Below are 72,089 nucleotides of genomic sequence, written 5' to 3'. Positions count from 1 at the left end.
CAAATGTTACTTGATTGTGTGATAAAACAAATTCGGATATGGCTCCCAAATCAGCAAATAAACCATATTTGGGACACACGAGAAATTGATATGACTACGTATTTGTTTTGTTTGTTGTTTTCTGTGCTGCCTCCAATTCATGATACTGCCTTCAAGTGGAATATATTCTAAAGTTAAGAAGGCAACATTTCAAAACAACCATATCTTATATATTATCCATCCATCCATCCATCCATCATAAGAATTGTAAATAGTGTATTGCTCCAAGAATCAAGGGCCACACCTTCTTATCATGCTACATAAAGGATGCAAGGTAAACTTTGAAATCCATCTGTACGAACGAATTTACACCCAATAATATTACACCCTATCTGTTTTCATAACGAATAACGCTCTGTACCCATTGGAATGACCATTTCATCATTGCAAACTTGGAATGTAACACATCCTACGTATTTTGATCATGAATAACACGTCATAATGACCCCATATGTAATTTGATATCAAATAATTCTCCGTGGAAACTTGAAATACTAATCACCAATATTGCTCAGTGCTGACATGGAATACGTGAACATGAATGTACAGTCATGTATTAATACATCTGGCAATTGTACATGTATACGTTCTGAAAAGAGGCCTTTATAGGCGATTTATTAACCTATATCTTTCCATTAGAATGTCAAGAACGCTGCATTAAATTGATCCTCTCAGGTTGGTTTAAAAACTTCAAACATGCAACTGTGAGTCTCTCATGATTCACTTATACACTGAGCTGTGCATCAGTTGGGAAATATTTAGAGTGTGTGTGCATGTGCGTGTGTAGTTGCTTTTAAGGCGGGATTGTACCAGGCTACTGAAACCCTGAATATTTTTCTATTAAAATAGAATCGTGTTTGAAATATATAGAAAGTGGCGCTGGATATGTTCCTGGTGTAACATACGTACTGACTGCTAATGTAATGTCTCTTTGTATACAAGGATTATTAATGATACCGGACTAATTAGTAGCTATGCAAGAGACACTGGTTCTTTTTAAACAAACTTCTGACAGAGGAGAAATTTATTAACTATTTTCCTGGAATATATTCGCTATTTTGTTGCATTTAAGATTGTATATGAAATAAAAGGGATTAGCAATAACAACAACAGCGAGAGAGATATTGGTATTTGCTCAAAGTAAGAGGTTATGAACTCTGGGTGAGTGGGCGAGTGGAAGTCTGTGGTGGTCATTCCTGACAAACAAGCTGAATCGACCGATACTGTGACATTGAGTCATTTTGCACGTCAGCCTCACACCAAGTACCACGCAGCTGTTCTGGTCTGCGTCACAGCCAAAACGTTGGCGAGTGAAGGGTCAAAGATCTGATAGCTTCACGGGAGTCCTTTTACATTCCGGGGTTCAAGCCTATGCACAAAGGGTGTCTTTTGTTGCAAGCCAACGCGGTAATCAAAAAGATTCAATGACATATCACAAAATCGACTTACCAGTTCACTATGATATGAAGCCATAGACCACAGAAGTATGTAATGAAGACATTTTGAAAATATGTTTCTCTTATTGTAATCCATATTTGATATTTGCCACTGTATCAGTCAGGTGACCAGAGGAGGTGTGTTTCCATTGCAACATGTCTGCCAGTGGAGGAAAAAGTTTCATTCAGGGTTTTATATTTCACTTTCTCCCCAGGCAGGCAATGAAGCTAGCCCCTTTACATACCCACACCCCTGACCCACTGCCTGGGTGTACACCGTTTTGACACTGGCACCAAGAGGAACATTTGATTCTCCTTTGAAGGGGTGATATTTGTTTCCAGTGCCAACACATTAACTAGTTAAATTTAATATTATCTGATGGTTAATCTTTGTTGTCTAAATTCTTGATAATGACCTAAAATTATAAGACCCTAATAATAAAAAAAACACTCTGTACCTCTCCAACGCCAAACCCCCAAATGAACGTTCTTTGTGTAAACATGTTATCACTTCAGGGTCAGATCACTGTTCATTAACTCCAACTATCTGAATAAATTGCACATATCCTTCAAGACAATGTGCAAGATTCTGAACTTGGAAAGGGACATTATAAGATATTTTGGACCTCTTCACCGAGGTGTTTTGAGGGGTGCACGTTATAAATAGAGCAAGAGACGAGAACTAGACAGACATATGAGCAGATATCACTTTGTATAAGATTGGAATCAGACACAAATGTTACTTGATTGTGTGATAAAACAAGTTCGGACATGGCTCCCAAATCAGCAAATAAACCATATTTGGGACACACGAGAAATTGATATGAATACGTATTTGTTATGTTTGTTGTTTACTGTACTGCCTCCAATTCATGATACTGCCTTCAAGTGCAATAAGAAGGCACTTTTTCAAAACAACCATATCATATCGGTAGGGATACCGCACTCAGATACACGATGCTGAATTCGAAAGGGCCAGTTTGGCGCTTTGGTCTACTTTAAGGGAATGTATTGCGATGTACCGTAACAGTGACTGGCTTTGTTCCTAAATATATGCTCTTCTTATTATGATGATATTCGAATGTTTCGTTTCCGTTCATGTAACCAAACAAGAGGCTATTTTCAGCAGACATATTGCTGTTTTAACTGCTTGATGTCCATGCACTCTGTAAACCCTTTGTGTTCGCTGATATAGAACGGAGGTAACCATGTGCTTTTCGTGAATGTATGATGCATGTCTTTTTACGTTTATGTTAAATGTATTTAATAACATATATTTCGTTTATATTCAATCATGGGGAATCAGGGTAGGAACACTGGCCTTTAGCAGTCTGTGATGTTGCAATATGTGACTAAATGATACCCAAATCGCCCTTAATCCAAGCAACATGTCATAGGCTGTGGGATTGTTCACTGTTTGGTGTGGAAAGACGATGCAGTGAAAATTCAGTTTGCAGCCTTCATATTTCCAACTATAATGATAAACTACAGATAGAAGAGACTATCACCCAAGTGTCTTTTGATATCAAATATATCAACACAAGTCGATAACAGTTCTCCGTGTTGACATATTTGACTTCAAAAGGCACGAGAGTGAGATTCTATTTCTCATCCAAAAACATTATTTCAACATCTTCAGTTCGGAAAACAGTTATAACCAGTGTCTTAAGTGTCAAAAGTACAGCTAACCAACTTCGGTGTCAGAGATTAGTGATGTCATATAATTGTGCCCGTACCTGAACCTGAACAGCCTGCAAAGTACTGAACAGTGATTGCTTCAAGGCTATCTGATTTTACGGAAGCGTTATCGCCTCTGGAAGGCAGTGTTTGAGGATAAAAAGTCATTTCATGATGTCCATTCTAACCTCACAGAACAACCAAACTTCAGCAGGAAAACTATAATACAACAGTGTGGATGCGAAATTGTTGTAAAAACATGAATGTCACCAATAGATTGCGAGAGCCATATAAATTTATACACGTTTCCTTCTCAATATTATCAAGATATATGAGCATATTATAAGCCTTCTTTGGCAAGGCATACATAATACCTTCCGTCAAAAGCGTAGCAATCGAGTATAAGCTGTTTTCAATATAGTGGGAACCTCCCACATTCACCATAATCCATATGACTTGGAGTAGACATGCCATCTTTAAGAAATCTTTTAATGGGGTTTAACGTCGCGTCCAATATTATTGTTCTTTTCCTTTTCTAAAACAGACAATATTAGTCTTATCTACGTTTACTTCAAGATTCCCTTTATCCGAGTACACTGATAAAATATCCAGTTGGTTCTGTAATCCTGATGTGGTGCTTGACATAAGACGCCGCACATCAGCACTCATGCAACCTGTAAACAAACCAGACAACCACGTGATCGTCGATGTACCAGAAAATCCAGTGATACGATAGTGCATTTACTGATAATGTTGAAAGTCTCTCTCTCTCTCTGTCTCTCTGTCTCTCTCTCTCTCTGTCTCTCTCTCTCTCTCTCTCTCTCTCTCTCTCTCTCTCTCTCTCTCTCTCTCGACGTGACGTGCCCTTGATCAACATGGACGTGAGTTTGCGAACAGCTCAATAATACTTCACTGTTGAGGAAATTATTCATGCAATGTATTCTCTGCAGAATGGAAAGTCCCCTGGACTAGTTCATCATCTTGTTGAAATGCTTAAATGTTCTATGGAAATAATACTGCCGTTTTTGGCGAAATATTTTAATAAGATATATTCAAGTAGCCGTGTCCCTGATATGTGGTCGAAAGCTATAATTGTACCTCTCTACAAAAAAGGTGATCCTAATAATCCAGATAACTATAGAGGAATCTCCCTGAACAGTACACTTAGTAAAGTCTTTACATGTATTTTAAACAAGAGATTTACGCTTTGGGCAAATATGAGAGACAAAATTCCGGAAACACAAGCTGGTTTTCGAAAACATTATTCTACTGCTGACAACATGGTAACACTTTATGCCATTGTTCAGAAATATCTATTAAGGCGTAAGAAAAAGCTGTATGTACCATTCGTTGACATTAAGAAAGCGTTTGATTCTGTTACTCGACATAAATTATGGCTTTGTTTGAAAAATACAGGCATGAATGGTAAAATGCTACATATGTTAAAAAGTATGTACACAAATGTGAGAGCATGTGTACGGTTTGATGGTCAGTTAACAGACTTTTTCGATTGTCCTCTTGGTTTGAAACACGGCTGCTTATTAAGTCCTATGCTGTTCACATTTTTCATTAACGAGTTAACATACGATATTGTCAGACAGGGGAACACGGTGTCCAGCTGTGCCCAGAGTTATTCATGCTATTGTTTGCTGATGATGTTATACTTGTATCAGATACTGTGAAGGGCTTCAAAACCAGCTGAATATCTTAGAAAAGTTTACAGATGAATGGAAACTTACAGTAAACCTAGATAAAATAAATGTGGTTGTGTTTAGGAGATGTGGTCAACTCGCTAAGTCCGAAAACTGGTTTTACAAAAACACCCTAGTTAGTCTTGCAGATGAATATAAATACCTGGCTCCACAATTTAGCTGTAAGGGCCAAGAAAGCAATGGTCATGTTACTTACCACTGTATCCAAATTAGAACCTGTTTCAACTAGAGTTTATATTAAGCTATTTGATGCCCAAATACAGTCTATCCTTTTATACGGCTCAGAACTTTGGGGTTTTAAAAAATTATGAACCAATAGATAAAATACATTTATATGCATGTAAACAGTTTTTGAAGACAGGAATAAACACTCCAAACTGTATGGTTTATGACGAATGTGGAAGATATCCGATGTACATTAATGCATATATCCGTTGTTTGAAATACTGGTTTAAAATTTCAGAAATGCACGAAGACCGCCTGCCTAGAATAGCATACAAAATGCTACTTAATCTGGACAATCATGGATACACAGCATGGGCATCAAATATTTGTTATATGCTATTTTATCACGGTTTCGGTTATGTGTGGTTGTATCAAGGTGTCGGTAATAAACATGATTTTTAAGATTATTTCATAGAAAGTCACTAGATATGTTTCAGCAGGATTGGAGATCGACACTTGAAAACAGTTCAAGATATGTCATGTATAGATCTTTTACATCGTTGATTCAACCTGAATTGTATTTAAATGTTTTAACATGCACATATCTGCGCATAACATATTCAAGATTTCGTCTCGGATTGTCGGAAATAATGGTTAACATTGAACGACATCGTCCTATACCGAAGCCCATGAGATTGTGTCCTTTCTGTGACACTTGTATAGAGGATGAACTTCATATACTGCTTGTTTATACTGTTTATACTGATTTAAGGGAAGCATATATTCCAAAGAAAAACCTGCGTTTATCAAATTTGTGTTCATGTAAATCTCTGTTGAATTCTGATGATAGAAAAACAATTCTGAGGTTAGCACCTTTTGTTCATCATGCACTTTCCCGACGCAAGAATCTTATAGTATCGTGAAGTCACTTCGTAAAATAATTGTGTACACCCACTTTGTTGCATTGTCTCCTCATATGTATTGTATGCAGCACATCCATTTAGCTGTGTTATACTCACGGTTATTATCTCTTTGTACTCTTGTTTTGTATATGGGCTGGAGGTCTTAAATACAATAAAACCTCTTAAGTACAATAATACCTCTTGAACTTGAATTTGGTTGTGACGGCGTGCTGACGATAATAGTGGGCGTCAATATTGACTGTGATTTTCATGGAGTATAACGTGTTGACTCAGCTTGTGTGAATCTAGTCCCCCGTGGTAAGACCCTTTTCGGTTAGAAAAAAAATTGTTTACTTGCTTCATTTGATCAACACCCATATATTTCACGATACAGATGACACTAACAAATACGTCCAACAGTTCTAGACAAAGAATGAGTTCATCCTCCATGTGTATGTGAGATATGGGTTTTAGGAGGATGGTTCTTTAACAAACCGTTAACTCCTGAATTTAGTCCAAGGTCACCCTTGGATGATATATTTGCAATGTAATCTGCTGATAAGTATATACAGAAAACTACGTTTATAACGAACACGCCTATATGACTTATAACGAACTGTCCTGTATAACGGACATGTTTTTTAGTCCTAGCCATTTGTTGTATATAAGCTGTATATATGCTTATAACGAACTACGGTTATTACGAACTAAAATTAGTGGTCCCTTTAAGTTCGTTATAACCGTAGTTTACTGAATAGTTAATGTTTATATACTTTTGAAATTACTGATTGAACAGAATTTAACCACACAGGTACTCACAGTTTCACGTCATCTTTAGGAAATATGTAAACAGAAGAGAAGCATAGTTTATTGAAATCCATAAAATAATATATTTTTGCGTCAGTCTGCAGTTTTGACAAAGCTCTGCGATATGAGAGTCACTGACATACATCACTTGGCTTTCCCCCAACACTATGCTCTGACATTGTGAAATAACTGAAACAATGTTGAAATCAAAACTTCATTCATTCACTCATCCTTACAAAACATTGCCTCATATTTGATGTGTGACTTTAGTACCTGTTTTGTTTGAAGCAATTTAGTCTTTTTTTTCCCTGATAATATATTCCACATATATTTCAAGGTTACACTTCTCAGGATATCTTTGTTTCACTGACATAAACAGATCTAGTCTAGATGGAAAGGCTGGTGTTGGCGACCTCCTTCTTTCTGCTGACTATCCCCTTAAACAATCTGGTATCATCATATGTCTCCTCATTTCTAAATGAATCAAATAACCCTGTTAGCGTGATAGTTTCTTTGATAATTATTGTCTCACCCAGAGGGAAACCATTGGTCTCCATGACAGCAGTATAACGATTTTCTGTGATTGGGTCTCTTGTGTAACCCTTGCATGCCAAGCCACAAACATCTTCCTGTTTCCATAACTGTACATTTCGTAGGGATGTTTCTGTCATCAACGATTCCAAGCAAATACAAAGATGGTATGGAGTTTCCACTTGCCCAACCAATAATAATTGTCGCGCCGTTACTAGGTTTCGCATTTTCACACCTGTATAGCTGGAATATCGGTGCTCCGCAAGGGCACATTATACATTTTCCAGAACGACACATGAAAGAGTTTTCCAATGCACTGTATATATAATTTTCTGACAAAGAATATTGGGGCGACAGAGCGTTTTAATGTAATCTAGTTTCCAGATGCGACGGAATATCACGTTTACATGTTTATAAAGATCATCTTTTTGACATTGTATAACATGCAGAGATGTGACAAATGCCAACGCCGCACAATGCAATGGCGCATGCGGCCACTGGCGGAAGACAAATGACTACATTCGGCCAATTTCCCTCCACCGGCGTCCGCGTGGAAGGAAAGCAAGAAAGATTCAAATCTCATAAATCTTTATTGCTCAACGATGGAAGTAGGCAGAAACGCAGTTTTTATTATTAATATGAAATTCGTCAAATGTTTTTCTTAATCATCTTAAGTATCTCCTAATCTTCGGTTTCTTTCACTTTTGTCTACACATAGCTCACAAGGTGGTTTCAGTTGTCATGGATACCCCGTCGTCTCAAGGTATCGTCATGTCTGCTCCACATCTGCTTGTGTACTTCTAGAAAGTGAGTTTTCGCAGATTCACCATTTAAAAAGAATAGGGGTGTATGTATTTTTTCCAGCTATATGATATTTTGTATAATTAATACAAGAACACAATTATATAGAATACACTTTATTAGTAAGTATCATTCTCCCGGACGCTCCCTGGCATTGCCCGGACGCTCCCGGACGTTTCCGGACGCCCCTGGGCGTTATTTAGTAGGACCGGTGTTCGTTTCTCAACTGATCACTTAGATTGTTTCAGGTGTTTCACATAGGTGTCATGTCTCAAAGGTCGGCTGAGAAAGCCCACGTGACAGCTATACTGAACCAAATTAAAAACTTCACGATCCTAGAATTTTAACATTTTGACCAGTTATCATTGTGGGCCCTTATTGTGTATTTAAACAGTAATGGCCACGTATTGTCTTCAGGTAACACCCGTTTTTGTGCAGGTGAGTCGATCAAAATCATGTGCATAGCACTATAGGGGCAAAGGTGGTTTTTCACGTGCAACTGGTCACGTGGCCATAATACCACACGTGTTTTCAGCCATACTTGTTAGCAGTCATTAACAAAAAAAGAAAAACACAAGAAAACAAAAGTATTTACGGTCATTTGTCATGCCACGCCTTTCAAATGTGCAACGTGAACGTGCCATCGGCATGTTGCAGACGGGAACGTCCGTAGCTGAAGTCGCAAGGACGATGGGTTGTAATCGACGGACTGTTTATGATTTACAGACGCGTCTACAGCAAACGGGTACCACCGCTGATCGCCCTCGGCGAGGTCGACCACGTGTGACGTCACATGCAGAGGATCGTCAGATTGTCTTACGTAACCTACGTAACCGACTTTTGACGGCTACATCAACCAGAAATGAACTGTTTAGGGGTAGACTGAGTGCGCAAACTGTTCGAAACCGTCTGAGAACTGCTCACATTCAAGCACGACGGCCATACTGCGGGCCGATTCTGACTCAATTACACAGACGTCAACGTCAATTGTGGGCACAGCGACACTTACGATGGACTCAGAGGAATTGGAACGAAGTCGTCTTCAGTGATGAAACCCGATTTAATCTTCGACTTGCTGATGGTATATAAGTAGGGCAAGGGTGTGGAGACGCCGTCATGAACGTTACGCCCAATGTTGTGTAGTGGAAGTTGACAGATTTCGAGGCGGAAGTGTCATGGTGTGGGGTGCTTTCTGTGGCAATGCACGTTCCAGGCTTCTTGTCATCCGTGGCAACCTCAACGCTGCTGCTTACCGCGACCAGGTACTGGCACCAGAACTTCTGCCTTTTATGGCAGCAGATGGACCCGGTTTGATCCTCCAACACGACAATGCCAGACCCCACACAGCAATTTTTACAAGGAATTTCCTTCAGAATGCGGGAGTCAATGTCATGGACTGGCCGTCAAGGTCTCCCGACCTCAATCCCATCGAACACGTCTGGGATGCTCTTGGCAGAAGTCTGCGCACTCTCCAGAACCAACCACAGAATTTGCAAGATCTTGGCACCATTTTGCAGCAACAATGGCGTCGTCTTCCCAATCATGTGTTCACAAGCATCATAAGGTCCATGCGGAGGCGTAATGTGGCAGTTTAAAATCCTTCTTTAGACATTAATGATTAAAAATTACCTTCTCTGATACATTTGTCCATTGTATATCATATATGGGATTACTTTTTAAAATGTTGAGTTTTTAATTTGACTCAGTATATTTTCATAACGTCCATGGTTCCTAAAAAAATCCATTGAGTTAGATAACAATGAGCATCAATCAATATATTATCGGTTAACCCTTTGAACAAAGTATGTTGTTTTTACATCGGCACTTCACGCCATGATATGAGTGTATTCCCTTTGTTTTAGTAAACCTAGACATGTAAACACTCACTTTTGACATTTCCACTGTGCAAGATAACACTGATTAATCAATCAATGTATTTTCTGTTAATCCTTTTATGACTAGGAACGATCCGTTGATTTACAAAAAAAGTAAATCGACTGATCATTCATCTTTTGCTGGGCTGCCACGTGCATATTTCACCTCACTTGAAATCTGGATTTAGATAGAATAATTACCCCAGACACAATAAATGCCAAATAGGAACCTTTGTCAGGTATTTTGAGCGGTGCTACCACTAATTATACCTGTAATAAATTCATTAACTGAGCATCAAGCGAATGACGACAAATACACACAAGTGTAGGGTTATACGAGGCAACGTGGATGACAACAAGGGAGTAGTAATCGTATTATCGACTCAATCCGAAATCCGAAAATGCTTTCACTGCATGGATATTCTTTTATTATTAAACTATAACAATCATATAACTATTTCCAAATGACGACATCCGATGAGCTTCTTTTTGTCTGTTTGTTTAGGCTGAAGAAATTAATTAACATGCGCCCTTTGTCGAAATCTTTATAGATCACGGTAAACCAGTCAGTGTTCAAAAATGAGTAAAACAATTATTGCCTCCATGTTCAGCTGTCCTTGCAGACGGTAGCCCAGTCTTGTCACGCTCAGTTGCGTTGCGTATCATCCGGGTACTCACGAGGAAAAAACAATAACAAGGCCCGGGGAATTGCTTTAGATCACTGCCATCTAAATTGATTTTTGTCATTTCAATAAATAAACATTGCCAGAAGATGTTTTCAGGTTGCAGGTATTATTGTGTATTGTTTGCATCGTCGGTTTCAGCTGAATGTGTGGCAATTCTGAAGAAACCTAATGCCTTTCTCCAAAGAGACTGTGTGGTTTGTTCTGAAGAATATATGTTTCTACCTTATGTCCAAACAGTGTTATCTAACACATGATAGTGGGAAAAATCTCGATGAGTTATGATTTCGCTTATAATTAAGCCTTGAAGTGGATTATCAATGGGTTATGTCTTTTCTGTGCCACTTCATGGAGTCATACGGTGATTGAATTGCCTCTCGTGCGTAACAACGCAAAGATTAGTAAGAATATCAAAGCAATATATTATTACTGTCAAACTGTGAATACTTCTTTCCATCTCATCAACAGCGATAGTCTGCACCCTCATAATCCAATACATTCCAAAGCCCTGACATTCCTGAACCCTGACAGTCCTAAACTCCAACATTCCAGAATCTGACATTTCGGAATCCCTACATCCTGAAGACCAGACATTCCTAAACTCCATCATTCCGGAACCCTGACATTCTTAACCTCCAACATTCCCGAACCTAACATTCCAGGAACGCCTTTATTATGGAGCCCCGACATTCCTGAAAACTGACATTCCTAAACTCCAACCCTCCTTAACCCTGATATTTCTAAACTCTGACATTTCAAAACGCTTTCTGGGACCCTGACATTCTGGAACCAAAACATTCGTAAGCTTCGACATGCCGGAATGTCGACAATCAGCATCTGTTACATTCCGAAATCCTGACATTCCTGAACCACTATATTCTGGAGTTCGGACATCTTCCAGAGCCATGACATTCCTGAACCCCGAAATTCCCAAACTCAGACATTCTGGGACCTAACATTCCTGAACCCAAACATTCCTAAACACCGCCATTTCTGAAGCTAATTTCCGGAAGCCCAACATTCCGGAACCCCAAAATTCTGTACCCCACATTCCTGAAGCCTGACATTCCTTAACTCTGACACTTCTCATCTCCGAGTTTCAGGAACACGGACATATGGGAAACACCATTCCTAAACTCCGACATTCTGGGATTCTGATATTAAGGATCGATCTTCCACATTCTGGAATCCTGAACCACTATATTCTCGAGTACCGACATTCCGGAGCTCTGTATAACGGAACCCCAACATTCCTAAAAACAACAACATCTGGAATGCCGACAAAATGGAACTCCTACAATCCATAGAAGACTAATGTGATGTGTTCGTCATGCCTCAAAGATGTGAGCTGGACATGCATCACGTAAGAAACAAAAGACAGTAAATAGCTTAAATAACTATTTGTGTCATATTAAGCAACTCAAAATATTATGATGAAAAACATAACTTTCACAGTTACATATACAATAAATTTGTAGTATGTAGCCCAAATAAGATATGAAACTTTTTATGCAGACATCCTCATTGCAAAAGTGCTATAAGTTACCCAAAGGGATAATTATTGTAAACTGAAGCGGCAATAAAATACCCCCTTCTGTTGAAATTTATTGAAAAATGTTGTTGTGCTCCTAGCTGACCGGCCAACCACCGCCAATCAACGGGAGCGTAGGTAGGAAGTGCAGTTAGTTAGGACTCGGCTTTCAGTAGCAAAGGCATATCTAGAGGAGAAACAATCTTAAAACTGCTTGTGTAAACTTGTAATATGAGAAAATTCCAAGATTGTACATGAAACATTAAAGATATTTGTTTATCCCAAAACTCTAGGCAACAGGTCCACATCAGGTCTCTTGAACTGGTATTACTTGGATAACACGTACACGGTTCTGGGGAATATTCTTTACGGAGAAGGTATACTGATGGAGATGCTCATAAGTCTGTGCTTTACGAGTTGGAATACCTATGCAGAATAATCACCGTATGTTAACACGTTCCTTTGGAAACAAACGCCAGACTGATGCTAAGTTCTTGGTGAAATTTCCCAATCAGCGTGTTTAGATTGGGGAACAGACTGATCACCACGTTGTAGTAGTACGATCTTACAGGCTTGAAGCAAGGATGCCAGCATTATAGGCACCCAACTCTACCGGCGCCTTATTCGATTTTTATACCATTTACTTAAGGCCTTGTTACCGACACTATTAATGTTTTCAGTAAAACATCTTAGAATATTAGATGGAAATTAACTTGTCTGTCCTCATGATTTATTCAACAAGTTAGGGTCGGCGGATCCGTAAAGCATGGAAATAAAAACAAAAACGTCATAGCAAACTTTCTGTGTGGATAGAATATTGCCAGAAGCGTATCCCTTATCCTGTACTTTTGTGTATATATCAAAGCAAATGTATGTTACATCTCAACGAACCAGTCAATTTTTGCCACGTCGTTGACTGTGCTGTGGTTTCCGGCGGACCCGATGTTAGATCTATACGTCTTGTAGCTGCCCTCTATCGTTATGATGGATGATACCACGCCACATGTGTCCGTAAAATGGAAGTCATTCCCTCGTCCTAACACTAGATCTGCGTTGTGGATGATATCCACTGCTATTCGACCTGTGCTTGAAACATCCACATCGTCCACCTCCAAAGCCTTGTACATGCCATTTGTGTGAAGCACACCAACTCGAAGTGATCTCCCTTCATTGACCTTGTTTAACAAATCTGACATTGACCCAGACAGCACAGCCCCGGTCCCGTCTATGGTGAAAACTTTATCCCACTGTCGTGAGTCTAGGAACCAGATGGAGGGTTTCTCGCTCTCTGTTACATCCTCGACGACAGCGGACTCAGGAACGTGGATGCACTGAACATCGCGACCTGTCGTTGAAGCCATGATCCACGCTTGACGAGACCCGGATGAGAAGGCATCTTTATCAGATGGTACCCAGAATTCTTTGATACTTACAGTCACGTGGCCGTCGAGTAGAATTACTTCCCGTGCCTTTGCTACCACGTTTCCAACCTTAACCATGACATTGTGTCCATGTTGTACCCCGTTTGTTAGATGACGGATATGTTTGTCCTTGTTTGAGGACGAGGCCCTTGTGTCAAAGGCATGATGCCAACACGTGTCGGGACACCAGGGCATGGTTTCGGAGCCTTTTGTCGTTTTGCGAAATCCCCCTGAAATATCCCATCTTATGACATCTGTTTTCCCTGACGTACCTTGTTTCTTAACATACCAGTAAAAAGGTAAACTGAATTCAGGCAACGGCCTTTGTGACAAATGACCAGTTATCTGCCCATATACAGTGCTGTTGCTATCATCTATATCGTAGGTATCAAAATTGGGATCGATTTCCCCTTCGAACAGACTGGTCAGAACAGATCCAATGTCATTGGCACGGGATGTGGATACGCACTTATCGTCTTTCACAAACCAAATGACATCTCCGTCATACCCGCTTTTCGTGGCTATTCCGTCGTCATCCACTGACATCAAGTTGTTTTGCGCGTCCGACACAAACAGATCGAACTCACGTTGTGGGGATGGTTCAAAGGCATCCCAGGACGATTTACTCAACCGTCTTACCGACTGGCCCCAAATATTCGGACCGCTTTTGACGCCACATGAATGGAGGTCCGTGACCCTGTTCCAAAGGTCAAAATCAGCTTTGACGCGGAGTTTGGGTTTACAGGCTGCGTTAATTCGAGTGTTTAAATCATCTCTTTGTCCACTCGGCGTAGCTGATGCTGTTGTCGTGGCCACATGTTGCCATGTACTGTGAGACGATGCTGTAACATTGACAACAAGCAGATCAATTACACATAACAATGGACAGTAGTTCAAATGTAGCTCAGCCTAATGTGACAGGTAAGCCCAATGTGAAATCCGGTCGTAAACGTTTACCAATTTCGTGGAACCCATGAAAACAGGTACCGGAGACTTTAATGTATTCTAAACAAAGTAAGGGCGAATCTAATTTTGCGCCGCAGTAAGCAATATCACAGCTCTGTTGCAGTCCGTAATTAATCGGAACTTGATCAAACAGACCAGTGGTTCGAAGCTCAAGCTTCTGGACACGACACAAACATAGCCAGGTCACAAACGACGTCTACACGTTTCGCTTTTCATTTCTTCTCTCTCAGTTATTGGACATACTCGATTGGACATACTCGATAGGACCGCCTCCGTGGTCTAGTGGTAGAGCGTCCGCCCGGAGAGCGGAAGGTCCGGGGTTCGATCCCCGACCGCGTCATACCAAAAGACGTTAAAAGATGGTACTTGTTGTTACCCTGTCTGGCGCTCGGCACTAAGGGACTAAAACAAGGACTGGTCGGCTATGAGTCAGTATACTGTGTCTGAGTAGGGTATTCATGTTAAACTGCGGCATGGTATCTCAGTGAGCTAGCACTATAAATCGGCATCAGTCCGGACTAGTACAAGCAGCCACACACACACACAAGTGCATGCACGTCGCTATATAAGTGCAATAATCTTGGACGCGACGTTAAACCCCATTTCACCTCACCTGACTCGATAGTTCAACGATGGTTTTAATGAGGATAACTTTCGTTTATCAGAAATTGACTAAATATTCCGGCTCTGATAGGAACCCATGATTCATTATTTCGGACATTTATTAATACTGATGGTTTTACTGGATTCGGTGCAGTAAATTGTAGTCAGTTAAACAAGCATTGGCTGCAGAACCCTTTGCACACACCATCAGAAAATAGAATTGGATGGTTAGTTTTGATACCGCATGTGAAGACACCTATTCATAGATGAATCGTTCCAGACCCAATATTCAGTATGAAGTGGTATCACTCACCTGTACAAACCAAGTCTGTTTGTGACCAAGTTCCATTAGATAGGCACACTGATGTTCCGGTGCCCGATGATGAGTACCCTTTAACGCAGATCGAGTTTGCCTCGGCACCGAACGTCGTATTGGCGTAGTCGACCATGGCGCCGTCCTGATATGGAGGGAGGCCGCAGTCTACAACTGAGTGACACAACAGACTTTTTGTGTTATATACGAGTGCAGCTGGTACCTTTCGTTCATAATGTATTTATATATATAATGTTTTATTTAACAAATAATTTTCGCTGGACGTAATGATGTCCTGGGAATATGTGGACAGCAAAACAAAATGATCACTCCTTTTCAGAGAAAGATTGTGTGTCCTGAAGCACTGACAGAAAACCCTATGCACACGCACACTTCGATTCAAGTCTTGTTAGAAAACGTCGGGACAAACATTATCTCAGGTGAAATTATGACATCTTGAATCGAATTCCACGAAACGTATGCAACAAAGCTTTAATAAAACATGCATCGTGTATTTTTCTATCATCAGATTATTGTATTCACAAAAGCATGTAATGTTTGTATATAATAATCGTTTTCTGCTTAAAGATTTGGATGAGGGTGAGAGTCACACAATTCATGGCAGCAAACATTAGGTCGTAGTGACAATCCAGTTTTAGGATGCATTGTACACCATTTTCAATGTGAGCCCAGCCCTTCATGTGTTGATTTGTTGTGTATCGTATAATTGTAGTGGGTAGTAGTTACATAAGATACTTCCACACTGAAAGGCCACATGTCCATAGTAAAGATCTATTTTCGGCAGTATGATAAGTGAACAATGAATGTTTTTTTATGAGTACACTTCTCAGTTGTTGACATAATCTTAGACAGTCGTACTTTGGACAAACTAATAGAAATTGAAGCTCATCAAGCATACCCATAGCCGCAGAAACATATCTTTAACACTTGAATGTAGCTGTATATCATACATTTGTACAGCAAGTCCATTGATGAACCAAAACAGAAAACGAAAGGGCCAAGAATACAGCCTTGGTGTAGTCCAATGTTACATGTCAATACATCAGAAAACATTCCATGATTTCTGACACATGCCTTTACATTTTGATAAATATTGCATTATAATTTTGTTATTCACGCCATTTGAATGAGTGAGTGAGTGAGTGAGTTAGTGACTTGGGTTTAAAGCCGTTTTTAACATTATTTCAGTTATATCACGGCGTGTCAGCTTAATGTGGGAGGAAAGCCTGACGTGACTGAGGTTTCAGACGTTTACCACTTCAGTGAAACCCACGGGCACGGGTATGGTGCTGACAAACCAAGAACCATAATCGGGGCGAACCGGGATTCGAAACCACAATCATAGGTTTCTGGCGTGCCCAAGGCAACTCTGCACAGCGAAATGCGGCGTCTTAGACGACTTGGCCACCCGTAAGTCCTCGATATCTGTTTGCATTAGTAATGATCCTGATTTGTGTAGCAGAATAATCACACCATAATACACTCTTTCGGAAAATAAGACATCATTCAGGGTATCTGAGTAGAATATTAACAGTGCTTAAGGTTTAAACCATTGATGACGGGACTGCTGGTTTATCAATGTCAATATTAGTTTTACAACCGTATTGAAATGTTTCTATTCAAGCACGTGGATTTCTAATTCTAGTATATTCCCTCAACGACATAAAATCTTTATCTCTTGTGAATTTGCTGAGCCACATAATCTCATTTTGTAGCAATTGCCTTTGCTGGGTTTTCTTTTAAAGTGAGTTAGTTTCTTCATTTCATCACCATCATAGGAAAGTACCTCACATATAAACTCGATACTGTCATTACTATTTGTAAATACAGCATCAACTGCTTTTTCAATAAGAGATAAAAATTTCAAAGAAAATAAATTACCAAGAAATATTTCTTTTTTTATTGGAACTTCATTTCAAACTAAATGAACTTGCATAAATCATGACCCTCATTGACTGAATGAAGCGTACGTAAAAGCATGGCAATGGAAAGTGTTGCGAATGTGCCTGTGTTCAATGCCTTATAGAAGTAAATAATAATTAGGTAATAGTAATATTATACTCATTTACGCTGGCCCTTATATCACTAATGAATGTATAGCCCCTAATAACAGCATCACTGAGACAACGACCATTCATGATACGAATATTTAAGACAGAGTATAGGTTTATGAAATATATCCAAACTTATTCAATATTATCAGCAAACTTTCTCTGTAAATCAAAATGGTACATCTGAAAATTTCAAGATTAGTTATAACGAACTTCAAGATAATCTAAAATGTCCGCCCTCCACAATATTGGTGTCTCAGTTCTAGAATTAATATCTCTGCCTCTCAGACCTCTTTGGAATCACTGCACGGTATCATGGATACGTGAAACAGGTTTTGATGCTTTAAAAAGTTTCGGACAATTAAAATAGCAGAAATGACTCATTTTGATTTGAAGCCAATTTGTTTTGTTAGTGACTGTTGTTAGCTCATGTGTTTTGTCAAAACCGGTATTCTTTTGAGCAATAATGCCACTGAGGAAGATATCCATCTTGCAGCATGAGGTAAAGTTTCACATTTGAATTCAGGCACATTGAAATACTTCGCAATCAAGAACTGAGTGACCCGAGTTCGCTGGAATTGCTCATAGGAGATAATGTGCTTGAACTTAAGTTTTCAATCTATTCGTGGAATACTTTACTTTTGGCTACTCAAGGTTTGCAACAGATCATAAAGACTGCAGTGGGAGGTGAAAAGCAAACTACCAGCATCACTAATAAAGTGGGGAATTAAACGATTTGGTGAAAGGTCTTTCAGACATTCGTTTGAAAAATTGCATGAACCAAGATAATGGTTTCATGGATGGAAAAAGGCAGTTGATCATGTAAAAAGTAAGGCATTTTATTGGATAAATGATTCTAAACTTCAAACCGATCAACTGCCTGAAATGTTTGATAAATGGGAAACCTAATTTGTAATGTGATCAAGATCACGACCATATCCAGGGCAAGAGACCCAGTCACAGTGGATATCAGCGCAAGCGGATCTCATGACACTGATAGATGAGGGACGGGCTGGTGTGCTGGGGGTGAAGTGTTACATGGGCAATACAGCACAGATTGGTGATCTCACTCGGAGTTCCAGTATCCCATCAGTCATGGTAAATGAATGATGCTCACCGAAGATGTCAAAACAACACAGGAATTCAGTGGGATCTAGTGTCATTTCATAATATGTTCTATCACTTGAAAAGAACAGTATCTTTTCAGATGACAAGAAAGACAAATCAAATGTGCGTACCAATGGTAGGAAACCGTGACTAGCAGACAAAAATGGCATGCCTGTTGTATAAACTTCCAACACCCATCAAGGCGTAAATGTCCAAACTGTCTGTTCTCACATTCCTGAATATGGAGGGATGTAGGGAGAAGTACCAGCAGCATCAACACAACAACTCCTCGTAACAAATAAGACCTCTCTCTCTTGCCAAGTGGAAAAATATGACGTATTCATGACTGTAGTAAATCTACGGGAAAGGTAGTGAACTCTTACACGACATTAACACCTTTTGCATACCTGGCAGTTGATGATGCCATTAAGTTAGAGTTTGTTTACAGTGTACTTCCAACGACAACAAACTGCTACAAAGTGACAGGCCAACAGTCGTTGTTTAACGACTTCGATATTCAAGTGTATTTCTGTGATACAAATCTTCCTATTGATGTTGCAAAATGCCCATAAATATTTCAATAACTGTAGTGGGTGTCGTGAAACGTAGGGGTTTACTGTTGATTGCTTATATGGATGATTTTCTCAGTCTATCTGAAACGGGAAATCAGCATCTTCCCGAGGCAAGGGAGTTAACTGACTATGAGAGTCCAGTTTCCACCCTTGCCGAACTTGGCTGGCATTATGGATTTATTTTTTGGCAGGACTAACAGGTCTATACATACTCCATTCAAACTCGTGTAACGAATTTCGAAGTTGACATCGGGTTTGTAACCTGCCATACAGAATTTGGTCACTTGCAGGATTTGACATAGCTCGTAGAAGACACTGGTGGCGCTACGGTTGAGCCCCATGATGCCAGCCTAGTTCAGCAAGGGTGGATACTGGAATTTTACAGTCAGTTAACACCCTTCTCTCGGGAAGATGAAAAAGCAGTGACTAATGGATATCAAGTATTTATGAAGAGAAACTTCAACCAGAACTGTGCTCTTCTGTTGGTTAGAGAAAAGCAACTAAAAGAGAACCTCAGGAATTAAGAGGGAAGCTAAGCTTGGTTGCACATTTTATCCATTGTGGATGTACATTCCTCCGAAGGATAATATGTTTATCAAATACTCTCAATCATAGCTGTCACAATATCAGGCTTAATGAAAGCAGAGTAGTACATGCAAGTAGTACATGTATATCAGTAGGGGGTGCAGTAGTTTATTAAGGTTATTGGGTGTATTGCAAAAGGGAGAAGGACTTTCCAGAAATCAACACAGAACAACAACAACAAAAAAGGTATATGTGTCTGTGAAAAGGTGGTGCAAGAATGGAGTAATAAAAATATTGTGGTGCACATTGACTACATATGTGTAATGTAAAATATCAATATAGGGGAACATGTCAGACACCCCGGGTAATGGTTTGGCAAAGAGATTTGTTTTTGTTGTCAGCAGTGAAAAAAAACATGTTGTCATCATATTTCATTCCTAGAAAATACTTGTTGTATAGTCGTATACATTTCCAGTGTGTTACAGTTTATCCCAAGTTTATACTAAGTAAGGCATTGTGAACTGTGTACATCGCATGAACACTCATTTCTCTACCATGTCACACGGTCAGCAGAAACAGTGTGCAAACAAGCCACTTTCATCTGCTACATTTGTTCAGTAATGATTCAAAAGCTGACCTACCCTTGTGGCCTCACTAGCCATGCTTATTCCTCCCTCGTTCCTTACTATGATCCACATTATCCTCACAGTGTTCCCTCCTACACTCAGTCACAAAATCAATTATTATATACCATGTCATTCATGAGTATCCGTGAATTCGACGTCTGATGTGTGGAGCCATTTCAGATCGCGCCGTATCAGTTCATAATTTCACTACACTCTGTATCTTGTAGATTACGGAATGGGATTAATGTGCCAGACGACACCCTGATCACTCGTAAGTGTCATAGACTACAGTCACATGACACCATGTCTACCCGTAACCTTCGTAAATGTCCTTCACTTATTCGACCCTTTTCGTTCAGTTCCGTAACAACTTAGGCATAAACAGGTAAATTTGCACTTAGTTTAACAGTGTGGACAGAGCTCAGTCGGTTAGCTGTCAGACTTACTATCCGGAGGTCGAGAGTTCGCCTTATACAGATTCTCCTAACAATTCATTGTCTTAGAGACATGTGACCAACGGCAGAGATTGTCATCACGAGACGGTGTGGTGCTTTATTCTGAAGGTGCTTTCATTTATGCAGATTGGGGAATCTAGCATATGCATCTATGTGCACCTCCTATCTCAGATTCTGCTGGTATTTCGGCCCTCAGCCCTGTTCCAGCAGACATGTGACAGTGATGTTGCATTCCATTTTCCTGGTTTGATCACTAAAGGCCTCCATCCTTCCATCCTATCTGTAATGTTCTTGGGATTTGAAAGCCCTCTCGACAACTTGGAACATAGACTCTTGTTGAAAGAGATCAAGAGACCAAAGAGTGAACCGCCAGATAACATTACACATTCTTGTAGAAATACACAGGAAACAGTCATTAGGAAGTTAACGTTACTCACTGTGACGTAATAGACACATTTTTGTGCATGTGTGATGTGTCCTTGCACCGAACACAAGCAACAAGTGTGGTGAGTTATTCAAAGACAATTCAGTTTAGTAGACGGTGCTTAAAATTGCCATTATTGGTGATTTCAGAGTCCCTTCTATGTCCACTGAAAGCAATCCATGATAGGGTATCACAGTTTCCAGTAGGAAACACCAAGATACCACTATTCTCATACCTTAATGGGCAATGGGACGGTTAAATAGCGTGGATACAATTCTGATGACTACAGCGGACACTCCTTCCGAAGGGGTCTTCGGCTTTTGCCTTCAAGATGGTACTTCCCCAAACCTTGATAAAACTATTCGGAGACTGGCGGTCAAACGCATATGAACACTACATCACCATAGATGATACTCTGCATGTCAAACTAGTACAGCTTTAAGCCTGGGTACTGTATGATTCTATCTGTATAATGTAGATTAATTAGGATTAGTACCCAAGCTTTATACCATAATTAATGTTACATTTTGGGGTTTGGAGGGCTATCTCATTCATTGTAAGTTTTTCCAGTATGCCTGAAAATAAATTTGCCCTTGTACCCCAAAAGGTTTTACTGTGGTGTGTTCGGTGTTATACCTTGTGTGATGTTTTTGTCTCAAGCATTCTGCTGTTACATGATTAAAGTGTCCATGACAGCCCTTATGTTAGTTTCTACTGTTAGGTTTAATAATAAACTTACTTGTACAATTTAGGTCTATAGTTGACCATTTGGAGTCATCAGTGCACGTGCTGATCCCTGACCCTCCGTAGTCATCATAACCTTCTCTGCAAACGTACGTGGCGGTGGAATTGTACGACGTTGACGTCACCATCACATTATGTTCGACCATAGTAGGCGGCAGCCCACATTCAATCACTGAAAAGATATTTACTGCATTGAGAAAGATTGTCCAGCAATGTGACATAGGAGACATTGGAATGATGCTTTGTCAGTTTATAAGATTCTACTTATACTTTTATATATGTATGGGCTGCCATTCGGTCAAACAAAACAAAGTTGAAAAAAGGACAAAAGTACCCAATAATAGTCAAATGTTACGAATTAAGAACGAATGTTTCACAGAAAGGTCATTATTTACATACAAATAATGAACTCAAAATACAAAACAAAAATGTATATGATAAATACACGCCGAAGTGCTCAATGCATTACGTCATTCCTCGTGCACTCAGTATATATATGTGTATACATATTATTTTCATGTTGCATTTATGAATCAATCGTTCAGTCATCGTCACCGGAAAGTGTCACGTTTTAGTGGCTACAGTAGTACACAGCTTGATCTGTCCAACATAGCACATGTACACCCTTCAATAAACTCTCATCTAACTTCTCTAACGCTGAAGAAGGAATAATCTACAAGGAACCAATTAAACATTCATGCATGTTGATATGACTGGAGTAGTATAGATGACGGGGGTGCTGGCTCACCTCTCCTTGACTGAAAAAGCTTCTATGAGGGTCTTAAGTGTATGTGAATTGTAGGATGACGATCATTTGATCATGAAATTGCTTAGCAACTGTTTAGCAAAATACAGCAAAATTTAGCAACTGCTTAGCAAAATTTTGCAAAATATAGCACACATTAGCAGTCAGTCCCAAAATGCACCTGACAACAGTCACTAGTCCATAAATGCGCATCATTTTAGCAAATTATAAATATTATAGCAGTTTGACGGCAATTCTGATCCAGACGGTGATGCACTGTGATGCTGTGTTGTGTTGCATCGAGATGCCCTGTAGTATTGCACTGTGGTGTGATGTCAATGTGTAGTCAATGATGTCCATATGTAGTCATTGGTGTCCATATGTAGTCATTGGTGTCCATGTGTAGTCATTGGTGTCCATATGTAGTCAATGATGTCCATGTGTAGTCATTGATGCCCATGTGTAGTCAGTGATGCCCATTTGTAGTCAATGATGTCCATATATATGTAGTCAGTGGTGTCCATATGTAGTCATTGGTGTCCATATGTAGTCAATGATGTCCATGTGTAGTCATTGATGCCCATGTGTAGTGAGTGATGCTCATATGTAGTCAGTTATACCCATATGTAGTCAGTTATACCCATATGTAGTCAGTGATGCCCATGTGTAGTCAGTGATGTCCATGTGTAGTCAGTGATGCCCATATGTAGTCATTGATGCCCATGTGTAGTCAGTGATGCCCATGTGTAGTCAGTGATGCCCATGTGTAGTCAGTTATACCAATATGTAGTCAGTGATGTCCATGTGTAGTGAGTGATGCCCATGTGTAGTCAGTGATGTCAATGTGTAGTCAGTGATGTCCATGTGTAGTGAGTGATGCCCGCGTGTAGTCAGTGATGTCCATGTGTAGTCAGTAATACCCATATGTAGTCAGTGATGTCCATATCTAGTCATGGATGCCCATATGTAGTCTGTGATGTCCATGTGTAGTGAGCGATGTCCATGTGTAGTGAGTGATGCCCGTGTGTAGTCAGTAATGTCCATATCTAGTCATGGATGCCCATATGTAGTCACTGATGTCCATATGTAGTGAGTGATGCCCGTGTGTAGTCAGTGATGTCCATGTGTAGTCAGTAATACCCATATGTAGTCAGTGATGCCCATGTGTAGTGAGTGATGTCCATGTGTAGTGAGTGATGCCCATGTGTAGTGAGTGATGTCCATGTGTAGTGAGTGATGCCCGTGTGTAGTGAGTGATGCCCATGTGTAGTCAGTGATGTCCATTTGTAGTCAGTAATACCCATATGTAGTCAGTGATGTCCATGTGTAGTCAGTGATGTCCATGTGTAGTCAGTGATGCCCATATGTAGTCAGTGATGCCCATTTGTAGTCAGTGATGCCCATATGTAATCAGTTAGACCCATATGTAGTCAGTGATGTCCATGTGTAGTCAGTGATGCCCATATGTAATCAGTTATACCCATATGTAGTCAGTAATACCCATGTGTAGTCAGTGATGCCCATATGTAGTCAGTGATGCCCATGTGTAGTCAGTGATGCCCATATGAAGTCAGTGATGTCCATGTGTAGTCAGTAATACCCATATGTAGTCAGTGATGCCCATATGTAGTCAGTGATGTCCATGTGTAGTCAGTAATACCCATATGTAGTCAGTGATGTCCATGTGTAGTCAGTGATGCCCATATGTAGTCAGTTATACCCATATTTAGTCAGTGATGCCCATGTGTAGTCAGTTATACCCTTATGTAGTCAGTGATGTCCATGTGTAGTCAGTGATGCCCATATGTAGTCAGTGATGCCCCTATGTAGTCAGTGATGCCCATGTGTAGTCAGTAATACCCATATGTAGTCAGTGATGTCCATGTGTAGTCAGTAATACCCATATGTAGTCAGTGATGTCCATATCTAGTCATGGATGCCCATATGTAGTCAGTGATGTCCATGTGTAGTGAGCGATGTCCATGTGTAGTGAGTGATGCCCGTGTTTAGTCAGTGATGTCCATATCTAGTCATGGATGCCCATATGTAGTCAGTGATGTCCATATGTAGTGAGTGATGCCCGTGTGTAGTCAGTGATGTCAATTTGTAGTCAGTGATGCCCATATGTAGTCAGTGATGTCCATGTGTAGTCAGTAATACCCATATGTAGTGAGTGATGCCCATGTGTAGTGAGTGATGTCCATGTGTAGTCAGTAATACCCATATGTAGTCAGTGATGTCCATGTGTAGTCAGTAATACCCATATGTAGTCAGTGATGCCCATATGAAGTCAGTGATGCCCCTATGTAGTCAGTGATGCCCATGTGTAGTCAGTTATACCCTTATGTAGTCAGTGATGGCCATGTGTAGTCAGTGATGCCCATATGTAGTCAGTGATGCCCCTATGTAGTCAGTGATGTCCATGTGTAGTCAGTAATACCCATATGTAGTCAGTGATGTCCATGTGTAGTCAGTAATACCCATATGTAGTCAGTGATGTCCATATCTAGTCATGGATGCCCATATGTAGTCAGTGATGTCCATGTGTAGTGAGCGATGTCCATGTGTAGTGAGTGATGCCCGTGTGTAGTCAGTGATGTCCATATCTAGTCATTGATGCCCATATGTAGTCAGTGATGTCCATATGTAGTGAGTGATGCCCGTGTGTAGTCAGTGATGTCCATGTGTAGTCAGTAATACCCATATGTAGTCAGTGATGCCCATGTGTAGTCAGTGATGTCCATGTGTAGGGAGTATTGCCCATGTGTAGTGAGTGATGTCCATGTGTAGTGAGTGATGCCCGTGTGTAGTGAGTGATGCCCATATGTAGTGAGTGATGCCCATGTGTAGTCAGTGATGTCCATTTGTAGTCAGTAATACCCATATGTAGTCAGTGATGTCCATGTGTAGTCAGTGATGCCCATATGTAGTCAGTGATGCCCCTATGTAGTCAGTGATGCCCATGTGTAGTCAGTAATACCCATATGTAGTCAGTGATGTCCATGTGTAGTCAGTAATACCCATATGTAGTCAGTGATGTCCATATCTAGTCATGGATGCCCATATGTAGTCAGTGATGTCCATGTGTAGTGAGCGATGTCCATGTGTAGTGAGTGATGCCCGTGTTTAGTCAGTGATGTCCATATCTAGTCATGGATGCCCATATGTAGTCAGTGATGTCCATATGTAGTGAGTGATCCCCGTGTGTAGTCAGTGATGTCAATGTGTAGTCAGTGATGCCCATATGTAGTCAGTGATGTCCATGTGTAGTCAGTAATACCCATATGTAGTCAGTGATGCCCATATGTAGTCAGTGATGTCCATGTGTAGTCAGTAATACCCATATGTAGTCAGTGATGTCCATGTGTAGTCAGTAATACCCATATGTAGTCAGTGATGCCCATATGAAGTCAGTGATGCCCCTATGTAGTCAGTGATGCCCATGTGTAGTCAGTTATACCCTTATGTAGTCAGTGATGTCCATGTGTAGTCAGTGATGCCCATATGTAGTCAGTGATGCCCCTATGTAGTCAGTGATGTCCATGTGTAGTCAGTAATACCCATATGTAGTCAGTGATGTCCATGTGTAGTCAGTAATACCCATATGTAGTCAGTGATGTCCATATCTAGTCATGGATGCCCATATGTAGTCAGTGATGTCCATGTGTAGTGAGCGATGTCCATGTGTAGTGAGTGATGCCCGTGTGTAGTCAGTGATGTCCATATCTAGTCATTGATGCCCATATGTAGTCAGTGATGTCCATATGTAGTGAGTGATGCCCGTGTGTAGTCAGTGATGTCCATGTGTAGTCAGTAATACCCATATGTAGTCAGTGATGCCCATGTGTAGTCAGTGATGTCCATGTGTAGGGAGTATTGCCCATGTGTAGTGAGTGATGTCCATGTGTAGTGAGTGATGCCCGTGTGTAGTGAGTGATGCCCATATGTAGTGAGTGATGCCCATGTGTAGTCAGTGATGTCCATTTGTAGTCAGTAATACCCATATGTAGTCAGTGATGTCCATGTGTAGTCAGTGATGCCCATGTGTAGTCAGTATTACCCATATGTAGTCAGTGATGTCCATGTGTAGTCAGTAATGTCCATGTGTAGTCAGTGATGCCCATATGTAGTCAGTGATGCCCATGTGTAGTCAGTGATGCCCATATGTAATCAGTTATACCCATATGTAGTCAGTAATACCCATGTGTAGTCAGTGATGCCCATATGTAGTCAGTGATGCCCATGTGTAGTCAGTGATGCCCATATGTAGTCAGTGATGTCCATGTGTAGTCAGTAATACCCATATGTAGTCAGTGATGTCCATGTGTAGTCAGTGATGCCCATATGTAGTCAGTTATACCCATATGTAGTCAGTAATACCCATGTGTAGTCAGTGATGCCCATATGTAGTCAGTGATGCCCATGTGTAGTCAATGATGTCCATGTGTAGTCAGTGATGCCCATATGTAGTCAGTGATGTCCATGTGTAGTCAGTGATGCCCATATGAAGTCAGTGATGTCCCTATGTAGTGAGTGATGCCCATGTGTAGTCAGTTATACCCATATGTAGTCAGTGATGTCCATGTGTAGTCAGTGATGCCCATATGTAGTCAGTGATGCCCCTATGTAGTCAGTGATGCCCATGTGTAGTCAGTAATACCCATATGTAGTCAGTGATGTCCATGTGTAGTCAGTGATGCCCATATGAAGTCAGTGATGCCCCTATGTAGTCAGTGATGCCCATGTGTAGTCAGTGATGCCCATATGTAGTCAGTGATGCCCATGTGTAGTCAGTGATGTCCATGTGTAGTCAGTGATGTCCATGTGTAGTCAGTAATACCCATGTGTAGTCAGTGATGCCCATATGTAGTCAGTGATGCCCATGTGTAGTCAGTGATGTCCATGTGTAGTCAGTAATACCCATATGTAGTCAGTGATGTCCATGTGTAGTCAGTGATACCCATATGAAGTCAGTGATGCCCCTATGTAGTCAGGGATGCCCATGTGTAGTCAGTGATGCCCATATGTATTCAGTAATACCCATGTGTAGTCAGTGATGCCCATGTGTAGTCAGTGATGCCCATATGTAATCAGTTATACCCATATGTAGTCAGTAATACCCATGTGTAGTCAGTGATGCCAATATGTAGTCAGTGATGCCCATATGAAGTCAGTGATGCCCATGTGCAGTCAGTAATACCCATATGTAGTCAGTGATGTCCATGTGTAGTCAGTGATGCCCATATGTAATCAGTTATACCCATATGTAGTCAGTAATACCCATGTGTAGTCAGTGATGCCCATATGTAGTAAGTGATGCCCCTATGTAGTCAGTGATGCCCATGTGTAGTCAGTTATACCCATATGTAGTCAGTGATGGCCATGTGTAGTCAGTGATGCCCATATGAAGTCAGTGATGCCCCTATGTAGTCAGTGATGCCCATGTGTAGTCAGTGATGCCCATATGTAGTCAGTGATGCCCTTGTGTAGTCAGTGATGTCCATGTGTAGTCAGTAATACCCATATGTAGTCAGTGATGTCCATGTGTAGTCAGTGATACCCATATGAAGTCAGTGATGCCCCTATGTAGTCAGTGATGCCCATGTGTAGTCAGTGATGCCCATATGTAGTCAGTAATACCCATGTGTAGTCAGTGATGCCCATGGGTAGTCAGTGATGCCCCTATGTAATCAGTTATACCCATATGTAGTCAGTAATACCCATGTGTAGTCAGTGATGCCCATATGTAGTCAGTGATGCCCATATGAAGTCAGTGATGCCCATGTGTAGACAGTAATACCCATATGTAGTCAGTGATGTCCATGTGTAGTCAGTGATGCCCATATGTAATCAGTTATACCCATATGTAGTCAGTAATACCCATGTGTAGTCAGTGATGCCCATATGTAGTCAGTGATGCCCATATGAAGTCAGTGATGCCCATGTGTAGTCAGTAATACCCATATGTAGTCAGTGATGCCCATGTGTAGTCAGTGATGCCCATGTGTAGTCAGTAATACCCATATGTAGTCAGTGATGTCCATGTGTAGTCAGTGATGCCCATGTGTAGTCAGTAATACCCATGTGTAGTCAGTGATGTCCAGGTATTCGAGCAAACTCTCGTAAGACCACAAGTGTCATTAGTGAAGATGAGATTCATATTACAGGGGAGACAACAAGCACGACAAATATTCCGTGCCAAAACCAGAGAACTGGTAGGAGATGAAGAATATATTGTTTCCTTGATGTAGGATGGCATCTTGATACATGACGATCAAATGATCGTCATCACATAATTCACATACACATAAGACCCCTTTTTTCAGGGCCTGGGTTTGGTCGTGGGCCTGGTCATCTATACTACCAGAGATAACGTCATGTTGTGCCTGGGTGCACGAGGGGTGACGTAATGTTTATATGCATTGTGCACCTCGGTACCGAATGCATGTATCATATATTTGTATACTGATATCACAGAATAATCCGATTATTATCGGAGTGATGTTCCAAGCATAACGCCATATGGTGCTCTACCTAATCTCATTCGTCTACAAATTTGTCTCTGAGGGGGGCGTTGTGGTGGTTAAGGCGTTCGGCTCCCAATATGTCTACAATGCTCTGTCAGATATTATTATATATTGTTCATCGTACATATCGCTGATTTTGATATTTTACTGAATCACCATTCACGAAATGAAATTTAAATATTCAATGAAATTTAAATATGGGATATTTACTCGGAATTCAATGACAAAAAAAGCACAGTAGTGATCACGGGTATCTGTGTTTTCTCTTCACCAAAGAATCGTTCAGAATGTTTTAGACAATACGCAAACACGAACGCTGAAGTGAACTTTCCGCCATATTGGATGGTGTTTACAAAATCACGTTTCGTGTATGCCGGTTACGAGACCCCTTTTAGATTCGACCGCCTCCGTGGTCTTGTGGTAGAGCGTCCGCCCGGAGAGCGGAGGGTCCGGGGTTCGATCCCCGGCTACATCATACCAAAATACGTTAAAAGATGGTACTTGTTGTTACCCTGTCTGGCGCTCGGCATTAAGGGGCTAAAACAAGGACTGGTCGGCTAGGAGTCAGTATACTGTGTCTGAGTGGCGTATTCATGTTAAACTGCGGCATGGTATCAATGAAATTTAAATATGGGATATTTACTCGGAGAATTCAATGACAAAAAAAGCACATTAGTGATCACGGGTATATGTGTTTTCTCTTCACCAAAGAATCGTTCAGAATGTTTTAGACAATACGCAAACACGAACGCTGAAGTGAACTTTCCGCCATATTGGATGGTGTTTACAAAATCACATTTCGTGTATGCCGGTTACGAGACCCCTTTTAGATTCGACCGCCTCCGTGGTCTTGTGGTAGAGCGTCCGCCCGGAGAGCGGAGGGTCCGGGGTTCGATCCCCGGCTACATCATACCAAAATACGTTAAAAGATGGTACTTGTTGTTACCCTGTCTGGCGCTCGGCATTAAGGGGCTAAAACAAGGACTGGTCGGCTAGGAGTCAGTATACTGTGTCTGAGTGGCGTATTCATGTTAAACTGCGGCATGGTATCAATGAAATTTAAATATGGGATATTTACTCGGAGAATTCACTGACAAAAAAAGCACATTAGTGATCACGGGTATCTGTGTTTTCTCTTCACCAAAGAATCGTTCAGAATGTTTTAGACAATACGCAAACACGAACGCTGAAGTGAACTTTCCGCCATATTGGATGGTGTTTACAAAATCACGTTTCGTGTATGCCGGTTACGAGACCCCTTTTAGATTAGACCGCCTCCGTGGTCTTGTGGTAGAGCGTCCGCCCGGAGAGCGGAGGGTCCGGGGTTCGATCCCCGGCTACATCATACCAAAATACGTTAAAAGATGGTACTTGTTGTTACCCTGTCTGGCGCTCGACATTAAGGGGCTAAAACAAGGACTGGTCGGCTAGGAGTCAGTATACTGTGTCTGAGTGGCGTATTCATGTTAAACTGCGGCATGGTATCTCAGTGGGCTAGCACTATAAATCGGCATCAGTCCGGACTAGTACAAGCAGCTACACACATACATACACGTGCATGCACGTCGCTATATAAGTGCAATAAACTTGGAAGCGACGTTAAATTTCACCTCACCTCACCTCACCTCACCTCACCTCACCTCACCTCACCCTATTAGATTACATATATTTCACAGACAGCTGCGAGACATACATCACTGAATTACACATTTTAGCATCAACATTAATACCAAACTTTGTCACTAATACAAATGGCTTGGATGAAATCAAGCGAAATAATTTAGTTGTGAAAACGAACGCTGAGCTGGTCTTGAGATGTCTTATACCAGGGCAAAATCGATTTTCTACTTTATAGCTAGCTATATTTCCTATAGAATGTATAATGTTATACATATGCATACAGATCCATTTCATAAAATATTTATGTCGTTCTGATATTTGAAACGTGAAATGTACAAATTGTCGCACAGTACTTTTATCGATCTGTCGACATTTGCTGTTTTTTGACGCATAACAAAATCTCGGTCAATACTTGACAGTGTCTCTTTTTTAAATCAATAATATTTGCAGGTACATTTAAACCAGCAGTTCGGGAATTTAACACCATATTATAGTCTGGGATATACCAAGTGCCGCGCAAGCGCATTAAATACACAAACGTGCGTGCGTACGTGCCTGCCTGCGTGCGTGCGTGCGAGAGAAACCTCAAACGCTGAGAGCCCAAGGAATGACGTAATACATTGAGCACTTCGGCATGCATCTATCAGCACGGCGAAACAAGCCGATGAAACGTTTTACAAATTGCAGCGCCATCGGCCATTCTTTAATGTCAACGTTGTCCCAAGCAGTTTAGTGTCCTTTTTGTGCACTGGCGTTCTTTAGTACACATTGTTCTTACTTTACAGTTGACGTATTGTGTTTGCGAGTTGTAAACAGTAACCTTTAATTGTAACATTCATTCTTTATTCGTAACATTTGACTATTATTGCGTACTTTTATCCTTTATTTCAACTTTGAACTTTTTGGCCGAAAGTCTGCCCATACATACGTTCATATGGTTTATATGGCAGTGGACTCATTTTAAGAAGTGCCTAATATATATCATCGTAAGTCCATTATACTTCTTTGGCTTCAGAACTCTTTATACATACCATCAGAAATTAGAATCTGACAAAACTGTTATACACAATGTCAAGTCACCTTCTATATCGACGCATTGTTTTCTATCGACACATTAACTAATACAGTAATTCGTATCGATGCAATCACTCACCTGTACAAACCAAGTCTGTTTGTGACCAAGTTCCATTAGTCAGGCACACTGATGTTCCGGTGCCCGATGATGAGTACCCTTCAACACAGAAAGAGTTGGCTTCGTCACCAAACGTCGTGTTGACGTAGTCGACCATGGCGCCGTCGTGATTGGGAGGGAAGCCACAGTCTACAACTGGGGTAACCCAAAAGACAATCAATGTTATAAACGAGTGCAGCTTGGTATCGCTCTTTCAAAATCTATCCTCAGGTTTTACAAAACAAATAATTGTTAACTGGACTGAGAAAAAAACCGTTCTTTGCCTCCAAGTGCCCCATACTGATAATCAAATTTACATTGGCATTAGTTGCAGGGTTTGTAATTCTTTTCATTCCTGAATATTCTCCAAATTTTAACTTTCACCGCAGTTTTGATTATGACGGTCAAACCCCCCTGAAGACAACACTTATCACTATATGAGCATGGACAGGTTTAGTTGGGTTCTAACCTATCATCTTCAAAGATGCTGTAGTTTGCTGTGTAGAGTTGTGTCCCCTAGTCGTTGATTTGAATCCCAGATTTGTTATTATATACGATCCTTATTCGTGCACATAGGTTTCACCAAAGTGGGTTTAAAAGTTTTTACATGTTTTATATTTGACATTCAGTAATATGACAGACAAAATGCTCAAAACACTAATAGACTCCCAAATCACCTTTAAATCCTAATTTGGATTTCAGTATGGTGTTATGGATGAGATAATAGTTGGGATGTTTAAAATGTTTCCAAACAAATAGACGTTAATAATAAACTTACTTGTACAATTTAGGTCTATAGTTGACCAAGTGGAGTCATCAGTGCACGTGCTGATCCCTGAACCTCCGGAATTGTCATAGCCTTCTCTGCACACGTACGTGGCGGTGGAATTGTACGACGTTGACGTCACCATCACATTTAGTTCGACCATAGTAGGCGGCAGCCCACAATCGATTACTGAAAAGATATCCAGGTTGATACTGCAATGAGGGCATGTTTGTTTGTTTGTGTGTCTGCAGTTTAACGCCGAGCTCAGCATTATTACAGCTATATGACGGCGGTCTGGAAATAATCGAGTCTGGACCAGACCATCCTAGTGATTGACATCATGAGCATCGAACCACGCAATTGGGATACGATGGCATGCATCAACCAAGTCAGCGAGCCTGACCACCCGATCCCTTTAGTCACCTCTTACGACACGCATAGTCACCTTTTACGTCCAGCATGGGTTGCTGAAGACCTTTTCTCTACCAGAAAGAGCCCAGCGATTTGACATTCAACGGCTCGAGGTCTTGCTTTTAATTTGCTTCAGCAAATGTTGCATATGTGTATACTCACTCACTCACTGTTACGGTATACTCGTTTCTCAAATACAGTAAAATACGTTTATAACGAACACACTTATAACGAACTGACGGATAATACGAACTTAATTTTGGTCCCCGCCATTTGCTGTATAGATGTTGTGTGTATGCTTATAACGAACTACGGTTAAAACGAACTTAAATTAGTGGTCCAACTGAGTTCGTTAAAACCGTAGTTTACTGTATATCGTTTATGTATTTTCGTCACCCAATATTCATTGGGTGTTCAATAAACTTCTATTTACTACAGACAGAGATGTCACACTCAAGTTAACTCATGTGTCACCTACAGTACCATTAGATCAGTATTATCATCTGAGTATAAGGGGTTAAGTCATGCTATATTCTTTTGTGTAAAAGGCCTGAAATCATGTCTGAAAGTATTGACTAATATATGGGGAAACACTTAAGTTCCAGACAAAGTCGCCTCAGTGTCTGCAACTAAAAGTGCAAAATCAATTAAAGAAGTGCCATCAATATGCATGCACTACCAGTAGGGAACACGCCGTCCTGCCTTCGCATGTGCCATGTGTGCGAGTGTGTTGGTTTTAACGCTTTCAACATTCATTGTAGTACTATCAAGGCGTGTCAATTTAAATTGTCTTTATTTCGTTACAAAGGAAAGACAAAACAGAACTTAACATATTCCTTCAATGGAACTCTTTGGAACAAAGCTGCTACAGGTCTCAGAAACGACATGGTTTATAAAGTACACAGACATGTATTGTAGCGGGGACTTTATAAACTACATTGGAAACTGTTCGTTCAAGCTCGTTTTCGAGATACAGAAATCAGATATGCTCCTCTGACATGAATGCGTCTCTCAGTCCCATAACGCAACTAAGAAGCCTCGAGTTGAATCGTGTCGGAGAAAAACATCTGATTTTATTAAGATTGAGTGTCCACTATTAAGTACTTTCCATTAAGATCATATTTCCTCTTACCCATGCAGGTGAGCGTGACCTCACTCCATGTCCCGTTAAACAAGCACGTGGTCCTATTATTTCCGCCAGTTTGCACGTGTCCTTCCTTGCAGGCATACTCTGTTGTCGACCGGAAGTTGGTTAAGGATAGGGTGTGGGAAGCCGACGCCACATCCGGGGGACTGCCACAATCAATGTCTGCCAGGTAAAGATTTGCTGTAGTTAGTATTCTTACTCATCTCTGCATATGATGAATAGATAGAGTCATCTTCCTGAGTCAAGGGAGTTAACTGACGATAAAAGTCCACTTACAACCCGTGCTGAACTAGGCTGGAATTATCAAGTAACATTTTGGCTGGGCTAAGTCAAATCAAAATCGCGTAAGGAAATCGGCATCCGGTCTATAATTAACTAGGTGACTGACGTGAAGATATCGGCCGATTGCGGGATTGGCAGAGTAAGGGTACCGTAAACTGAGCGTCGACAAATATTTTCCCAATATTTTCATGTTTTTAATCCAATGCACTTAGACTTTGACGCACTTGGAGAGGTAAGCCCCATCGTATTACAATAAAGATATTTATCATCTATCAGATTGTCTTATTATCCCCCGCCCCAACGAAGTTGGCGGGGGATATAGAAATGGGTTCCTTCCGTGTGTGTGTGTGCGTATGTGCGTGTGTGTGTGTGTGTGCGTGTGTGCGTGTGTGCGTCCCGAAATTGTTTCCGGAGCATAACTCAGAAACTGTTAAATATTTCTCTACGAAACTTAGCATGTCTATCAGACTCATGCTGAACTGGTGTCTTTTGCTATTTAGGAATTTTATAATTTTTTATTTTTTACGTTTCTATGGCAACAAGTTGGACTTAGGTTCTATAAGGGTGCTGTTCGTTTCCGGAGCGTAACTCAAAAACCATTAAATTCTTTCTTACAAAACTTTGCATGTCTACTGGTGCCTTTTCCTATTGAGGAATTTTAAAAAAATTATTTTTTACGTTTCCATTGCAACAAGTTGGATTTAAGTTTTAATATAGGATTGGTTTACTTAAGGAGTATAACAAATAAACTGTTAAATATTTCTTTGCCAAACATTGCATGTCTATATATAAAGCGCATACTGAACTAGTGCCATTTGATATTAAGGAGTTTTAGAAATGTTTATTTTAGAATTTCCATTGCAGCTATTTTGATATGGGCTAAGAGAAGTGTTGGGTCAGTTACCTGGTTTGGGACTATAACGTGTTAAAATGGGCGGTGGCTATAGATGACTGTGTCAGCTATACGCTTGTTACATTTGTTTTGAAGCATATAATATGAGAGGTGGAATCTGATTGGTCAATAGGAGGTGCATAAAAGGGACATAACTCGTAATAACCACTGGTGGCGCTACGATCGAGCCATGAAATTCTATCCAGCAAGGGTAGAAACTGGATTTTTATAGTCTGTTAATTCCCTTGCTTCGGTAAGATGAGGTAGAGTATATGAATCGAGTCGAGCTTAACTCCGTTTGTGAAGCGCATTTCAGATATACCACGTCATGTCAGCTCGTTGTTGGAGAAGCTCAAAGGGATGTTTGTCGTATGTCACATTGATGAAACCCACAGGTAAACAGGGGAGGAGTTCCATTGATGTACACCTTCTTTTTTACAATGGCTGTGTTCTTTCGGTGTGGAAACCGACGCCGTTACCATCACTTGCTTGACAACGGTATTAGTATCTACTGTTCAAAACGGTGTTAGTTCTAAACCGAAACGTCGCAACCATTGTAATGAAGAAGTTATCCATAGACCTATCCCCCTTGTTCACCATACGAACTTCTATATGCCACTTAAAAGACCCGCGACGATCCGGATCAGAAGAGGTCTTCAGCAACCCACGCTTGCCGTAAAAAGCGACTACGCTTGTCGTAAGAGGCGACTGATAGGATCGGGTGGTCAGGCTCACTGACTTGGTTGGTGCATGTCATCGTATCCTAATTGCGTAGATCGAAGCTCATGATGTCAAATACTTGATTGTCTGGTCCAGACTCGATTATTTACGGACCGCCATCATATAGCTGTAATATTGCTGGGTGTGGCGTTATACAACAAACAAACCCAACTGCGTGGGTCGATGCTCATATTAATCATTGGATCGTCTGGTTCAGACTCGATTATTTACAGACCGCGGTCACATAGCTAGAATATTGCTGAGTGCGGCGTTAAACATCAAACAAACATAAAGAAGTTATTGTTTTGTGCTGACAGGGCAGATCATTATCAGGTTGAGCCCGGTCACGCCAGAGAACCATAGGCCACTTGGTAGCCAGTACTTCAGGGACAGAATTCAAGGTTTGACCAAACACTCATTATCTTGGGTGTTGGATTTGATTCAGCGCTCTCTACAGCTGTCTGCCTCTTTTATAGTAATAATAAAAATTGTTTCTGCCCCTTTATATATTTCCACCGTTTTTTACATAAACAAATTATGACCATATTTTTTAACTTGAATGAACGATATTGAACGAGCATTGATCAATATAATTGTGTCATACAGATATGTGAGACATTGTGACCATCCGATTCACATAAGGTACCTAATAATTATCTAACCCGTTGGTGGGAGTATTGTCTAAGAGTAAGTATTTATGCTTTATTATAACTCTTTTGGCATAGGAGACAATAAATCATGGAAGCAGTTGATTGAATCTTAAATTAATAGCTGTTGTTTATTTACCATTCGTAAGAGTTAGTACTAACAGAGCCCCAAAGGCCAATGTCCCCATCTTGGACAACACAAGTCTGCCCATCAGGGGTTCTACAAACAAACTTTAAACAGTCAATGAGCATTGTCATTCAAGATCTTTTAATATCTACAAAAGCAATCGATACAAACAGACCTGAAATACCCGGAAAACCCCTCTTATCAAATGTGGCAGGCTGAGGTATTTATAAATATGTACATATCTTTTATTTAAGATTTCTTAGTAATTAGAAGTAGGTAGCATATATGTTACTGTCAATGTATAAAATGACTGAAATTTTCGTTTAGGCAATTTGCACAATTCCAAAATAATTCAGTCATTTAACAACTCTTTTTTCATTTAATATATTATGATTACAAATTCCAAACATTTTTCTCTCTATTTCATCACTAAATGAAAGGCTTATAAGAGAACGAAAGTATGATATGGTAAATTAATATTGGATATACAATGTCTCAACTTTCTGGTTTTAATAGATCTTAACTAACAATTTGATATCATTTGCATGTACGTCTTGCTGCAAAATAGCTGGAAACAACACGTGTCTTCTTAAGGTAAGGGGTGCCTATACATAATCCCAGCTCAATCCATAAAGTGGTTCTTGTGAAAGTCGATGGTGTCAAACGACGTCTCAGTACCAGCAGACACACCAGTCGTTGTTGTGTTTTCATATTGATGTGTCGGATGTTACTATGTGTCAACTTATCCATTGGCAAAATGTATTGGCGAAGTAAATGGATGGAACAAAGGTGTGAGCGATGGCATTTAACGTCAACCATATAATGAATTAGCCACTTTAGCAGGTACTTAATTTTGCATCGACCAAGACAGATGATGCATTGTATGGACACTTAATACGGTTTTGAGGGGATGGAGCAAGCATAAGAGAACACTTGAGGGAGCATATTGTTCAAAATGCTTTTGAAAGGCGTATACAAATAAACACACTCAATTCTAATCGAATATCCATGCGTTACGTCACATGGTCATGTTTCAGACCAACGTGTTCCAATCTGTTCTCTTGTGAAAACTTTGTTGCAATATTAGAAGCATTGATGAGAATTCTGCAGGGGTACTTGATAATGTGGCCGGAACGCAGAGGTCAAAACAAACGGACCGATCTCATAACACTGTAAATCTCAACAACACTGTAAATCTCAACAACTACAGCTTTAAATAAACAGGTTAACATTACATATTGCCTTCAAAACATACTTGTTGTTATTACAGTCCTTAACCAAGAATATAATACTTTGGTAATATTCTGTGATTATTGGGTTTCCGTGTGAATAGAGTTATGTGACAGTGTATATTGTTAACTTATTGTTGATATTAAGTGGCAGTTTTATTGAGGCGGTCTATAATGTTGACCTTGGCAGTGACCTTGATGTAGAGTGACCTCCCTTGGTTGTTTTTGGTCAAACGCGGTCCTGGGCATTACAGAGTGAGTGAGGGAGTTGCGTTTAACGCCGATTTTAACAATATTCCTGTTATATCGCGGCGTGTCAGCTTTATGTGGGAGGAAAGCCCGAAGTGATGCAGGTCTCAGACGTTTATCACTTCGGTGAAACCCACGGGCACGGGTTTAGTACTGACAAACCTAGAAACATAATAACGGCGAACCGGGATTCGAACCCACAATCATAGGTTTCTGGTGTCCCCAAGGGACGCAACTCTGCACAGTGAATCGCGGCGCCTTAGACGACTGGGCCACCCGTGCCCCCTATCACTGTACTATGTTGCATATACCACATTGCATATACCACACAGCATAAACCACGTTGCATATACCAAATTGCATAAATAAATTCTAATCCCGGCCAGATTTCAAAATGTATCGTTTTAACTTTCCTGCGATCTGAGCAAAAGTGGATGACGTCACCAGCTGGTCATGATGACGTCAGTGCGCAGATCTGAGTTCCTACATCCAAGATCTTGATTGGATATGGGAACCAAACAGTGGAGTAAAGTTCCCCTTTAAGACCAACAAAAAGCAGGAAACGACACTGGTACTTATTGTACTCATTTAGGTCGGCAACTTTGAAAATGAAATGTCAACATACTAGCATTTTAATGAAACACCTGTTTGATCACATTGAATGAAACGTCCCTCCTGATTGGTATCTTCCTGTTTTCCTGTCATCATGTTTTGAATGTTAACATTATTTTTATCGAGCAATTTGCTGTACGAGGGTCCGTCTATGCTAAAAACATGATCATTCTGTAATTTACAGACCTACAGATATCACGAACTGGTTTTCGTGGTTCCTTGGAGATCATTCGTTGTCTCGATCAGCCAGTCTGTGGTTGACATTATGAATATACACTACCCCCTTTACTATCCTTCTCTACTCGGCGGTTTTAGTATAGTTTTCATCCAGGCAGCATAAAATAAGTAAGTAAGAAAACAGAACTATGTTGATTTTTTTACGTCATACTATAACCTGACTTTGACATCGACACCATACACTGGAATAAACATTCTGTAACTAAGTGATTAGCTTGAGTGTACGGTATCTCCCCATACACACTTAGGACCACTTAGCAGCAGTTGGCGCTTGCATTATATACACATCATTGATGACTTTGTCCAATTAGTTCTGTCAGTTCATTGTTAAGGTTTTGTTCGTAGGAATACCTTTGAAGTTGACGGTTGACAAAGTAGACATAGTTTTACGCTAACAACTTCACATAGGCCATTACAGATTTAAATAAGTTGTTTCCCATAAATTGTGTCTACTTTGACACTGTTAAGGTTGTTAGTTTAGTGCGAAAAGAAGTAAAACTCATTATGTGTTAATAGAAAACTGAAACTTGTAAACAAAGATTATCTGCGAAAGTCGTGGTGGCATGTTGAAAAGAAAAAAGGAACACTGACTTCAATCGTTCGTTGTGTTTCGCGACAAACAATACAGACTTCAGATTGTTTCATCTTTGTGCATTGTCCAAGGGTCGGCACTTACAAATGGAAAGAGATGACTTGTTTATTAACTACATCCTTCAGAGTGAATGACTCGGCAATGTAGCATAATTGTCACTTACCATTGTCGTTCTCTTCGATTTAAAGATATTGTTCTGGCAGCTGTAGAATTGTGACAATGTTCTACTGACTTATATTGACGATGGCACGTTCTGTAAGAAAGGACGCTCTCATCCACTGCGAATATTATACGTATTACGCTGGATGAAAAAACTAAAATGTTTCTCTACTCGGATTTTTTAGTTTCGTTTTAATCCAGCTAACATGACATACAGAACCACGTTTCCATCTCAAACATGCAAAAGTGCATATAAATGGCACACTTTATTTCATTCGTTACTGTTAAAGCATAAAGGTTTCAATGTGTTCAGTGTTTCCCCAAAACTTATGTTTCATAGAAATACTATATGAGAACAATTAGTAAGATGTCAACGTTAAATATGGTATATATGTATAAATCGCCAACGCCAAAAATTAAACTTGATTATCTGTTGAAACAGATTCCATTGGGCATAAAAGGTACCTAGTGATGACAATTATATGAATGGATCACTGAAGAACATGATGACATAAGGTGTTGGCGTAAAGGGTAAGCCTGTCCTGCTCTACCGGTATAACCCGCTACTTGCAATTTGCAAGAAAATGTCAGTGTTTGTTTGTTGCCAAAAGCCGTACTCAGCATTCTCCTCCCAAACAATCGAGACCTGACCAGTCAATCCAATGACACGACAACACATTTACTGCTTCTGTTGAAACTAAAAACGATACGTTAACTTTGAATTACTTCCGCTGCATACATGTGCAGAGTGTGCTGCTGACAATGAAGGAGAAACACTTCAGAAACATGTTGGTTTGCTTCACAAGCGGGAGCGGTTTTAATGTCTCGGCCAAAACCAATGTTTTCTATGAATGACTCAGCATAATGATAAATTGAGCTTATGATGAAATGTTTAACTTCATAATGTGTGTGTGTTCTATCGATACAACTTTACTACCTGTGGCCAGACATTACTGCCTAGGGATATTATGAACTAGAATGCACTTGATGGGACAATTACTCCAGGTGTACAATGCCACTTTACTACCTGTGGCCAGACATTACTGCCTAGGGATATTATGAACTAGAATGCACTTGATGGGACAATTACTCCAGGTGTACAATGCCACTTTACTACCTGTGGCCAGACATTACTGCCTAGGGATATTATGAACTAGAATGCACTTGATGGGACAATTACTCCAGGTGTACAATGCCACTTTACTACCTGTGGCCAGACATTACTGCCTAGGGATATTATGAACTAGAATGCACTTGATGGGACAATTATTCCAAGTGGACAATGCTCCCCCCACCCCCCATCACCCACCCCCATCCCCCACCACAACAATAGAAAATTCGCAAAACAGGGACAAACTTACCCAATAGCGGCAAACATATGCCAGGTGGCTTCTTCTTTCTGACAAATACTTCAGTGTCGGAACATTTTGCGGAAACCACCTGAAACCAAACATTCTCTGATATGGCCAAGGTACGTTTCAAAATGAGCAGGACGTCAAGTATATTTATTAGTTTTGCCATCGGGGACCGATATTCTTATTAAACTTATGAAGTAGCGAGGCTTTTAACTGTCAAACGCTCGTCTCTATTTACGTAATTTGGATATATCTGTGTTTAATGGTAAAAAAACCTTTAATGTAATAGTTGTATCAGACTTTCAGATTCCTGTGGTTTTCTCCGTAGGCAGAAAACTAAAAAATATCAAAATCGGCATCAAACATTACGGTTGGTTGGTTTGTTGTTTTACACCGCACTCAGCAATATTCCAGCTATATGACAGCGGTCTGTAAATAATCGAGTCTGGACCAGACAATCCAGTGATTCATATCATGAGCATCGATCCACGCAATTGGGATCGATGATATGCTTCAACCAAGTCAGCGAGCCTGACCACCCGATGCCGTTAGTCAACTCTTACGACAAGCATAGTCGCCTTAACGGCAAGAATGGGTTGCTGAAGACCTATTCTACCCCGGATCTTCACGGGTCATCAACCATTACGGCATAGTTTAGGCAAGGGAAGATAACTCTACCGTAACATTTCGGACAATACTGACAGTAGCCGAACTAAAATTATGCCTTGATTTTATAGAGGACAAACAAATGATTATTGATCCAACTCAACACGGAGAATGACAAGCATGATAGAACGGTAATTTTGAGTTCGATTTTGATGACATTATCTGAAAACAATTTTGGTCAATAAATGTCATTATGAACATCAAATATTTTATGTCACAGAAACTGCTCTTGCGTGAATCATCGTAATCCCTAACGATTTCCTTTGATGCATTGAGCTCACAATGTCCTCTCACATGAGATGAATCGCAATCCATTTTCACCACCACAATTGCGTAATAGCTAAAGATTTTCTCTTCGCGTTAAATGTGCGCTTCGTCTCAGCCATCGATTATTCTTTAACGTCAAAGGGATTTACTCATACTCAAAAAGAATATATTGATGCAATACTGGGCGGTAGAATTAGATTTCAAAAATGTCTACATAACACAACTCATCACTTATTTAAATGGTGCTCTATATCAACTTGTGCACCTAACCATAGAAACTAATTTCTCAACACTATCGCTACTCAATTGTGCATCACGAAATAAGTGAAGTGGACCCGAATGTAAGGATGGGCAAAGGCCCTTTGGGAAGCAAAACTCATTGACAATACAGTAATGCTCCTGTCAGGAAGAATGTGTTTGGTATCTGTAAACCCAAACAGACAAAGTCATCTCGGAGCAACCGTGTATCCATTCAATATATTGTAAATATGATCTGTGGATTTTTGAGGACAAAATGGGCATCAATCCTTAAGGGTCTTAAAAAGTGAAACGTTTCATGGAGATGCAATGAAATGTTTATGACACAAGAAACAAACCCTATCCTCATTTAAATGTGTTCATTGGGAATACAATAAACAGATTAACACAATTAAAAAACATTTTTATTAGCATAAGGAATATATAATAAAAGGAAAGTTCATTGAAGTTTCCGACTGCATCATAAGCAGATCACCAAGGATCTCTTGTGTGACCAGCGAATGTGATCATCACTAGGATATTTTAAGTATTATATGGTAGGTCAATACAGTATGAACTTGAAGCAATGTCAACAAATTTTGGAACTTTCACTTCACAGTATATGAAGCAGATCTTGAAGGGTTTAGTTCTAAAACATCATGCCACTTTTAATGGAGACATAGCATTCTGTAGACATGGCTTCATGTCAGTTTGACGTGAAGCAAATGTACATTTTGAGCTTATTACACTTTATCAGCAGTTGTCGGGATGTGAGGAGAAGTGTCATCTCATTGATGAGTATGAGAATCGAATAATCGCCGACGTGATCGAATCCACTCACTCACTCATTGGCCACATCGGGGCCAAACAAGCCATATTGAAACGTTTCGTACACGCAACAACTTGACTGCCGCAGACCTTATAGAAATATCAAGAATGATAATGCTTTCCTTCAAATCAAAGTGTTTCTGTTCAGCACACAAGAACCCGTTTTCAAAATCAGCCGTACTCTCCTACACAGAGTTCCTTGCGGCCGGCAGACAGCTAGCATAGTACCTCTGCCACAGGCCAGCGCCATGTGACGATTCGTCACATCTTTCACAGTCCATTCAAGATATTGCATATGCTTTTCATCCGTTTCATGTTTGACAAGTCTACACATTTTCATAAACAAATGTCAAAGAATGGTTAACTTTCATTGAGAAAGTATGCAAATACGTAAAAATCTACTTGTTTTTGCGTAGTTATCCTATGTTAACATTGGTTGTACGGCTCCACGTGCTGTCATCGAAGCCCAACGGAGAGCTAGCGACACGGTCACTTTGATGCATAAATATATATTGTCATGCAACTCACTGTCGCAATTGTAAAAGCATATCTATATAGTTATGCAAAACAATATGTAAAGCGCCCCCAAATACTTGCATTAGTCCGTTCTATACTGATTTCTGAAAAAGCGCGTTTGTTTACAAACAAGAGAAAAGTCCGGTCACGTGATATGCAAATTAGCCTGTGGCAGTGGCGTTATGCTGAGTCACCACTGCGACGGAGTGTGAATCAGTCGTATTTTTATGCGAAGTTTGTGCGGCGGGATTGTTGGTATACAGTTAACATGGAAACCATCTAAAATTACCCCAGAGGTGACCGAGGTATTACAGACATATCGAGTGGGCACAAATGGCTTGTATGAATAACATGCATGCCTTACCCCAGGTGGCTGTGAAGGCTTTGAAGTCACAACCACATCATCACCAACTTGCGGGTCTCCTCCTAGAGTGAGACCACATGACCTTGACCTCACATTGTAGTTGAATGTGATACATAGGGGTTGGTAGGAACATAGTGTCTGGCACTGAATGACATTTTGAACAGGCGACGTGTAGTACTGTGACTGGTCACTTGTGTACCCGACCTTTGTGGACTGACCAGTCAGAAATGATGACAGAGCGGTCACTATCTGCACTTTGAACAGTATCACAACGATGCTTTCTTCATGTCTTAACATTGTCCTTCCGTGTCTTCTGAACTGGGCTTTCTGTAAAATAAGATAGACAGTTAAGAGATCAAATATAATATGAAAACAAACATCTCTAAATATTTGGCCTGTGGACTGTAGATTGGATGTCACGTTTGAACAAGTCATCTAAGACACCGCAATTGGCTTTGCAGAGTTGCGTCCCTTATTCGTACCAGGATCGGGTAATCTTTGTGTCGAATCCCAGATTTTGATTCCTTGGTATGTCAGCATTGGTCTGCCACACATAATTGTCCAAAGGAAATGAAGGGAAAAAATCATTTGTACGCAAGGTTTTAAAAAAACGAAATTGTTTAGTTAACATGCCGGTTGTCTGAAAAATAACGTGTACTGCATCAAGAAATTAGATAAAGGCCAAACCTATCTTCACAAACTTTGGGGGTTACAGTTTCGGCGTTCGTCGTGGTGTTTGAAAAGTGATTGGTTGTCAGGAGTCATACATTGCCTTAAATGCAGACAGACAGACAGTCTAAAGGTTTCATCGAAAATTATCAATTGACCTAGAATATTCTTGAAAAAGTTATTTTGCTTCAGACTGTTGAAACGAAAGTAGCTGCCTACCACAAGAATCGAACTGTTGCAAGGCGTTTTTCTTCATTCGTGGTTTTAAATAATCTCAAAACAATTCCACGACCTTACTTCGTCATGACCTTCACACGGCGGATTCAGGAGGAAGAATCACTACCCCATTGCTGACCTGTTACTGGGCAGCAGCGGAATAATAAGAAAAGACCATCTCGGAGATGCAGCCATGAGTTTTTCAGATCGAGTACACAAGCAGACAGCAGGATGATTCAAAATTCAATGTCTACACACATACAAATCAATAACCGATGGGATGATTCATAAACTGAGCGAGACGGAGCGAAAGTTTGATAAGACTCATTGTCTTCAGCGCCAACACGTTTAGGTGGCGATGACCTAGTTGTCACTCTATTTTTCTCAAATCTCTCGTGTACTTCTACTACTTGTACATTTCACCAACGTAGTAACAGACCTCCCATATCATCTGGAAAATACCCAGTACCTCAAGGGTAGGTCGTCTCCCTTTCAAAGGAAAATATATAAGGACACAACTTCGAATTCATAAAATTCTAATCGCATAGACTATGCTGTCATGGTTTGATCAATGCGTACTTTCTAACCATCAAATATTGTTTTACAAATTATGATGTATGGAACCTATTTATGGCTTCCAGAGACGAATAAAGTGGCTTATAGTTATAGATTGGCATTCTTAAGCAAACAATTAAATAAAATGTTTCTCCAACTATGATTATCTCTGAGCATATTTCACAATAGCCACAGGCATGTTGATCAGTGGCCAACGGAAAATTGGTTCGCACTGAAAAAACCTGTTTAAAGTAACCATGCGGTACATGTCTGGAAAGAGCTCTAAACACCAATGGGAAATGGTTGGAACACCTTCATATTTTCAAGTAGTCACGTTTTTGATGTTTTTTAAAAAAAATTACCCACTCTGTTGTAGTATTTCAAAAAATACATTTCTGTCGAGAAGATAAAAGTGTTAAACAACTGTAGCTCATTCATGTCAGCAAGAGCAGACACTTTAATATTATGACCATTGTGATGAAGAAAGTGTGATCTCAGATATACTCTTCAAAAAAAGAAACGCAGTACGGATATTTTGGGCCATGAAAGCAAAATCAGTGGAGGTGCCAAATGAAGAGGTTTAATGTGTTATAGTGTCAAATAACCCGGATCAAAATTATCACAGCAAGGACATGCAAACCATTGGTTGGGAAACACGTACGATTCGGAAATAACGCATCAAGTGCATTAACAAAAGGGTCATGGAGCTGCACGTACTGCACGTGCAGTAGCACGTTGAACGGTATTAAAGTGCAGGGTTTTTGATTGCCTGGCATCTGCGTCAATCAAACAGTGACAGTTCAACAACATGCCAAGAATAACAGTAGTGCAAAGAAACAACGTCATAGGCCGCTTGCAGGCAGGGGAATGTAACGCCCAGCACCATCACAAGGCTATGGGATCGGTTTCAACAGAGTTACAGCATGGGCCACCTCAACCGCATCCCAAATACCCGGACTGCGCAGAATCTCCGACCAGACCGTACGAATCCGTTTAAGAGCGGCAGGTCTACGTGCGTCCTATTGAGTCGACAACATCGTCAACAACGCTTGCATTGGTATCGTCAACACAGGGTATGGCCTCAACTGCGATGGAGAGATGTCAGGTTCAGCGACGAATCAAGATTTCTCCTTCGTCTTCGACAGACGTGGGGAAGAACGTTACGTCGAAACTGCATACAGGAAGTTGACAGGTTTAGTGGGGGTAGCGTTATTATGTAGGCGGCTATCTCTCATCATGCCAGGACGGATTTGGTCCATATCCAGGGCAGTCTTACGGCTCAATGATACATCAACGAAATTTTCCTACCACACGTCCACCCAAATGCACCCAACGGCAACGGTGTATTCCAGAAGGACAACGCTCGATCGCATACAGCACGGATCACAAGAGCCTGCCTACACAACAACAACAACGTTGATGTTTTCCCCTGGCCATCCGGATTCCCGGATTTGAACCCGACAGAGCATCTGTGGGATGAATTGGATAGACGGCTACGCCGACGTCAATCACAACCCCATACGTAGCAGCACTTGGCTTTTGCGTTGCAGGCCGAATGGGCTACCATTGATTCCAACGGAAGACATACCCGTTATTGATGGTAGCTGACCTTCACCTTGGACTTTTCCTATGTACTGATAACTGAGATGACTACAATCACCAGGTGTTCTCTCCACAACATTTTTGCTGAATACCTGGTACGGTTCCCCGTATCAATGTATTTTCCTGACTCACACACATCTGGATTTGCGTTCCTGTTTTTGAACAGTATATAAGTTCATGACAAAACTCCCAAATTTTGTGTTCACAAGTAAGTGGATATTTTTCGACCAGTGATCGTTGATGACGAAAACCTTATATGTATGAAGCATGATAAACGGATGCTTCCGGGTCAAATCCACACACAACGTTGAGTTGTCTCTTACAAATACCATCATGAATTCTGTGAAAAAGGCGATTAGTGTGTATACACGTGACTCGAGCTGTATCAACATATAAAACAGTCGGGGCATATTGATAACCCATGACTTCACAGTTATGCATCGATTACAAGTTAAGATATGAATGGATTCCTTATCAAGAGGTAACTTGTAAGAAACTTACGTCCTCACTGTTGAAACAAATAGTTTCGTTCCAAAACAGACAACCTAAAGAATTAGGTGTTGTTTTCAAAATGCGAAATGCAGGATAATGTGAGCCGTTATCATGATTTTTTGTTCTCATTTTTCAAATGGCAACGTTCCGAGCAATCACTAAAACAATCGCGATAAATATAATTTCCAGCGTCATTGAGCCTTAAATAGATGTTTAAAGAAAAAATTTGAAGATTTGGTGAACGTGTAAAACTTTAATCATGGAAATCAGACAAATTCCTGACTGACAATTGAACGTTAAAACAAGACTCAGCAAAGTATATACAACGCGGACTTATGGTCGATCCGTTTTCCAGTGTATTTCAATCGCAATAATAATCTCATAAGGCTTGAACAAACGTTTGGCTCTTAAAATATATTTCACATTCCTAAATCATCGCCACTGGATTATTTTCTGCTTATGTAAACGCTTGGTATTTTGGAAAGCCTGTATGACCTAGGTTTTGTTGTGTCTTTTTGTCAGTGCTTGGCAAGCTGGGAGTAAAATATTACTTAGTGTCATGTGGAATGATTATGTTAATATTTGACATGTTGTAAGATATAATGTTCCTGTTACTGTCCAGAAATTAAGTACGTTCAAATACATAAAAAAAGGTCGCAAATTGTTACACTGCCACCTTAGTGGACAGAGCTTTCGGCCCAGAGAGGGGGAGTTGATTGATGCTGTTTTCATGGGAACATACTAAGGTAGAAAAAATGAAAATAAAAATGTTCAAAAACTCAATATTGAAATATTTCGCCCATGGACGAGAATATTTTCCTTTGCTCAAAACTAGTGGTTTTGTTCCGCAAATACATACAGGTGTTCTTACAAATTTCATGATACATAATGTAATTCATTTTAACTTATTTTTCATTCAACTATTTTATAGCGTTATTGAAATATTTCGCCCATGGGTGAGAATATCTTCCTTTGCTCAACAGTTTTAGTTTCGCAAATACATAAAGATGTGTCTACAAGCATGACACATGATTCAACTTATTTTAACTTAATTCAACTTATGTGTGGCGTTATTAAAATAGTTCGCCCATGTTTTCGTCAGTCCCTTTAAAACATTAACTAATTGTGTGCAAAGTATATTATATGATGTGAAATATACTTTATATTATCTCATTACGTTACTATTTAAAAAGGGCCTTTGGTTGGATGTTTCTTTTTATAGAAGTTTTACAAATTTCACCTTTTTTACCTTTTGTAGCGATCTTTAATGAACAAGGCCTTCCCTCTCAAAACGTTTTGATAGTTTATCATACGAATTCATGCGCGTGTATTCCAATTCATTGGCGTTATTTTCCACAACATTAAAGTTTAGTTAGTTTTTTTTCATTTCCCATTTTATGTCTCCTTGTTACATCACACAGGGCAATTAAGTGACATTAGGTATACAGGTACAATATACAGGCACGCGTGCGCGTATTTTAATGGAAAAAAAACCCGATTCGTCTTTCATTGCATAACGTCTGGCTGAATATCTCACATTCTAACGAAATCTCGAAATAATTGTTTAGTTATAGGCGGTGTCGAACTGACCAATGGAAATTATGTTTAATGGTGATTGAGGAAAACTTGAGTGAATATTATGACACAAGAGCAACTTTTAAATGCATTTCCACTTTTGGTGTGAAATGGGAACAGTTCAGGAAAAGAAAACAACAGACATCTTATGATACTTCTCATATTCTCATTGGTACGTTGTATCTAATTACAATGTCGGCCATATTTACAGGTGATTCTACAATACCTGCTCTCGTTCAATTACAATCTACTACACCAAGCGTGAATAAACAGTTATGCAGGTGTTGCTGTGGGCAAATACCTTATATATATTGTGACAGGAATGGGTTGCTGAAGATCTGTTCTACCCCGGATATTTACGGGTCCATTGACGCAGGGATTTGTGTAAAGTCATTCAGACAGCATACAATGTCAACTCAAAAATGATACTCAATGTCTCCTCAAAGTAATATAGTACGGTACTTCGAGTACATGTGAGATTATACTCTGGTTAGGGAGATGTTTAATCTATATAACGTGTTATTATTCTACCTAATAATGTATTTAATGAAATTAATGAAAAACAAACTCTACGGTTAAAAGGTTTCATTTAAAACTACTCCTGGCCTTGCCTAATAAAACACCTGCAACCCGACACAGACAGACAGACTGACAAACAGACATAGTTTTTTAAGGTGTCACATTGCATGAAACAATAAGAATACGTCATATTAAATTCATCATACCATCCAGCCTAGCTAGGCTTATGAGACACTATTTTAAAACAGATATACACTAGTAATTCTTACCTAATAGAACAATAAAATAGATTAAAATGTATTAAAATATACAGATATCAATCGACTAAGACATATATTATGTAAAACGCTGTCTCTTGTTAAACATTTCATTAATAGTTGATACTAAAAGTTTGATTAACGAGGCGTCAGAGCTTGACATGACGTCAGTTAACACAGTAAAAGTCTTATCAATTAACATAGTAAAAGTCTTATCAGATGATATAAATCTAAAAGATTAACAAGTTCAAACCTAAGATCATCATAAAAGCAACAATAAAAAAGAAAATGAACTTCAGATTATAGATGATTACAAAAAGGGCACAGTCTCTCAGTAAGTGGAGTGGGAGGTTTGTTTTAGCGACCAGTCTCAATGTGGAGGGGTAGATTACCACAACGTAATTTAGTGAGATTTCGTCGCTTATTTCTTGATATAATGGTTTGTAGATAGGGCTCCGGTCAACAATCCTTCTTAAACAGCCTGTAAGTGCGAAGGTTGTCACAATTAAGATTTCTCCGGTCATTCCACAATTCTGTAAACCATTTTTCTTCATCCAGTCTGTAGAGGCGCTGTTTAATTTGGGACACAATTCTCTTGATGGATGCGGGTGATATCAGAATATCCATTATCTATTATTGCCTACCCAGCTTCAGAACACTACTGGGAAAGGAACCTTTCCTACCTTTAGACCAGTTAAAAAGTTTAAAAGTAAGTCTGTCACTTGGTGTTTGACAACATATCTGAAGGCTTCAACTCTCTGACAAGTAAGGCAAGATTTCAATCCCATTTCACCTTGTACTGCGATATTTGATGTAGTTCGAGGAAGAAACGACATGCTCTTTGCTGTGCATTACTTATTTCCATACAGTCCCCAGATAGGCGCACCATACAATAATATAGGCTGTACAGTTGACTCGTACAGTGTTTTGAAAACATCATAAGCCATGTCACCACACTGCCTGTACTTGGTGATAAGAAGGGACCAGGCCCTGCTAGCACATTTAGCTATTTCCTTGATAGTATACTTCAAATCCAAATGTTCTTCAAACCACAATCCCAAGTGCTTGTATGAGCGAGTATAATCTAATAGCACGTTGCAGCAGTTGAACTGGAAGACTGAACGACCAACACTATTTAGTCTAAAATGCACTATGTTGGACTTATCTCTGTTAATGCTGAGACGCCATCTACTACACCAACTTGATACAACATCCAGCATATTTTGTAGTTTCCCCTCAGTAGGGGCAATCAGAACTATGTCGTCAGCGTAGAGTAAAACAGAAACGCACATCGCGTCAATTGTAACTCCATCATTCAACTCGTCAAGTTCATTTGCCAGGTTGTTAATATATAACGAAAACAAAGTCGGAGACAGTGTGCATCCTTGCCTGACGCCTGTTGATACTTTAAAGAATGGACCCGTGAAGATTCCGGGGTAGAATAGGTCTTCAGCAACCGATACTTGCCGTAAAAGGCGACTATGCTTGTCGTAAAAGGCGACTAACGGGATCGGGTGGTCAGGCTCGCTGATTTGGTTGATACATGTCATATATCCCAATTGCGTGGATCGATGTTCATGATATTAATCACTGGATTCTCTGGTCCAGACTCCATTATTTACAGACCGCCGTCTTATAGCTGGAACACGTCCCATTTTAATTCTGGAAACCCAAAAGTCCAGAAACTCTACGCTCTTTGCCCAGTATCGGTCAAAGTTATTTACAAAATTAAACATGCTGTTTTCATGGGAACATAACAAGGAATAAAAAATGGAAAAAAAATGTTTAAAAACTTAATATTTACACTATGTCGCCATATGTTCCTTTACTTAAAACTCATGTTTTTGTTTCGCAAATACATTAAATGAATTCATTCAAGTATCATGACACAAAATATAACTCATTTTAACTTAATTCAACTATTTTATAGCGATATTGAAATATTTCGCCCCTGGGCGAGAAAAAGGTTTGGCCCATGGGCAGGCCCATGGGCGAGAATATGTTCCTTTACTCAAACCTCATGTTTTTGTTTCGCAAATTATACATTAAATGTATTTATTCAAGTATCATGACACAAAATGTAACAAAATTAAACTCATTTTAACTTAATTCAACTATTTTATAGCGATATTGAAATATTTCGCCCATGGGCGAGGAAAAGGTTTGGCCCATGGGCGAGAATATTTTCCTTTACTCAAAACTTATGTTTTTGTTTCGCAAATACATGCGGGTGTTCTTACCATTTTCATGGCACATAATGTAACACAATTTTACTTAATTCAGCTATTTTAAAACGTTATTGAAATATTTAGCCCATGGGCGAGAAAAGGTTTGGCCCATGGGCGAGAATCTTTCCCTTTGCTCAAAACTCATGTTTTAGTGCCGCATATACATAAAGGTGTTCTTAGAAGTTTCATGTCACATAATTTAACAAATTTTAACTTAATTAATCTATTTTACGGCGTATTGAAATATTTCGCTCTGGACGAAAAAGATTGGCCCATGGGCGAGAATATTTACCTTTACTCAACAGTTTTAGTTACGCAAATACATAAAGGTGTGTCTACAAGCATGACACATGATTCAACTATTTTACGGCGTTATTAAAATATTTCGCCCATGTTTTCGTCAGTCCCTTTAAAGCATCAACTAACCGTGTGCAAAGTATATTGTATCGTGTTAAATATACTTTATATTATATCATTACATTACTATTTAAAAAGGGCATTTGATTGGATGTTTCCTTATAGAAGTTCTACAAATTTCACCTGTTTTACATTTTGTAGCGATCTTTAATGAACCCGGCCTTACCTCTCAAAACGTTTTGACAGTTTATCATACGAATCCATGTGCGTGCAATATACAGGTACGCGTGCGCGTATTTTAATGGAAAAAAACTATTCGTCTTTTATTGCATAACGTTTGGCTGAATATCTTACATTCTAACGAAATCTCGAAATAATTATTTAATTACATGCGGTGTCGAACTGACCAGTGGGAATTATGTTTCAATGCGATTGAGGAAAACGTGAGTGAATATTGTGACACTTAAGCACCTTTTAACTGCATTGCCACTTGGGGTATGAAAATGGTAACAGTTCGGAAAAAAAAAACAGCCCTCTTATGATAATTCTCATATTCTCATTAGGACGTTGTATCTAATTACAGTGCCGGCGTTATTTACAAGTGATTCTACAATACCTGCTGTCGGTCAATTACGATCTACCACACCACGAGTGAATAAACAGTTATGCAGGTGTTGCTGTGGGCAAACACCTAGCCTGAAAATGTTTGTTTTTTTGTGGATACATGTTTTACAAATGTTCGTTGATATGTGGATATATTAAGCACAAAGACAAACAAATGTTTATGAAAGATGAATTAGTGCCTTGAAATATTCATCAAGATGTGTATCATCGTTTAATGGGGTCATTCAATAAACGTATGTTTGGAGGAGATATCAAAGGAGCCGCCCAATATACACAGTGTCGTCCGGTGAACTACCACCCTACCCTGTCCATAAGAGTTATGTAATCGGTACACAAATATATTTGATGCGATGTCAGTGTGGAAGGAGTTTGAATTACGTCCGCCACTGGCCACAGCAATCCTCAAAGTATAGTAACAATCAACAAGGTCAATGCCATACTAATTACCTAGTGACGCACGTAACAACGACTGCCAATAGGGAAAATGGTGAAAACAAATTGAAATAGATTTTAATAAAACATTATTGTATTAAATAACTTGCAAAAGTGGTGTCCAAAATTGTTTGACCGTGTTATGTGTGTTGTAGACTGACGAATAGCATGTAATTCTCATGCTGTACGCATGGTATCATATACAAATTCAGATATACAACCGGTATGAAACTGAGAACTGAGATGCCAAGTACAACCTGCATTCACACATGGAAGCAATATACTTGTTTGTATGCCCTCTCCTCTGAAAAATGTATCACTAAAGTATTTGCATTGTAATAAATATAGTAATGATAAAACTTGGTAATTTGGTAGGTCTCCGACAGATATGATTTTCAGTTTTTTTACACCTTTGATTGATACGGATTACGTACATGTAGTCTAGTCACTGTCTTTAATGTATCTGCTTGTTAAAAATTTCAAATGTCCTGTCATAGCACTGTTCCTAAAATAAGGTAGTTTCTTTTATCGGGTATAAATAGTTGATTCGTCTTGTCACGCAGTCATTTTTACTTGATCGAATGATTTCCACAAAAAATTCCGACAGAGAGTTTTGTATTTTATTATATACATGTATTGTTAATTGTAGAAGTTGCTTACATCACTGTATCTAAGAACGCAAATCTGATAACATTCAAACATGTAATTAGTACAAAGTTAATTGTTACATATAATTTCCTGCACATTCCTTTTTGAACAAAAAGCCTACATGTATACTGAAATCGGTGTCCACTGTTAAAAGGGTATTAGTGCAGTCGGTCATGGTAAATGGAGAGACAATAATAAGGTGATTAATTATAGTCTGTTGCAGAATATGCGGTATAAGTGTAGTCATTTATACATATACTCATTACACATATACAGATGAAATACACGATATGATACAGTGTAAGAACAAATTAAGATACGGTTTCTATTAAAAATAATTTTTCGATTATGGATTTAATTAGCATGTTTAAATTTTCAGGCCAACACGGTTGAGATACAGCATCGGCATACTCAACTGGAGTTGTTTTCTGCCGGTCGTAAGTTCTTTGTTTGACTGAGAAAACACTTGTGTCGGTGTTGCGATATTTTCTTCTCTTTGTTGGCAGCCTGCCACCGGCCTGAATTTTGAGAAATGTCTCAGCATGGGACTGTTAGTTTCTTCTTAATGATGTCTACAAGCTTACAAACTTGTAGATGTTGGGGCGGTTAGGACCAAAAAAAATTCAGCTCAGAGTGTTAGTGGTCCTGGAACCCACATTGTCAAACAGGTTCTGCACAATACGTCCATCAGATTCTACCGTTCAGCAACATTGTCACTGAATTTCAGAACTCTGGCATGATATAATAATCAAGGATTTCGAAGGTGAACGAGGGGAAAGGCAGACGCACGTGGATTTGCTCTCAGGTTATTATTGTCTGGAGTTCACATTTTTGGGCATTTCATATACTAATTGAACAGAGTTCACCTGCACATGTCCACTTTAGTGATACAGACTGTAACCAAAAAATGCAATGAGCCGTAGCTCCTAATCCCTTATAACAACGGTAACAACAACCTGGGTGAGGACACAGTAAGGTTAAACCGTGTCCAACAGACAATCTCAGGTGGCTAACGCCATATCTCCCATCAAGTCAGCTCTGTTTTTAAGCGCATAATTATGTTTTTACATATTGAAAAAAAAGGAATTAAAAAATTCATATTTAACAAACCTACACATTACCAAACTTTATAACCCTTTCTAGACTTCGTTCCAATTAACCTGGATCATTCAACTCGCTCACGAAGGTCGTATACGACTTTAAAGTGAATACGTCTACAGTGTACAAGTACCTTTTAACTGTATCATATATACTCATGATAAGCAATAATTTTCGTTCCTACTTCGAATGAGCACATTCTGGGGCTAAATCTGCAAAAGGACAGACAAAATATTTCTTTGTACAATGCAAACGATACAAACGTAGCGGCTGATAATAGAGACAATGATTTAATAATCTGCAATATATCATTTGTTCTCGTTCAATCAATTGTACGTATTGAAGTGATTGTAAAGTTTCAAGGAGAACTAAAATGTTGTACTATTATGAATGTATTTAGAATATGAATAGCGAAAAACAGTCACCATATCGGATGTACATGTATAACTTGTCTTCCAACACCACGCTTATGCCGAGGCCCATGGTCATAACACTAATCGGTCCCATAAAAGGAGCAAATTGTTTCGCAGATACTACTTGCTATGGTTCACTCCCAATTGACACACGACCTAATCATCAGTCAGACCAGTCAAGTGTGACCAGTGTACCTGCCTGGTTTTACCTCCTGATTACCGAGCTGCCCAATACTGTCATACTGTGGGCAGAGTAAGCGGCTCCAACTCGTTGAGTGATACAGATTAACCAGATTATGATTGTGTTTGTAAGTTGCGTTTAATCTGTGTCGGGTTACAGTTGTTTTATTAGGCAAGACCAGGGGTACTTTTTTCAATTAAACCTTTTAGCCGTTGAGTTTGTTTTGCATTCATTTCATTAAATACATTGTTAGGTAGAATGATAACACGTTATATGGATTAAACATCTCCTTAACCTGAGTTTAATCTCACATGTACCCTAAGTACTGTACTATATTACTTTGCGGAGACACTGAGTATAATTTTTGAGTTGGTATTGTATGCTGTCTGAATGACTTTACACAAATCCCTGCGTCAATGGACCCGTGAAGATCTTCAACAACCCATTCTTGGCGTAAAAGGGCTACAGCGCTTGTCGTAAGAGGCGACTACCGGGATCGGGTGGTCAAGCCTCGCTGACTTGGTTGATGCATGTCATCGTATCCCAATTTCGTGGATCGATGCACATGATGTCAATCACTGGATTGTCTGGTCCAGACTCGATTATTTAGAGACCGCCGTCATACAGCTGAAATATTGCTAAGTGCGGCGTTATACAACTAACAAACAAACAAAACAATCACAACAATCACTATGACGAGGTATGCATATCTTGCAATCAACCTGAATCCAGTTACTGGAATGTCAAACCCGGGCTTGGTTAAAACAAGAATTGCAGTTAGATCCCCTATATGCTGTAGATCTCCTGTAGCCAAGAGATGCAATTGCGAGGCAGAACAATGTCAATTTATGAGGGACAGACAGCTACTCGAACATATATAAACATAGCAGCCAAAGATAAAAATGAAATCATATCATGTACGAAAAAAAAAATCATATCAACACAAAAAGAGAAAGTGTATGAGTACTAAAACTGGCAATAGATATGCGTACCCTACGTACACACATGAGTCCCATTCGACTGTCTACAACACACGAATAACTGTCAAACAAGTTTGGGTACCCCTTCTGTTCAGGCAACTTATTTAGTTAAATAATTTTGTATTAAAATCCTTTTCAATTTGTTTGCACCATTTTCCCTATTCCATGCATGTTTATGCTGCTACATCTTATTGCTCATGTTTCCAAGTATTGTTAAACACTTCAGTGTTTCTCCTTCTTAATCTAACGTTATAACATTTCAGGTCATTACCATCATCTAATACACAAGAGATGATACCAAGACATATTTTATTCGGTTTTATGGTCTATGCGGTCTTACAATTGATTTAATTAGTCTTTAAATCTTATGTCTAGTACATATTTTCACAAACAGGGCTGTTAGATGATATAAGGAAGGTAACATCCAGTTGAGGACTGACAACGACGTACTTTAGTCTGTTCACGACGTTTCTACAATCAATATTTTGAATAAGCCGTTAATACGCCAGTTGTGACAGGGATGATGGTATTGTAGCTGTAGCAGACAGATTGACAGCCGTTGTTACGCGAGTCACTAGGTTATTAGTACGGCATTGGCCTTGTTGATTGTTACTCTACTTTGAGGATTTCTGTGGCCAGTGGCGGACGTAATTCAAACTCCTTCCACACTGACATCGCACCAAATATATTTGTGTACCGATCACAAAACTCTTACTGCAGGGCAGGGTGGTAGTTCACGCGAAACGGACGACACTGTGTAAATTGAGCGGCTCCTTTAATATCGCCTCACAACATACTTTTAATGAATGACCCATTAAACGATGATACACATCAGGATCGCGGAGAAAATACAAGATTCGTTCTCGTTGAATATATATATCAAGGCACCAATTCATCTTTCATAAACTTTGTGCTTAATATATCCACATATCAACGAAAATATGTAATACATGTATCCACAAAAAATATACATGTACAGGGCATTGCCTAAACGTCGGGCCGGGCCAAGACGGGCCAAAGTGTTATTGGCTAATTACTTCATTATCGGCGATCATACCTTCATATAATTGATGCAATATAAACACATCACATGAATGAACAATCACCAAACAAACAAGTGCACCATAATTAAGTAATTCGGAGTAAATCGCTTGAAAACCAGAAAGTGGAGCTGTGTGTAAGCGTCGCTGATCTAGCTAACCTGTAAAAGAGCAATCGTTAACCGAAATAAGATTTAAAACGTATCAAATACTTCTAGCATTCGTGATACAAATTTCCATCTGTCGGCATAGCGTTTATATTTATAGGAACGTACTATATCTCAATAAATACCACTTTATAATGTCACTGTTCGTCGTATTTAAAGCAGACACGTTGGTTAAAGTAGACCTCTTCTCCCTATACTCTCTACAGTCACACAAGTGTTCGGTCCGACTTGGCCCTGGCTGTCAAAGTCAACTTAAACCTCACAAATGTATCATCAAATGGATTCACATCTATGGATTAGTATTATATACCTAAATACCACATTATAGTGTCTCAGATCGCGGTATTTAAAGAAAACAAGGGGCTCAAAGTGAAGCCCTTTTCCCTCTACATTCTCAACATAGTCTCTAGCAGAAGTGTTTGGCTTGTGTTGGGTCCGACTTGGCCCGGGCGGTCAAAAACAACTTTAAACACACAGATGTATCTTCAAATGTGTTTACATCTATAGATTAGTATTAAATCTACCTATATACCACTTTATAATGTCACAGATTGCAGTATTTATAGAAAACAAGGGTCTCAAAGTGAAGCATTTTACCGTATTTTCTTAAGAAAATCAATGTCAGAAGTGTTCGTTCCGACTTGGCCCGGGCTGTCAAAATCAAATTAAACCGCACAGATGTATCTTCAGATGTGTTTACATCTATAGACTATTGTTATATCTACCTACATACCACTTAATAGTGTGTCAGATCGCGGTATATAAAGAAAACAAGGGGCTCAAAGTGAAGCCCTTTTCCCTCTACATTCTCAACATAGTCTCTTATCAGAAGTGTTTGGCTTGTGTTGGGTCCGACTTGGCCCGGGTGGTCAAAATCAACTTTAAACACACAGATGTATCTTCAAATGTGTTTACATCTATAGATTAGTGTTATATCTACCTATATACCACTTTATAATGTCACAGTGTATGGCATTTAAAGAAAACTGGGCCGTTAAAGTCAAGCTCTTTTACTGTATTTTCTTAAGAAATATTATCAAATAAGAATATGTGATTGATCACTTACAGACTTTAATGGTTTCACAAAAGGAACGACATTTCTCTTCTGACATGCTTGATTGTATTGCAGTCATTACATTTCCCCAAGACTCTGCACCAGTTTGATATTACGATTGTTACAACAGTGGAATTGCTATAAACGCATTGACGCGCGAAAGGGACGCGGTAACTAAAGAATTAAAACATTAACATAAATACAAAGTTTTTTTGGATTTTTTTAGATTTTGGGATATTGAGATCCCGCCTTGTGTTATATGGCATAACGTGTTTAGTCAAAACACACACAGCCTCTGTTCCTTTTGGGACTTAAATCTAAATCCCGAGAACCTGTTGTGTTTACCTTGACACACTTTTTCTCTGGAATGAGTAAGATACACATTTGAAATGGAACTCGAGTCTGCGGCGTGCTTAGCGATCACTATTACTGTAAGGCAACAATAGCACCCGAATAGGCCTCTGAAAAGCAACGCCACTGATTACGTTACTGATTGTTGTTTGAGACAACCAAACCGGCAAATGACAACGTGACAGCAGAGATCACATCAGCAATAGGTATGGGTTTCATATGATTTATTTTGTAAAAATGCACTGAAGTGTAGCGTAATTCACTGTGGTTTGAATTCCAATATCTTCCAGATGAATAAATTATATCGCCAACTTGAACAAGGGGATATTATGTTGTGACAACGATAGTATGCCGTCTGTTTATGTTTGTCACTGTGAATAGCAATTAACACAACGACAGAAATTATCATGAATAATTTGTTTCACGTTATTCTACTGCTTTACTGTCCAGATCATATTACACTGCATCATGAATAACACACCCCAAGTCAAATTAATGACACTTTGCATAATTGACACGATCGTTGAGTTTTGCCATAGTTGACGGTTGGTGTGAAATTTGATTCCATCATCTCCAGGACACGATGCTTGCCCATTGCCCATTGTCTTGCGAACTAAATTTTTACGATCTACAATTAATGTTCCCTTTGAATTCGTTATAACCGTAGTTTGCTGTATAAACTTACTTTGATATTCCCAATGGTGCGTGAATGTTACTGAGTCTCTTGTGTGTCGGTGGCACGGGTGGCCCAGTTGTCTAAGGCGCCGCTATTTCCCTGTGCAGAGTTGAAAGGGCTTCACCTTGAGCACCTTGTTTTCTTTAAATACGATGTACCGTGACATTATAAAGTGGTACATAGGTAGATTTAATACTAATCTATAGATGTAAACCCATTTGAAGATACATCTGTGTGTTTAAAGTCGATTTTGACAGCCGGGGCCAAGTCGGACCCAACACAAGCCAAACACTTCTGATGGAGACTATGTTGAGAATGTAGAGGGGAAAGGGCTTCACTTTGAGCCCCTTGTTTTCTTTAAATACGATGTACCGTGACATTATAAAGTGGTATATAGGTAGATATAATACTTAGCTATAGATGTGAATCCATTTGATGATACATCTGTTAGGTTTAAGTTGATTTTGACATTTTGTATTTAGAAAATACAGTAAAAGTGCTTGACTTTAACGGCTCAGATATCTTTAAATGCGATACACTGGGACATTATAAAGTAGTGTATAGGTAGGTATAATACTAATCTATAGATGTAAACACGTTTGAAGATACATCTGTGTGTTTAAAGTTGATTTGGACCGCCCGGGCCAAGTCGGACCCAACACAAGCCAAACACTTCTGATAGAGACTATGTTGAGAATATAGAGGGGAAAGGGCTTCACTTTGAGCCCCTTGTTTTCTTTAAGTACAGCGATCTGAGACACTATAAAGTGGTATTTAGCTAGATATAATACTAATCTATAGATGTGAATCCATTTGATGACACATCTGTGAGGTTTAATTTGATTTTGACAGCACGGGCCAAGTCGGACCGAACACTTCTGACTTGGATTTTCTTAAGAAAATACGGTAAAAGTGCTTCACTTTGAGCCCCTTGTTTTTTTTAAATACGATGTACCGTGACATTATAAAGTGGTATATAGGTAGATATAATACTAATCTATAGATGTAACACATTTGAAGATACATCTGTGCGGTTTAAAGTCACTCACGTTTTCCTCAATCGCATTGAAACATAATTCCCACTGGTCAGTTCGACAACGCATGTAATTAAATAATTATTTCGAGGTTTCGTTAGAATGTAAGATATTCAGCCAAACGTTATGCAATAAAAGACGAATAGTTTTTTTCCATTAAAATACGCGCACGCGTACCTGTATATTGCATACCTAGTGTCATGTAATTGCCCAGTGTGATGTATCAACGGGACATGAAATGGGAAATGAAATAGAAACTAACTAAACTTTTACGTTGTGGAAAATGACTCCAATGAATTGGAGTACACGCACATGGATTCGTATCATAAACTGTCAAAACGTTTTGAGAGGTAAGGCCGGATTCATTAAAGATCGCTACAATATGTAAAACAGGTGACATTTGTAGAATTTCTATAAAGGAAACATCCAACCAAAGGCCCCTTTTTAATAGTAACGTAAAGAGATAATATAAAGTATATTTCACACGATACAATATACTTTGCACACAGTTAGTTGATGCTTTAAAGGGACTGACGAAAACATGGGCGAAATATTTTAATAACGCCACAAATTAGTTGAATTAAGTTAAAATGAGTTGAAACATGTGTCATGCTTATAGACACACCTTTATGTATTTGCGAAACTAAATTATATATATATATAAAAAATGTTGAGCAAAGAAAAATATTCTCGCCCATGGGCCAAACTTTCTCGTCATTAAGGCTAGAAGATAGTTGAATTAAGTTAAAATGAGTTAAATTGTGTGACATGAAACCTCTAAGAACACCTTTATGTATTTGCGACACTAAAATATGAGTTTTGAGCAAAGGAAAATATTCTCGCCCATGGGCCAAACCTTTTCTCGCCCATGGGCGAAATATTTCAATATCCCTATAACATCGTTGACTTAAGTTAAAATGAGTCATATTATATATCATGAAATTTGTAAGAACACCAGCATGTATTTGCGAAACAAAACCACAAGTTTTGAGCAAAGGAAAATATTCTCGCCGTTGGGCCTGTCCATGGGCCAAACCTTTTTCTCGCCCATGGACGAAATATTTCAATATCGCTATAAAATCGTTGAATTAAGTTAAAATGAGTTAAATTGTGTGTCATGATACATGAAAGAAATACATTTATGTATTTGCGAAACAATAGCATGGGTTTTAAGTAAAGGAACATCTTCTCGCCCATGGGCTTGCCCATGGGCCACACTTCGCCCATGGACCTGCCCATGGGCGACATAGTGTAAATATTGAGTTTTTGAACATTTTTTTTCATTTTTTCTTCCTTAGTATATTCCCATGAAAACAGCATGTTTATTTTTGTAAATACCTTTGAGCGAGACTGGGCAGAGGCCGTAGAGTTTCTGGACTATTGGGTGTCCAGAATTAAAATGGGACGTGTTATTAAAAAATTAACTGAACCCTACACTGCGTGATGATTCTCTCGTGAGCAGCCCAATCTTTGAAATTTGGTAACACTAATCTGCTTTCGCCTATAGGTTTAGAATTTATGCAGTAGGACGTTATTTCGAATAATTTAATTGATGGTAATTGGATGGATTCACTTCCACCCTACGCTTTACATAGGGTTTAAACCAACCCATTTCACTTAACGGCAAGCATGGCGGGTTTATTCCTATTAATCTTAATAATCGTTCTTTTGTTATTGCTTTAAGTTCGACGCTTATTTTGCTTTGACCTTATTTACAGCAGGCTCACCAACTGACGATTTGGAAAACACACCACGGCCCACGGGCATTTGCGTTCTTGTTGACACTCAATGGTAGGTGGGGAGTCAGGAAATTGAAACATAAACTATACCACCATGGCTGCTCAACACCCAAGAAGACAAAAACGTTATCATATAGATGATACTGATGACGAGGGAGATATGAAAACCAAACTATGTTCTCCTTTTCTATCAGAAAAAGCAATTCAGGGTATTGTTGGAACTGTCAAAAATGTCAATAAAATTAGTTCTGGTGCAATTCTCAAAGAATGTGTAAAGAGAACAGGCAGCAAATCTCATGGAAGCAAAATCCTTTGCAAATATCCCTATTGCATGTTATCTACGCAAGTCCCAGAACTTCAGCAAAGGAATTGTCCGGGACAGAGATCTAGCTGATCTCTCCACTTACGTATGCAGGATGCAGTTGAGGCAAACCGTTTCACCTTTAAGAAGGATGGAATCTATTCACCTTCAAACACTGACCTGCTTCCTTTTGATGTTCCAAAGTTATCTCAATCTATTAAACTATGAAGCTTCTCTATGTGAATTGACAAGTATGTTCCAAACCCTCTCAGGTTCATTTATTGTCAGAAATGAGGCAGGTTCCAAAACCAATTTTAGTTTTGGGAAACTTAATTGCTCACAATCCCTTATGGGGTTCATCTGATCGCAACGAATGGGACACCTTTAGCTCAGACTGCTGCCCGTGACAATAATACTATGGGAAAAGTAACAGCCTAGACCTTGCCTATATGCATATAAATATCATGACGGCATGAGTCCAATTTGTGAACTACTCATGACATATTCAATTGCGTTGGCCCATATAATATCGACAGTACATTGATAAGCACGAACAAATCGCAAAAACCCATGGACTGCTCCTACTGTACAGTCGTGTAAGCTATTATAAAATTCTAACTTACAACATTCAGTAAATGCTTTGTAGTTAATAACACCAGAACGAACAACATATATATTTATGAGATGGACTGAGAGCACACATTGAAGCACCGATAATAATTGAACGTTGTGCGAGTATAGAAGATATACACTTGCAATAGTAGGATCATGTAACGCTATGTAACCAAGGACCATCACATGAGAGAACCAAATTCCAAATACAGGGCTTGTCTCTATAGAAAAGTAATTAATTCAATATTGTCACAATAATGAGATGTAATGAGTAGCAATAAACTTTCTGCTTGTGATTCGGTATTTGTAAAGGGTATGATACTTTACATTAATACTTAACACAAGATATTACATTTACTTTGGATCATGGAACATTTAACAGATAAAATTATAAAATCATATAAAATTATATTTCGAATTCGTAATCATTTTATAGCCTGATTTTCTCACCGTAACCTACTAACAAGCGTTTGTAACACTCACAAATATCTGGTCCGTCAAATGGTTAAAACAAAGCCATTACAAAATGAAATATTACGGGCAAGAAGAACCTATCTAGATAAGGGAATCATCATCATTATCGTCTCATGGCAGATGACAGTTAATATATGAATTATGTCAGAGGCAATGGAAAAGCGACTCCACAATGTTGAAGTACCATAAAAACACCTGTCGTGGAAGGAAGGAATCGTTTTAATAGAAACGCCATTAGCCAACTTACATAAATACGTCCTAGGATATATATAGATTGTGTCGGGGTTTGAATTTGCAAATTTTGACACTCGAACAGTAAATAAAAAGTAAGGAATACAAAAATTAGTAAACGTTAACGTGAGGTCTCGGGGACAAAGATAGAATTGTGAGATCATAATTTCATGACAAGCACAAGAATTCAACAAATGTAAAACAAATGATATAACCTGTCGATTGAACTTTTTGAGTCGTGGAAAAAGTAAAATAAGTACTAGAAATATGATATGATCAGAAAAACATCCATTGAAATAGTGGATTTAAACAACGACATAAATGAAGGAGGGGGATACTTTGGAGGGGTGTAGTTTGGTGTGTTTTCCAAATCGCCAAACCGTCAGTTGGTGAACCTGCTGTAAGGTCAAAGTAAAAATAAGCGTCGAACTTAAATCCATTAGAAAAGAACAATTATTAAGAGAAAAAGGAATAAACCCGCGGTTATGCTTGCCGTTAAGTGAAATGGGTTGGTTTAATCCCCATTTGAAGCGTAGGGTGGAAGTGAATCAAACAAATTACCATCAATTAAATTATCCGAAATGACCTGTGCCTTTTTCATACGTTGTGAAATAAGGCGTAAATCAACTTGAAATGTTGTGTCCTTTCTACGAATTTCATCGAAAACTTTATCATCAATTGATAAATGTGGGATCTTAAAAGCGGAATCCTCAAGAAGGGGTTGTAAATGTTTTTTTCAAGATGGAGACATCAAAGGATTAGGTGGGTATAATTTTGTCTTTTTTTCTCAATAATGAATTTTCATGTCTATGTCGAATTCATCCAGTTTCAACGCACAGTGACAAGGAATTTTAAATATACAAATCTGACAAGCTGGACGATTCTCAATGCGACCCTTACCCGTTAGTATTATTTTTTTAGGCCAGTTAAAAGAATTGTGCCTGGTTCGATTTCGAGAGCCATCGAACGCAGCCCATTTAATCGGAATTGAGTAGTGCACAAGCATTTAATTTCTTGTGCGTCTTGTGAAAACACAGCAAGTGCGCATGTGAGCGATGTGTTTGGTTTCGAACTATGAAAAATTGGACAATCTGGACAGGAACAATAAGCGAAATTAAAATTGAATCTGAGGTCTGAGAACAGTGAACTGTGCGTTCCCGATAATAATAACATGGATCCTTATGTGCAACGTGAAACAACGGGTATTCTGCATTGACATGTGTTTTAATCGTTTGTAAAGCTTTCCGAAACTGGGAGTAAAGATGGACTCAATCGTTGATTAACTAGTTGTCGAATGCCCAAATACTTTTCATCAATTTCTTGTCTAATTGTAGTTAGGAACGTGAGGCGTTCTTACACGATTTTCAACTTTATAAAAATAAATCTCTCCACATCTTGTATTTCAGTGACTAGTTTAATATCGTTTTGGTTTGTTTCAATATCCGCGAGAACGGATGAAATGCTTTCATTTGTTTTAGCCTTAAATGACGACATCCGACGAACTTGCACTTGGAAAGCACGAGAAGTATTAGCAGCATGCAACGACAACTGTTTAACGTACTGCGCCAGTTGTTCAACATCCTCGACTGTAGCAGTAGCAAACAGCGAACGACTAATTGAACCAATAAACGGAAACATTGATCGTTTCGTGCGGGAATCCTGCCGAAATATGTTAATATGGGGAATTAGCATTTTAATGTCTTTACGGACATTTGTCCAATACGCGAGCAACTCTCGTTCGGCCTGCTCTATATATCCATCTATCTCTTAAACGGTATACAAGACAAAGTATGGCTTGCACAAAATAACGTTGCATAAATATTTACTTGAAATATAATATCATATATCACTCATGTTTCGTAAGGAAGGTTTTCTTGTATTGTGAAACCCAGTAACTGTCGGACTGTATTCATCTCGAATTTCCATCTGCGAATAATAACAGACTCTATCTTAGAAGTATGATAACAATTGTTACAAGTAGGTAATATATAATCTCACACTAGGAACCGTGCGAGTAAGCAGCATCCAACAATAGTGAACCTATGTCACAGTATCAACATATATTTAGCCAATCAGGTGACTCGCTCGATTCTGCCCGCAGCTGAAATCTACTTCCGCCAGGGTTTCGTAACTTTTTTCCAGCTCGCTGAATGAACTGTCGATATTATAAGTAAGGTACATTAATCGAACTTAGAAGACTTGTACATGTGTAGAAATGTAATGTGTTATCTACCAATCTATGACTAGAAATGTACTTGTCAATAAGCGTACCATAAAGAAATGGACCTGTATATCGAATGTAAACAAATCGACAAGATTGCGAGTGACGCTCCTTTTCTCTACTTAGAAGGGGTATATATTTTTATTTACTGACCAAAAACGAGTTCTTGTGTGTTGACAGTGTATCATTTTATAGTGTTTGGGCCTGGCCTGTCTTTGTCACATGTCCTCATATAGATCAATTTTAATTGGTTAAGAACAATATCATACCATGATCTCATGTTTGTGTCGTGATCAGCAAATTACCGGAACCTTCTGATCGATTAAAGATGTCTATTGATTAATTGATTAGCTTCCTGCATGTTTGCGGGACACTTCGGCTTTCTGTCTCCATCATTATTAAAGCTATAATCATCAATTTATAGGCCGACTGTCGTATAATTTTCTAAGGGTTTAGGTTGATAGACCTATAACAGGAATAATATCGTCATTAAAGATGAATGAATAACTGACATAGCTTTCTTATGACCATAACATCAAATGTTGCGCGAGCAGCTTACATTGTATTTATTAATATACAGTAAAGTCCCGTTAATCCGACATCGATGGTTGCATATGATTATATCGGATTAACGAGTATGTCGGATAAACGAAATTAAGTAGTATCAACGTTTGTGATCGAAAATCGGACAGCTTCCCGAGAGATAACGATTCAAACATGTAATACAAAAATATAAAATAAATATTCATATTGTTATGTGACATTGTTGGCGGAATATGTTTTCTAATCATGCAACCTCTAAAGTTTAACACAAAACAACTGTTACGGACTGTATGACTTATTCAAAATACTTTAAAAAGCATAGTCTGGAATGGAAGTCGCAACTTTGAAACTGGTATCGCAAAGCTTAGAAAGCTGCTTTCTTAGTGGCTAACGTTGACTTCCTGTTACTAATTTCATTGGTAGGTCATAGTTCGCGAAAGGTTGTTCTGACGTGACCTGTAATCGGATGTCCTCGGCGATAGCGAGAACTTGTACCTGATTTTAATGAGATTGAGGTAATCTAAGCATGGATTAAATTCTGTTTTCTTTATTTAAAGCATTAATTGTTTATTGGTGAAGCAAGTTTATCTCTGCAGCCGTTGTAATACGCAGCTACCAGCCGATTCGTATCGCATCAAAACACGGGCTGTGTACTCGCGGGCAGATGACCACGGAGTACACTGATCACTGTGTCGGATTAACGAGACTGATTAATCAGTGATTTCGGTAATTCGTTGCAAAATAGCTGTGTCGGAGTCGGAATGCGAGACTGTCGGATTGACGGGTCTAAATAGCACTGATTTAATCGGTTCCCATCATTAGTGTCGGATAAAGCCAATTGTCGGATTAATATTAATATATTAAAGTCATCACTTCCATTTGTGTTGATATTACGAGCATAAAAAACATCTATGTAACTGTGAGGTAAGTGTGTATGTGTGTTTATGTGTATGTATGTGTGTATGTATCTATGATGAGTGCGTGTGTGTATGAATGAATGAATACTCTTTATTTCCCCCAATGATTTGGAGAGCAGTAAATACAGATTGAACTGGGTAAGCAGTAATGAAGTGATGCATGAAACTGTATTTACATGATGTGTGACATAGCTTCACACATACAATATGGATGTTAAGTTCCATGAGCTGACATGTTTAGCCACGATACTCATGAATGTTGCCCAGCTGTCAAGTGTCATGTCCTGGACCACATCTGTAATGGTCCCGAGGTATGTCAGAATCTTGACGTCATCAGTAGACGTGTCCTCAAGTCTGAGATAGATGTCTAGGCTAATTGGCTAATTTAACATTGTCAAATAGAGACTCACTAAGCACATTTCTCTGTTCCATTAGACCGTCACAGTAAAGCATTTGGTGCTCAACAATGTCATCACATTTACAGCTACAGATAAGACACAGTCCTGATGTTACTGGGAATATGCCGAGCTTTACCAGAGCATATACAGGGTGGGGGTGGTGTGTGTGTGTGTGTGTGTGTGGGGGGGGGGGGGGGGGGGGGGGGGGGGGGCAATATCATACCATACACACAGAGACCAGAGGCGGTGTGGGGCAAGGCGGGTGTGGATAGCACTAAACCTATGCATGTCTGTTGCAAAGTTTTTCTCCAATTCATATTTTCAGACTCACTCATGTGTGTGTGTGTGTGTGTGTGTGTGTGTGTGTGTGTGTGTGTGTGTTTTACAGTGTGTGTGTTACAGTGTGTGTGTTACAGTGTGTGTGTGTGTACACAAACATATTCACACATCACGTTTTAATTGTTTTAAACGTTTTAGAAATATTTATATGAAAAACATAATTGATGTCCATGTAGACCCCACGCTGGCTGACTATTCTAATTGGAAATCAAACTCTATAGGTACAAGCATATACATAGATGCAGCAGTTTTATGGAAAATGTAAACCACATAGACAACACTCACCTGTACTCGGGGACTGTTGCCACATAGCTCCCCAGTAAGTCTGATCAGAATGATCGCTGACTACCCATGTCATTGGATTCTCTGAGCTGTAAATCAATAGCTGATCTAGGGTGCGGACCTATAGCAATCCTATAGTCACAAAACACTGGGAACGTGTTTCACAAATTACCTGTCACAAATCAATTTACAATCAACAGGCCTACACACTGATAAATCGGACTTCCTAAAAAAGTAAAATCGGTTGGAGGTACGGATTCCTGGCAATATTGTAACAAACAAAATTTGTTCTAGAAATGTATTGTCTGTATGTTTTGCATGTTTTGTCTTGTATGCTCTTTGTCGCCAACAAAATATTTAATATGTGTGGTTTCTTAGTTTTAAGAGAAGCACGGGTGGTCCAGTTCTTTAAGGCGCCGCTATTCGCTGTGCAGGGTAACGTCCCTTAGGCGTTCAAGACACCTATGATTGTGGGTTTGAATCCAGATTCGCCCTGATTATGTTTCTAGGTTTGTCCGTTCCATACCCGTGCCCATGGGTTTCACCAAAGAGGTAAAGGTCTAATGCTTGCATCACGACGGATCTCCCGCATCAAGCTGACACGCCATGACAAAAAAATGGAACCACAGAAGTCCTGTTTTAAAGGATATTCACTGGCTAAAAGTTGGTACAAGAATACAATGCCAGATCCTTGTATTAGTCTCCAAGGCCGGACAATCCGATTAATTATTATTATTATTATTATTATTATTATTATTTACAGATTAAAATAACAAAATGCAGTAAAGAGGGTTTGGGTGATACTGGCACAGCCAGGCTGGTTCGGCTCATCATCCTCTCAGGGCCCTTGCCCCCTCTACACGCAGCCCAGACAGCGAATGGGACTTTTCCCAGGAAGCGCTGCCTGGTCAAAAACACACAGACCTTTTAGGAGAATGTGAAGACTCCCCAACACTGCAGCCTTCTGCATTACCCAGATTGTCAGAAGGGCTGTATTCTTAGAAGCAAACCCGGGTACTCTCCCAATGTCAGTCAACAGATTGGGAGGTACCAAACCTAAGGCACCGAGAACAATGGGGAGTCGGACAACCTGGTATTTGGGATGCAAGCGTGACATTTCGAAAGCGAGGTCCGCATATTTGCCATGTTTTTCTTCAATCTTGTCAATCACATTACTGTCAAAGAAGACAGAAAATTCAATGATATAAATGATTTCATTGGATTTATCAAAAAGGACAAGATCAGGTTTGATGACCTGGATACGTCTGAGACTGTAAATGGGCCTATTCCAAAGAATTTTGTATTTATCATTTTCCATGACGCCCGCTACATATTCAGGGTCGTACCATGGGTGGACCTCTGTGTCAAAACCACAAGCATGGCTAAGCCGGTAATAAAATGATCGAGCTACACCATTATGTCGTTTAAGATGCCGTGTTTGTGCCAAATCTGGGCATCCACTCACAATGTGTTGGACAGTCTCATTAAATGCATTACATAATCTACATTTCATATTTATATTTTGATGCACAATCACACATTGATGGTTTCGAGTGGGAAGTGACTGGTACTGAGCAGCAAACAGAAAGCCTTCTGTTTCACTTTTCAGGCCAGACGGCTTCATCCAAGCAAAGGACTCTGCACGAATGCTGATCTTCTCAACACACTGTATATGAACTCGATTCAGTGGTCGTTCAGATAGCCCCTCCTTTAAAAACTGAGTCTGGGCCGACTTGATATGGCACTTCGCTTGGTTGACACTCATTTCTGTACCGTCCAGCAGTACAGAACCATCAACAAAATCAACACCGACATTGAGATTATGCCCCACTTCCTTTGCTCGTTTTAGAAAACTGTTGAATGCCTTGTTTTCATCATGAGTCTTGACATGCTTCACAAGAGGATCATCAGACAAATAAATGTGTGCAAAAATGCACAAAACAATTCTATCATGAAGAGCCCCAACGTTAATCAAACCACGTCTTCCCATAATGATTCGTAAATATAAGCGATTGAGGGAAGAGCGGGGGTGGTGGGATCTATTGTCTGACATGATTCTTCGTGTGAGGGTGTCAATACCCTGAATTTCTTGTTTTTTCCAATCAACAACACCAAAAGACTATGAAAGGACGGGTATAGCATAAGTATTTGTGGCTTTTATTTTATTGCGAGCGTTCAGCTCTGAACTCCAGATTTTCTTAAGTCTACATTAGTACTCTGCCCGAAGTTTTTCCTTCATATGGGCATTCTGGAGTTCCACGAGATGGTCAATAACTCTTCCTCCAAGGAAACTGACTGATCCTCCCTCTTCTACCTTGCCACGTTTCATATGAAGAATGTTGCATTTGTCGAGTCCAAAGGACATGCCGATATCATTGGAAAAGAACTCGACAAGGAGAATCTGTTTTTTGAGTGAGGATCCTCCATTGGCAATAAGTTCAAGGTCATCCATGTTAAGGAGGTAGGTAAGGGGTGTTGGGGATCTGTGCTGAGGAGGTCCAGGATGATAACC

The 72,089-nt window shown here is 39.5% G+C and overlaps 1 protein-coding gene across 1 annotated transcript; it reads right to left on the bottom strand.

Annotated features, from left to right (window-relative positions):
• Nucleotides 1-12,871: 12,871 nt before the first annotated feature.
• On the bottom strand, nt 12,872-69,680 carry LOC124146919. Its single transcript, XM_046517482.2, has 9 exons — nt 69,581-69,680; nt 44,353-44,679; nt 41,481-41,559; nt 34,359-34,535; nt 32,828-33,004; nt 32,032-32,205; nt 21,982-22,158; nt 15,462-15,635; nt 12,872-14,421 (listed from the first exon to the last, which is right to left on the bottom strand). Exons 2-9 carry the CDS (start codon nt 44,647-44,649, stop codon nt 13,034-13,036), a joined length of 2,643 nt encoding a protein of 880 aa, XP_046373438.2. The 5' UTR covers nt 44,650-44,679; nt 69,581-69,680; the 3' UTR covers nt 12,872-13,033.
• Between the last annotated feature and the right edge of the window lie 2,409 nt (nt 69,681-72,089).

Source organism: Haliotis rufescens, unplaced genomic scaffold (assembly GCF_023055435.1).
Source record: "Haliotis rufescens isolate VD_foot unplaced genomic scaffold, xgHalRufe1.0.p SCAF_85, whole genome shotgun sequence".
NCBI classification, from domain to species: domain Eukaryota; kingdom Metazoa; phylum Mollusca; class Gastropoda; order Lepetellida; family Haliotidae; genus Haliotis; species Haliotis rufescens.
Note: the sequence above shows the minus strand (reverse complement) of the source record. Positions and strands in the feature narration are given on the sequence as shown.

Excerpts from the sequence above, each read along its gene's own strand:
- LOC124146919 (XM_046517482.2), bottom strand. The coding sequence starts at position 44,649 with ATGTTAAGACATGAAGAAAGCATCGTTGTGATACTGTTCAAAGTGCAG. Across the intron at positions 41,560-44,352 it reads AGCCTTCACAGCCACCTGGG|GTGGTTTCCGCAAAATGTTC; the intron begins GTAAGGCATGCA and ends GTTTGGTTTCAG. Across the intron at positions 34,536-41,480 it reads CATATGTTTGCCGCTATTGG|ACATTGATTGTGGCAGTCCC; the intron begins GTAAGTTTGTCC and ends TTTACCTGGCAG.